Here is a 72089-nt window from a genome sequence, read left to right as displayed (position 1 = left end):
GTGTGTGTGTGTGTGTGTGTGTGTGTATACATGCTAATATTGATTCTATTGCTTGAATTTCCCTTTTTATTTACTTCATTATTCAGTTACAATTAAAACTTAGTTGATTTATGGTTTCTGACTAGTCTGGTAATAGCACAGAGACTCAATGAGGTCACAAGCCATATATCACCCCTACCTTTCAGAGTGAGTGGAACATGTGGATGAAAACTGACATATTTAATACTTTAAGTGGACGTGTAATCCAAAAAGGGTAATATGACCCAAGGTAGAAGACAAACTAAATTTCAAAGATAAACTATATAGAGATAGATAGTATAGTGTAATTCTTAATGAATACAATAATGCCTATATTTATACAACACTTAAAATTTATAAAGCACATTTCCACATTTGACCTTCATAATAACTCTATGAGCCAGGTACTACAAGTGTTATGATTCCCATTTTACAGATGAGGAAACTAAGGTTCAAATGAGTTGGGTGATTTGTCTATGTTCACACAATTAGTAAATGCTAGAGACCAGATTCAAACCTAGGTCACCTCTGACTCCAAAGTCCAACATTCTTTCCCTCATACCAAACTCCTTCCATTTCCTTGACTTCCCCAATTAATCTACTTTCAGCTACTCTTATGTGGGTTTTCTCCATGGAGGATGGCATGGATGAATGAATGGGATTGAGAAGAATGCAGTATGATACTCAGAAACAACTTGGTTGGAATGTAAAGTGTGTGAAAGGGAATAAGAAGAATAAAGACTGGAAAGGTTGGTTCCAGCCAGCAAGTGGAGAGCTGTAAATGCTGGGGCAGGGAGTTTGTATCTTGCACTGTATACAGGGTGTCTCCAAAGTCTTTACTGCAGTTTCAAGTTTTAACAGGACCTAGTCTTTAATAGCTTAAGACTGTGCTAGGACTAGGATACTCTAGTCTATCTTACATATAGGCAATAGGAAGCCAATTGAGATGTAGTTTTTTGTTTTTGTTTTGTCAGAGCAGTGGAATAATCAACTTGTGCCATAAGAAGATTCATTGGTCAACTGCATAAATGGTGGATCAAAGAAGGAGGATTTTGGAGAAATGGAGGACAATTAGGAGGCAAAAAATCTATGAAAATGATTAAAGCAAGAACTGATGAAGCCTAAACTAGGATGAGCTGGAGGTAATTGGAGAGTTTTGAGTGATAGAATTGACAGGACATGGCAATTGACTGGTTGTGCAGGGGCAAAGAAGAATTAAAACCATGTCCATGCCATGCCTCTTTGTGTATTTTCTGGTTCTCCAGCTCCAACTTGGGGGCTCTAATCCCAACTCAGATCCGCCATAATGCCCACTGCCTGCTGCTTTCTGGTCATCTTCTTGTCATGGTTCTTCATTTGCCACCCAGATCTTGGGCTCGTGTCCTAGAGCCCTATGCTCCTGATTGGTGAGACTTTTCAATATCTAGCTCTGACCCAAACCCACCATAATATTCTCCATCCATTTCATACCATGCTACTGTGTGTGTCTTACAGCCTTCTACATCTCTCTCTGGGACTAATAATCAAGTAAACACTATCATTCTGGTAAAGGATCTGTAAATAAATTGCCCTATGGTTTCACTCACCATCATTATGACTTCTCAGTCCATAATGCCCATTCCTGTCCACCTCTTCATTATATGTATTGTCCTTTCCTATTACAATATAAGTTTCTTGAAGGCAGGGACCACCTTGACATTTGTACTTGTACCCCTAGCACTTGGCTTAGTGTTTGGTACATAGTCAGGGCTAGGTGGTACAGTGGATAGAGTGCCAGGCTTGGAGTCAGGAAGACTCATCTTCTTGAGTTCAAATTTGGCCTCAGACACTTCCTAGCTGTGTGACCCTGGGCAAGTCACTTAACCCATTTGTCTCAGTTTCCTTATCTGTAAAATGAGCTGAAGAAGGAAATGGCAAACCACTCCACTATCTTTGCCAAGAAAACCCCAAATGGGGTCACAAAGAGTTGGACATGATTGAAATGACTGAACAACAACAACACATAAGTGCTTTTTAATCCATTCATCCATTCATCCATCCATACATCCATCCATCAATCCATTCATCCATCCACTCATTCAAACATGAAAAGCAATAGTTCCTGACTTTAGAGATTCAAAGAAGTACACTAGTGTGCATGTATGTGCATGTGTGTAATATAATATATACACAAAATATTTGAGCCAAGATGTCTTTGAGTATGGTGGTGCCATCAATAGAATTAGGAAGTTGGGAGGAGAGGTAAGTTTGAGAAGAAGATGATGAGTTTAGTTTGGGGCTCATTGAGTTTAAGGCACTAGCAATCTTTCCAAGGTGGAAATATCCAGGAAACTGCTAGAAATTAAATCCTGTAGCTCAGGACAGAAGCTAAGGCTGGATATATGGATTTTGAAGTTATCTGCATGTAGGAGATAACTGCATCCATAGGAATGGACAAGGTTATTATATTACTGAGAGTTACTGAGGGAAGTAACTGAGTTAACTCAGGTATGGAACATGTCTTAATTTGAGCAATGATGAAGTGAAGATACTCTCTTCTCATACTGTTAGTGAAAAGAAAATCTTCAATAGATTAATGGGCTGTTATGGGTTATAAGTTGTTGACAGATGGTTTTGGCACCACTAGAAGCATCCCAGCATTTGTGCTGTGTAAATCATGAGAGATCAGAGATCATCCAATTTAAAAAGAGCTAATGACATTTTAGTGTCAGAGAAGAACACAATTTATGTGACCATAATCATGAAACTAAATGAACTTTTCTGACTTTGGAAAATATGAGCTGGTCATGTGCCAATCCAGGGGGTGTGCACCAGGAGGTAATCAAGGGTTACAGAAACATGTATTTACTTTCATGTTTAAATTTACGGTTGATGCTCATACCAGCCTCTGTTGGACAAGCTCATGTGCTATGTTTTGCTGTTCCTTTTTCTAGGTCACAAGTTGTAAAGGATGGGTCCTCTCCTAACAGCTGTATGGCAGGCTTTCCCTTCTTGTGTTGGGGAGTCAGATTCTTATCCTTAATAATTATGGGAAACCCTTCCTTCTCTCATAGACAGCAGTTTCTGATATCCAGGGAGTGCGATTATGGCCACATCTACCTTTGACCCAGCAACACTACTTCTAGGACTATTCCCTAAACATTCAAGAAATAGGAAAAGGATCCATATGTACACAAATATTTATAGCAGCTCTTTTTGTAGTAGCAAAGAAATGGACATATAGTGAAGAATGGCTGAACAAATTATGATATATAAAGGTAATGGAATATTATTCATTCATTCAATCAAATGTGTGTTGCATGTCTGCTATATGCCAGGCACTGTGCTAAGAGCTTGGGATACAAAAAGAGACAAAAGACAGTGGCTGCCCTCAAGGAGCTTACAATCTAGTGTGAGAGATAAAATGTGAACAAATATATACTACAAACTATATGAAAGGACAGCTAGGCAGTGCAGTGGATAGAGTGCTGGGCTTGGAATCAGGAAGACTCATCTTTCTGAGCTCAAATCTGGCCTCAGACACTTACCCGCTCTGGGACCGTGGGCAAGTCACTTAACCCTGTTTGCCTCAGTTTTCTCCCCATGTAAGATGAGCTGGAGAAGAAAATGGCAAACCATTCTAGTATCTTTGCCAAGAAAACCCAAAACGGGATCATGAAGAGTTGGATATGACTAAAAACAACTGAACAACAACAAAATATGAATAAATGATAAATAATTAACATAAGGAAGGCACTGCAATTAAGAGGTGTGGGGAAAGAGTTCCTATACAAGGTGGAGTTTTAGTTGGGACTTAAAGGAAGTCAGAGAAGTTAATCGCAGAGTAGAAGAGGGAGAACATTTCAGACATGGGAAACAGACAGAAAAAAAAATCCCATAGCTAGCACTCCTTTTTCTTTGAATTAATTAATTAATTTTATTTTCAACTTAAAAAAAAACTTTTGGTACCTTGGTATCAAAATACGTGGTAATAAATTCAGGTCAGAAATAAAATTATTCGAAAGAAGAAAAATATCATCTATTATTCTTTTCTGTTGTCCTTTTAGGGGGTTGTTCCTTATTTTCTACCTGTGATTTTCCTGTTTTGAGGCATATAAAATTTAGATTCTTTTACTCATGGTGATACTCTCCCCTGTTATTGGTTAAGGTAGGATCAAAACTTTGTGAAAGATATTATGCCATAGAGTCAGAGCAGTGGTGCAAATTATAAAGGCATAAATCTTGTCAGCTTTTTCTAACATCAAAAAGTATGCTTATTTTTAGAATCCCCATAGTAATGTTACCTATCCCTACCCCAAATCCCATCAGCCTTCATAGCATAGCTGCTTTTTTTGAAAAATATTTTTAGTTTTTAACATTCACTTCCATAAGATTTTGAGTTTAAAATTTTCTCCCTCTCTCTCTCCTTTCTCCTCCCCAAGATAGCGTGCAATCTGATATAGGCTCTACATGTAAGTTCATATTGAACATATTTCCCCATTAGATGTGTTGTAAAGCAGAATTAGAACCAGTAGAAGGAACCACAAGAGAAAAGAAACAAAACAAAACAACAAAAAAGAGAGCAAATAGTATACTTCCATCTACATTCAGACTCCAAAGTTCTTTCTCTGGATGTGGATAGCATTTTCCATCATGAGTCTTTTGGAGTTATATAAGTTCCTTACATTGCTGAGAAGAGCTAAGTCTATCAGAGTTAATCACACACAATGTGGCTGTTACTGTGTACAATGTTCTCCTGGTTCTGCTCATTTCACTCAACATTAGTTCACATAAGTCTTTCCAGGTTTTTCTGAAGTCCACCTGCTCATCATTTCTTATAGCATAATAGTATTCCATCACAATCATATACCACAACTTGTTCAGCCATTCCCCAATTAATGAGCATCCCCTCAATTTCCAATTCTTTGCCATTGCAAAAATAGCTGCTATAAATATTTTTGTACGTGTGGGTTTTTTCCCATTTTTATGATCTCTTTGGGATACAGACCTAGTAGTGCTATTGCTGGGTCAAAGGGTATACACAGTTTTATAGCCCTTTGGGCATAGTTCCAATTTGCTCTCCAGAATGGTTGGATCAGTTCACAACTCCACCAACAATGCATTAATGTTCCAATTTTTCCCCATCTTCTCCAACATTTATCATTTTCCTGTTTTGCCATGTTAGCCAATCTGATAGGTGCGGTATACCTCAGTTGTTTTGATTTGCATTTCTGTAATCAATAGTTATTTAGAGCGTTTTTCATGTGACTATAGATAGCTTTGATTTCTTCATCTGAAAACTGCCTGTTCATATCCTTTGACCATTTCCTAGCATAACTGCTCTGATTCAATCCTTCCCTATACTCCGCATGTTTCTTTCCTTCACTGTCAAGGGCATATTTAGTTTGAGCCGCCTCAAAGATAGGTAAATAGATGCTCCATTTTTGCAAGATGATCTTGTCCTTCAGTCTTATGGGGACAGCACTAAGTGCTTACTATGTGTCATGTCCTGTACTAGGTGCTGAGGATACAAATACAAAAGTGCGACAGTCCCTGCCCTCAAGGAGCTTACATTCTAATAGGAGGTGACTATACATATGGGGGAGTATTAGACAAGGAAGGGAGAACTACAGTCTGGGGAGTTGAAAAGATGGGTAATAGAACAGTAGGACAGTCCGTTGGTACACCCTTTATAGAGTGAATGATAGTATTGATTTGATTACAGTTCTTATAGCAAAAGGTTGGAGCAAGTATACATACATTATATTAGGGAAGAAAATAATCAGGGTAAAGATGAGGAGATATGATCCCGGTACTTCACGGGTAAATATCTTAGCTCCTCGTAAGCATGGTTTCCGGTGGTCTAGTTTAGAAGGCTAGAAAACATTGGAAAAGAGTGGAAAATAGGTAAAAGATGAGCATGCACAGTCCCAAGGAGTTCAGAACTTAACTTCTCTTGGTCATGGAGTCTGGTGGTAAGGTTGGAGGAGATGTGAAGCTGTATACCATTAAATGCCAAAAGAATGTTATATGATGAGGACCATATGAGTTCAAATAACTGAGGGATGGCTTTAGGCTGAGGTTGTTAGAAAGGGGCTCATGGAGAATATGGGATTCAAAGTGGATATTGAAGGTTCGGGAAGATTTAGGTAGCTGGACTGATAGGATGAGAAAACATTTCAGTGAGTGAGAATGGTAGGTACAGGGATGAGAAAGCATAAAATATGTTAGGGGACACAGCCCAGTTTTACTGGAGGATAGCTTTATGTAGAGGGACAGTAGAAAATCAGGTTGTAAATCCTAGTGGGTCATTGTGAGCAAATCACATTTAAAAAAAATTCCATGTTAGTCATGTTGTAAAAAAACACAGACCAAAAAAACTCCAAGGAAAATAAAGAGAGTAAAGAAAAAGCATGCTTCAATCTGCATATCAGACTCTATCAGTTCTTTCTCTGGAGATGGATACCATTTTGCATCTTAAGTTTTTCAGAACTGTCTTGGATCATTGTGTTGCTGAGAATAGCTAAGTCATTCATACTTGATCATCATACAATATTGCTATTACTGTATGCAATATTCTCCTGATTCTGCCCATTTCACTTTGTATCAATTCATATCAGTCTTTCCAGGTTTTTCTGAGAGCATCCTGCTTGTCATTTCATATGGCACAGTAGTATTTCATCACAGTCACATACAACTACCTTGATTAGCCATTCCCTAATTGATAGACATCTCCCCAATTTTTAATTCCTTGCTGCTACTAAAAAAAGCTGATATAAATATTTTTGTACATATAAGTCTTTTTCCTTTTTTAAAATTCTTTGGGATACAGACCTAGAAGTGGTATTGCTTGGTCAAAGGGTATGCATGGTTTTATAGCCCTTTGGTCATAGTTCCAAATTATTCTACAGAATGATTGAATCAGTATGTAACTTCACCAACAGTGCATTAGTGTCTCAATTTTCCCACATTTGTTCCAACATTTTTCATTTTCTTTTTCTGTCATAGGGGCCAATCTAATGGGTGTGGGATGGTGGCTCAGAGTTGTTTCATGTTTCTCTAATTAATAGTGATTTAGAGTATTTTTTCATATGGCTATAGATAGCTTTGATTACTTTCTCTGAAAACTGCCTATTCATATCCTTTGACCACTTATCAGTTGAGGAATGGCTTTTATTTCTGTAAATTTGACTCAGTTCTCTATGTACTTGTGAAATGAAGTCTTTATCAGAGAAACTTGCTGTAATTTTTTTCAGTTATGATTACTAACTGTGCATTTCCCTCCAACCTATTTCCCTTCTGTTTATCCTCCTCTCTCCTTTCACCTTGTCCATCCTCAAGTGTTTTGTTTCTGGCTATTGTGTCCCCCAATCCACCCTCCCTTATATCAACTTCCACCCTTCCTTTATCACCTTCCCTTCCTATTTCCCTGTAAAGTAAGATAGATTTCTATATCCAAATGAATGTGTGTGTTATTCCCTCTTTGAGTCAATTCCAATGAGGGTAAGATTCAAGCATTGCCCCCCTCTTACTTTCCCTACATTCCCCTCCACTGTAAAAGCTCTTTTATGTCACATAATTTACCCCATTCTCTCTCCCTTTCCCCTTTTCCCAAATCATTTCTCTTTCTCACCCCTTAATTTAGTTTTTAGACATAATTATCTCATCATATTCACCCATGCTTTCTGTCTATGTACACTCCTTCTAACTACCCTAATAATGACAAAGTTTTTAGTAGTTACAAGTATATATTTTTTTCTATTTAGACATATCTAACCTTAAGTTTCACCTTATTGAAATCCTTATGATTTCCCTTTCCTGTTTGCCTTTTTATGCTTCTTTTGAATCTTGTATTTGAAAGTCAAATTTTCTATTCAGGTCTGGTCTTTTCATCAGGAGTGCTTGAAAGTCTATTTCATTGAATATCCATTTTCCTCCCTGAAGGCTTATACTCAGTTTTTCTGGGTATGCCACTCTTGGTTGTAATCCTAGCTCTTCTGCCCTCCAGAATATCATATTCCAAGCCCTTCTATCTTTTAATGTTTATGTTAATGTTTAACTCTTGTGTTATCTTGACTGTGGCTCCACAATATCTGAATTGTTTCTTTTTGGCTGCTTGCAATATTTTCTCCTTGATCTGAGAGGTCTGGAATTTGACTACAATATTCCTAGGAGTTTTCATTTTAGAATCTCTTTTAGAAGGTGATTGGTGGATAATTTCCATTTATATTTAACCCTCTGGTTCTACAATACCAGGGCAATTTTCCTTGATAGTTTCTTAAAAAAAGATGACCAGGCTCTTTTTTTGATCATAGCTTTCAGGTAGTTCAATAATTCTTAAATTAACTGTCCTGGATCTGTTTTCAAGGTCAGTTATTTTTCCAATGAGATATTTCACATTTTCTTCTATTTTTTCATTCTTTTGATTTTGTTGATTGATTTTTGATATCTCATGGAGTCATTAACTTCCATTTGCCTAGCTCTGATTTTTAAGGAATTTTTTCTTCAACGAGTTTTTGTATCTCCTTTTCCATTCGGCCAATTCTACTTTTTTTTTTAATTTTTAGGCAATTGGGGTTAAGTGACTTGCCCAGGGTCACACAGCTAGTAAGTGTCAAGTGTTTGGTCTGAGACTGGATTTGAACTCAGCTCCTCCTGACTTCAGGGCCAGTGCTCTATCCACTGCACCACCTAGCTGCCCCAGCCAATTCTACTTTTTAAGGAGTTCTTTTCCTCAATGAATTTTTGTACATCTTTTTCTATTTGGCTAATTCTGCTTTAAGGATTTCTTTTCTTAAGGGAATTTTTGTACATCTTTTTCCATCTTACCAATTCTACTTTTCAAGGCATTCTTCTCTTTATTGGATTTTTGTGCCTTTTTTTTTTTTTTTTTTTTTTTTTACCATTTGGCCTATTCTGTTTTTTTAATGTTATTTTCTTCAGTATTTTTTTTGTGCTTCCTTACCAAGTTGTTGACTCTTTTTTTATGATTTTCTTGCATCAATATCATTTCTCTTCATATTTTTCCTCTACCACTGTTACTTGATTTTAAAAATTCTTTTTGAGCTCCTCCATGGCCTGAGGCTAATTCATATTTTTCTTTGAGGCTTTGGATATAGCAGTTTTGACTTTGTTGTTTTCTTCTAACTTTGTGTTTTGATGTTCCCTGTCACCATAGTAACTTTCTATAGTCAGAATCTTTTTGTGCTATTTTCCCATTTTTCCAGCCTCTGGCTTGTCTTTTAACTCTAAGCTAAAGTGGAGCTCTGCTTCTGGAGGAGATTGGGCACTGTCCCAAGCTTCAGGTATTTTTGTGCATTTATTTTAGAGATAATTCTGGGGACCTGTAAGTTTTCATTTCTTCCAAGGTGTTGTAAGGTGTGTTTACTCCTCTACTGGCCTGTGCTCTGGTTTGTGAGCAACTACAAGCACTCTTTCTTGCCACAGAAGTGTGACCAGGATCCCAACTTCCCTGTGGCCATAAGCCTCTTGTTTGCTAGTGCTCCTCCTCACCCTGAGACTTCCACCCAGATCCAAATATAAGCAATGCAACACAGTCCTAACCCTGGTATCAACAAAGGGACCTCTGTAATCTCCTTTGGACCATTTGTCTGAGCCCCTTATCATCTGTGGGCTGAGAGGTCCAGAGACTGCCACTGCTGCCACTGATTCACTTGCCTCCAAAGCCTACTGCTGGTTTGCTGGGGCAGGAACTGTGTTGTACTATATTCAACTCTCACCCTGCCCACCAGCAAGTTATCTTGGGCTGGAAAACTGTCTTATCATGCCTTTTGTGGGTTCTGCTGCACCAGGATTTGTTTTGAGGCATCATTTTAAAATTTTTAGAGAGGTTTTGGGGAGAGCTTAGGCACTTCACTGCCTTTTCTTCACCATCTTGGCAGCACCCCTAGGATTGAACGAAGCACATTATAAGCTCAAAGTTCTCTATAAATGTCATGGATCAGGTCAAAATGGAAAGAGGACTGGATTTGTAGTCCAGAGATATTTGGGTTCAAATTCTGCATTTTGTGCTTTCTACTTGACCATGAGCAAATCACTTAAGCTCTCTGACCTTCAGTTTCTTCACATACTAAATGGGGTATTGAAACTGGCAGAACTTTAGGAAATTGTTATCATGTGAGAGATAAAGTGGTAAGGTGTTTAGCTAATAATTTATGCATAATAGTTAAACATTTGAGGCAATAGTTATAGATCTTATTTGTGCCTGCTACTTTCCAGTTTTGCAGAGAAGCTTTCTTAATGAATGTTTGTCATTCATTTTTACTAATGGTGTATATACTTTCTGTTTTTTGTTTTATCTAACTTGTATTTTAGTTGTGTTGGACTTCTTGCAACAGTATTGGCGAGAAAAAATACCCATATTTTCATTCTTTGTAGCCTCTCTTGCCTTTGATTTCATTCCTTCTCAAATCTTTTTAATACAGTTTCTGATTGATGCTGAATTGTTTATTTTGTTCTTTGTACTCCTTTAATCACCTTAAAGTTCTGACTTTTATTTTCATTACTGATTAAAGAAATATAGAATTTCTCATATTCTTTTGTATTACAGATTCCTTTTTTACATGTTTCTTATTTGTTACTTTTAATTGGGCAATATGACATTAATTTTTTTAATTAAATATACCAGTCAAATAGCGATGTATTCTTATAGAATTTCAAGGTTCCTGCCAGATTTTTATAGCTACTGTAACAGTATTGGGGAACACAATGTCTCTGCTATACAGCATTTTGGCTTTCATTGCCCTGCTTTACTGTTCCTGCACACTCTACCACCAAGGGAGACAAGTGACTGACTTTGAGGAGGTCATTATCTCCTCCTCCTTCTCCTCATCATCATTATAATCATTATCAGTGGAAAAGAACAGAAGAGAAATGAGTTGATAATTTTGCCTTTCCTTGTCATAAAATATAATTATCTCAAACATTCAAGCACTGGTCTTTGTTCCTTTTTCAATCTTCTTTAGATTTTAATATAGTTTTAAAAATCACTATTTTGTTGCCACCATTCATGATTTCTTTTTCTTGATTTATTACTACAATTAACAGTTCTAAATAATAATGGTGCTAATAGACACCTTTACTTTATTCCAGATCTTATTGGAAAGGTCTTTAGTTTATCTCAACTACATATAATGCTTGCTGTTGGTTTTAGAAATATACTATTTACCATATGAAGGTAGGATCCTATGATTTTTAATGTTTTGAACAGAAATGACTTTTGTATTTAGTCAAAGCTTTTGCTGCATTTATTAATATATTATGATTTTTACTATTGATATGGCCTATTATTTTTATAAGTTTTAAAAAATATTGAACCAATTTTACATTCTTGGCATAAACCCTACTTTGTCATGATGTACAATCATTTTTGAGATATTGCTGTAGCCACTATACTAATATTTTATTTAAAATTCTTGTTTTGATATTCACTAGGCATATTAGTCTACAATATTCTTTCTCTGTTTTGTCTCTTCCTGATATACTTATCAAAAACATGTTTATGTCATAGAAGGAATTAGTAGAATTTCTCCTTTTTTTATTTTTACCCAAATAGTTTATGATTACTATGTACCTTTAAGCATAATATAATTTCCTTACATATTTCCTTTAATCATCTGTTTTTCCTATTGTTTTATTTGAAGCATAACATATTTTGCTTTTTGTTTCAAATACTTTTTTTTGTAAAAATATATTGATAGATTCTGGCTTTTTAATACATTCATTATCATCTACTGTTTTATCTCATTCATGTTCACAGTTTTTCGTCCATCTTATCCTTTTATACTTTTCCATATCTTTCTTCATCTTGTCACTTCTTTTTAATGAAGAAGAAATTGTTGAGAAAGAAGTATGCTCAGCGCTAGTGGTCTATATTTGATTTAATATGCTTTCACTCTCCGCTTCCCTTTCTTCCCTTCACCTAGGCTCCATCACAAGTTTTTACCCCTTCTTTCTTTTTATTACCCCTTCATGCTCCAACCTAGAAAGATGGAACTTCTTTTGTTTATGACAAACTCACCCCCTTCAATCTTCTCTCTGTTCCCTCTTTCTTCTTCCTGTTCCCACCTGTTTTTCTGTAAAGTGTATTTCCAAGTCAAACTCTGTGTCCCTCCTTTTTCCATAAGTGGTCTTGCATGGCCTCCTTCTCTTACTCCTTTCTTCAAGTTTACACAATCTTCTCAATTCTTCTGAATTACTGAAGCTTCTTTTTGGTTTCTTAGTTATTATTTAATCTTTTGATATTTTTAATTCATTGCTGGAATAAAAGTGAGAGAGTTGGGCTCTTCATCAGAAATCATCTTTCCCTTTTTTAAGAAATGAAATTACATTGCTTTTGGGTAAACATTGAGATAGTTGAGATCCTCATATCACTACTATATTTTTCTTCTGGGTAACATATATGATTAGTTTCCCATATTCCTCATTGATTTCTTCTTTCTGGCCAGGTATTCTGTCATATATTCCTATAATAACATTGTATCTATTTCACCCTCCATAGAACTCCTACCAACCTGTTTCCTCCCACAACTTCCTCACAGAGGAAGTGAGAACATGGTAAAGATATGTAAGATCAGCTTCTTGAATGCTAAAACTCAGGGTGAGTTGAGACTTGCAAAGAAAGCTAAGGATAACTATATTAGGGAAAACCAGGAGGCTAAGACCATACTCTGCTCAGGAGACAGTTTAAACTATTCAATTCTATATTTGCTTTTTTCTGCTAGAGAAACTCTGGTCAAGAAAGGATAGGACAGAAATGGCTTATAGGGAATTGTTACATAAGGTAAATATGTAAGTAGTAAGAGAGTGCCCAGAAGAACAAGTCATACTAGATTAATCTTTACTTTTTTTTTTTAGGGAGATCACCAAGTGAAAAAGGAGAAGACGCTTCAAGACAGAGCCTTTCAGGACACCCATAGTTTTGATAGGTGTGAACAGGATGAAGAACCAGCATAGGAGACTGAGAAGGACTGGTCAGATAGGCAGGAGATGAACGAGGAAAGAGTAATGTCATGAAAACCCAGAGAGAAGAGTATTAAGGAGAAAAGCATTATTGATAGCGTTGACGGTCAAGAAGGATGAAGACTGAGAAAATGCTATTAGATTTGGCATTGCCTTTTAAGAGCCCAGGATTCCTTCCAGGCTCCTATGATGAAACCTTCAATTTTTCCCTGGCATCTTATTTACTGACTTCTTCCCTGCTGCCTAGAAATAGATCTACCTAGAGTAGATCTCTTTCATTCTTTAAAAAAAAAAATCCCAAAACACAGCAAAACAAAAATCCTTCACTTGATTTTTACCATCCCTTCAAGTTATTGTCCTATAGCTTTACTCCTTTTTATAGAAAGATTCCTAGGAAAAGCTATCTCCATTGCTTGCTTCCACTTCCTCTAGTCTCACTCCTCAACCCCTTGCACTGTGTCTTCCATCCTCATCACTAAATCAAAACTATTCTTTCCAAAATTACTAGTGTTTTCTTTAATTGCCAAATTCAATGACCTCTTCTCAGTATTCCTCCTTCTTGACTTCTTGATAGCATGTGATTTCATTGAACACCCTTTCCTCCTGGACACTCTTATCTTCTCTGGGTTTTCACAGCACTCTTTTCTCCTAGATCTCCTCCAGCTACTCCCTCTCTACCTCTTTTCCAGTACGATCATCATTTGTGCCCTGATCCATCACGGGGATGTGTGTATATGTATGTGTGTGCCTAAGTGGCTCTGTCCTGATCCCTATTTTTTCTCTCTATCCCCTTTATCTCATTGATTTAATCAGCCCCCATGGATTGAATTATTATCTTCATGTAAATGACCCTTACATTTACATATACAAACTTAGTTTTCTGAGCTTTAGTCCTACATCATTTATTTCCTATTGGGCTTGTTTGTCTCCATCTGGATGAGTCACTGATCAATCAATCCATCCTGAGGTCAACTCAGTGATTGGCAAATCCTTGCCTAGAACTTCCATCTTAGCAGAAGCCCCAAACATGCTGCTCACTTCCCTTCCTGCTCACTCTCTGAAATGCTTTACCTTAACATAAGTTCCCTTGCCCTTCCTCCAACTCTTTCCATCTCTCACCTCCTCACTCTTTAGCTCTCCATTATGAGTTGTCTCTTTCCATTTGAATGTAAACTACTTGAAGGGAGACACCATTTTGTTTTCTTATTTTTGTGTACTAACACTTAACACAGTGCTTGGCACATAGAAAATAACAAATGCTCTGTCTATCTTTTGGGTCAATAAATAAATAAAAAAGAATGTGTTAAGCACTTTCTATGAGTTAGACACTGTGCTAGACATTAGGTATACAACAGCAAAGAGTGAAATGATCCCATTGGCATCTAAAACTCAACATACTCAATTATCATTCCTATAAAGCCCACTCTTTATTTTGACTTCCCTCTTCCTAATGACAGCACCATTATTCTTCTAGTCACCCAAGTTCACAGTCTTGGAGTTATCCTTGATTATTCCTCTTCCCACGTATCCAATCAGTTATTACATCTCTCACATCTATTCCCTTCTCCCCTTCCACATAGTCACTATTTTCTTTCATGGCCTCCTAACCTCTTGCCAGGGTCATTGTTATAGCCTCTTAATTGGTATTCTTACTTCAAATCTCTACCCTCTCCAAGCCACCCTCCACACAGATACCAAAGTGATATTCCTAAAGCAGAGGTCTGATTTTGTCACTCTTTACTCCAAAAGCTCTCGTGAGTCTCTGTTAAGTCTAGGAGAATATATAAACACCTCTGTTTGACAGTTAAACTCTTCATAATCTGACTCTGGCCTACTTTTCTGGGCTTAATAACTATTAGACCCCTTTACAGAATCTATAGTTCAACTAACCTGTCCCACACGTATGTTCCTCATATGTGACCTTCTGTCTCCCATCTCTTTTCCCTTGCATAGACTGTCTCCAATTCCTGGAATGTACTTTCTCCTCTCCTACTAAATTATCTGGTGTTTATCTAGTATGGATCTTGTATTTAATTTTCATTTAGTTGTATGTCACTTTTCCCAGTAAAAAAGAAGTCCCTCGAAGTCAGAAACTGTTTTATTTGTGTCTTTCTATCCCCTGCCTCTATCACAGTGCTTGGCAATTAGTAGGCATGTAACAAATGCTTATTGATTGATTGATTGTGGAATTGGAACCATAGAGTCTCTCTTACTGTTGAGGGTATCACTATCCTCCCTATCACCCAGGCTCACGATCTTGGAGTCACTTTTGACTCTTTAATCTCCTTCTTTCTATTCAGCCGTTCAGTTGTCAAGTTTTGTTGTTTCTACCTCCAAAACATTTCTCACATCTGTTCCTTTTCCTTCATTTACATTGCCATCATTCTAGCTCAGGACCTCATCACCATTTGCTCGGATCAACATAATAGATTCTTAATTGGTATTATTTCCTCAATGAACATATGTGAATAAATATAGTAAATTCTTCTATTTCCCATTTGACTTTGAATAAAATGAAGCCAGGAAAAGTTCACTAACCAAGTTAAGAACCCATTTTATAAATGGGATTTTCTTTGTGCCTTTGTCTATTTCTTCGCCTCATTTTCCAGCAGCAATGTAGACACTTTGCTGTACATCTCTTATTTTTCAAGGAGGGCTGTAGGTAGGCGCATCTGGTAGGATTGCAAGTTCCCTCTTTGTATCCTTTATTTGAGTGTTATGACATCATTTCTTATAAAGGTAGAGATAGATTATTGTGCACATATAACATAATGAATTTATATGAGATATAGTGACTATCCCACGAGTGAGGGAACAAGACATAATTTGGAGCTGGAGCCTAGAGTGATTTATGAAGGTCATTGTCTTACAAGTTCAGATGCTTTCCATATGGCGCTGGAGAAACCCCCTTATGTACTGTATGTATAAAACATGTGTAGCAAATTAGTTTCACTTACATTTTTTTCCTAAATATGTTTTGGTTTAAAAATGACAGTGTCTTTTGTTTATCTGGTTGGTAATAGACTACTTTATTTTTTGAAAAGAAGGGTATTTATAAATAAGAACTAAGGTTCTTTTAAATGAAAAAGAAGAGGAATATTGTCAAGACCTTTGACACATGGACAAGCAAGGTCTTGGGTGCCAAAGCTTTCCATCTCATTGAATTTATTGCTTACCTTCTGTATCACGCTTAGCTTATGTACACTCAAGTATGCTCAGCATTGTGACCTCGTCTAGTGAGGGGATAAATGAATTGTTCTCTCTCCAGCTGTAGCCGATTATATTTCTATCTAATTGCATTTTTCAAATAAATGGGAAGATGCAACTGCTTCCAGTTAAAAGAAAATTGCTGCACTTAAAGAAAAATGGATGCTGAACTAGGAACAATATTCAAAACTGGAAATACATTAGCATTTAAAATAGTAAGCTTTAGTTTGGCATAATGAGAGATCCAATTCAGCTGGATGTTTCATTGAATCATCGTTTTTAGTAAACTCTGAATGTTTAAAATGCATGGATCCCTGGCCTTGGGACCCATGTTGGCCAACTTAATGGACTTGCAAAAATCAATTCTTGTTTGCTGGACTCAGGGAGGACCTCCTTCCAAAATAGAGGCTATATGGAATATGTTTTAAATGCAAGTGAAATCTAATTTTTAGATTTCAAGGTGGGGTGAATTTTGTGTCATCCTTTTAGGATCAGTTTATACTGAGGTGTAACAAACCCAGGGTTTCAGAATCAAAGACACATGGTTAGAAAAGCAAAACTTTATCCACCCCCCCAGTTAGTATGATACTCCTGTATTGTCTAAAAAAAATCACTGAATATATTGTTGTTGTTGTTCAGTTGTTTCAGTCAAGTCTGACTCTTCTTGACTCAATTTAGGGTTTTCTTGGCAAAGATACTGCAGTGGTTTGCCATTTCCTTCTATAGCTCATTTTACAGATGGAAAAACAGAGACAAACAGGGTTTAGTGACTTGCCCAGGGTCACATAGGTAGTAATTGTCTGATGCTAGATTTGAACTCAGGTCTTCTTGACTCCAGGTTTGGCCCTCTTTCCACTGTGCCACCTAGTTGACTTGAATGTATTCAGAAGAGTACCATCTAATTTGTAGTACTCATGGAGGCACCCCTACACTCTCTTTTTCAGTTTTCCAAATTGTACCACCAGTAAGTTGTATCCCAAAGAAATACATCAACTGCTGGTCCTTGGATTATACAGTGTTAATTACCATGTTGATTTGAAAAATGGATTTTTAAAAATAAAAAAAAATTGAAAGCAACATATTCCATAGAAGTAACATGGTATAGCAGAAAGGAAGGTGGATTTCATGTTTTGGGACCCAGGTTTGAATCCTGGCTTTGCCAGTTAACCATCTGTAAAATGAGGGAATTTGGCCAGATCATTTTTAATGTCGGTCTTCATGTAAATCACACACACACACACACACACACACACACACACACACACACACACACACACATTTTATCTTCTAGTTGGTCAAACATCACTAAGGAATAAGTAACTAGAGAGCTGGGGATTGAGATTTTAGAAACAAAGCTTTCTGTCTCTGTATTACCAGTTTGAGGGTATTTGAGGTCACTAGTAATCTGAAATTATTATGGGGTTATTAATTAATCCATCCAAAATTGTCTATTAAGTCCTTACTATCTACCAGACACAGTGGTAAGCACTGGGGATACAAATACAAAAATAACACAATTCCTGATGATTGTCTGCTAACCCCTCTGGGCTGAGGAAGGATCTGTCCAGTATTTAATGGACTCGTATCCAACACCACCCAAATCCAAACATGGCACTTCTACTTCCATGAAGTAGTCTGAGAATGAACTAGGGGGTAGTTGAGTTATTTTTTTTCTAAAAAAGAAAGCAAAGGGACAGCTAGGTGGCACAGTGGATAGAGCACTGGCCCTGAAGTCAGGAGAACCTGAGTTCAAATCTGGCCTCAGACCAATCACTTGACACTTACTAGTTGTGTGACCCTAGGCAAGTCACTTAACCCCAATTGCCTAAAAAAAAAAAGGAAAAAAAATAAAAAAGAAAGCAAGGCATTGTTTAGAGGAAATTTTAATCTCTGTACCAAATCCATCTGGGGTGTGCTTATCCTGAAGGTAAAGGGAAAGTGCTGATCTTTGGCATCATCGATCATGATAGGTAAATATGTAAATCATGATAGGTAAATGTAGAATTCTCAAAGGTTAGCACCTCAAAGATGGTGGAAAGTTCTACATTTACCTATCGCGATTTCCTTCCCTGCCCCTTGAGTAAACAGACAAGTTTTGGGCTTAGTATAAATCTTCCTCCCTTCTTTAGTTTCTTGTTCTGGCAGCCAACTCACAGCTGTGCTCTCTATCTCCATAGCAAAATCATTTGCAGTGTACTGTAGGATGATTATGGGTGTGAGTAAGCTGTACAGTAGCCGCTCCTTTGGAAGTCTTCCTCCATGTATTCCAACTGTGTGTGCCACATTGCTTTGCAGAGTTCCATGGGATCCAAGTTGGCTTTGAAGACTGAAGAAGAGGGAAACATCTTTGTAAAATCTTAACATCTGCTAGAGTCATGAATGGCTTTGGGGATGAGCTCATCAGCAGGTAGGTCAACTAACTACTCAGCCCAGCTATCATCAGCCAGATTCATTACCACTGACCCACTGAGAATTACTAATGTGTTTCAGCGGATCCAGAAAGGTTGGCTTTGTCAGCCAAATAGGTACTTTCCTCCTGGCTGTTGCAAGGGGTGAGGTAGTTGAAGGTAGAAGGAAAGGACAGTAAAAGGCCATCCTGGAGTACCTGTGGGTGTAGTTTCTTTATTCACCATCACAAGAGAAAAGCTGTGATTGGCTATAGGCTTTCCTTCCATTCCCCTGGGGGTAGCTTAATGAATGAGCTTGAGGTAAGGGTCAAACCTGGATCTCATCCTTGTCTCTGTTCCTTATCATAATCTCTTTCTGGGTGCCTTAGTCTTCTTTTTGTAAAATAAAGAGGAAGATACATCTCCAGTGTCCATTTCAGAGCCTGCAAATGTCATTTCACAAATACTAAGTTATCATCATCATTAGAGAAGTATGCATGATATGCCCATATCAACAATGCATTATGCTCAGTATGGAAGTTTGTAATCAAATACATAGCAGAAAAGTACAAACTAGTGAAAAATGTCAGAGAACATTTTTAGACTGGGTCCCAAATAACTGACTTTTATATATTGTTTTAATATCTCCAGAACACTTTAAATTATCTCATTTGAGCCTTAGAACAACCTTGAAGGGTATTAAAGTTCTTTCATATGTATTATTATCTCCATTTTTCAGATAAAGAGACTAAGGTAGAGATAGGTTAAATACCTTGTCCATTGTCACAGAGGTAGTGAATGAATGTGTTAGAAGTGGGGTTTGAACTCTTGCTTTGTTCATTTCTAATCCAAGGTTCCATCCACTGTCTCTAGTATTTTATTTATAAGCTGAGGGGTGACTGTATGTTGTGAGGTAGTAAGAGAAAGGGAATGTTGCTTAGGTTTGAACATTGATCAGATCTCTTTCAGATAATATGCTGTAAAACAACATTATGTAAGTTCGTACTGGTGGGCTTTGTTTGGCCAACATTTTATCCTAAAGTAAGTTTATTTTCAGGTGGTTTTGTGTGTGTGTTTAAATAATTTGGTTTTCAAATTTTTTATAGTAGGTGGTTTAAGTTCAGATTTCATTGATGTAGGAAATCCTGGTGAGGAAATGTTCTCTACCAATGTGGGGTCAGCACCTGCTTTGTAATTTATAGTCTCAAAGAGTGGCTTGGGACATTGAGAGGTCAAATAACTTTGTCCACAGTCACTATGTGTCAGAGGTGAGTCTTGAACAAGGTCAGCTTTCTATCCACTTTCACCAGCTCTCATCATTTATATATAAAAATATAGAATTATGAAATACTAGAACTGGGAGGGACCTTTTGGTCTATTATATTTGGTCTATGTAAAGATCATTTGGTTTATTCCACTCATTTTGCAAATTAAAAAACTGAGGCCCAGAGATGGTAAGTGCCCAAGGTCAAACAGCTAGTTAGTAGCACAACAGGAACAAGAGACCATATTGTTCTACATTTAATAGTGATTTCTACTAGGCTATGCTTCCTTTTGCTTGCATTATCTCTTTAGGCCTTGCATTATCTGTTGAGGTCATGCCTACATGAGCTGCTCTGTGTGCCATTGGCATGTGGCCATTTACAAAAACCCTAAATAGTAATGGCTACTATCATTTTGCTTGGCTATCATCTTCATTCTCCCTTGGTGTGAAACCTCATCTAATTAACTTTCCAAATTAATATTCTATGAGGACATATATTTTTCAGTGGCCTCAATTTTTCACCCATGTTGAAAGCACTTATGGTGAATATTTTACAGGCTGTGATTGAAAATATAGTCGTGTTCTTTTTTTTTTCTTTTGAGAACAGCTGGCTTTATTTCTTCTAAGTTCCCAGCTTTTTAAAAGCACGTCCCTTTTCACTTCTTGTGCACTAACATTTTTCAGAAATGTTCATTAAATGGATCAATTTTTCCACCCCTTTCAACACTAACAAACAAAATGAGTTGAGTCATGTCAAAAGCTAGCACTCCATTGGGAGAATGCAAGTATAGTGTTCTTTCTGGTTGTGATTTAAATGTTTTAGGGGTATACAACTCATTCTGAGGATGCTGTGTGGGCTGCCTAACCACCATTGTAGGGATAAAGTTCCTTAGAAAGTTGAAAAACATAACATAAAAACTCCAGTCTATTGTTCAGTCCCTTTCATAGAAAAGATTTTAGAATTTGAGAGCTAAGAAATGAAAGATATTTGTTGAACAATAGACTAGAGTTTTACTTTAGGTTATTAGGTCAGCTAAGTGTCTAGATCAAACAGTTCTTTGCACAGTACAAAATAATAACTTCCATTGAGGAATTAAAGTTCATTCATATGTATTTAAAGCTCATCTATGGATATTAGGTACCCCATTTCTTCCTGTATCTCACCACATATTTTAATAAATTTCTCAAGGTTTGTAGTGAGCTTTTCATCCTAAGATTTTGAAAAATATTAAAAATAATGAATAAATCAAGCATCACTTAGGACATGCAAGCTACTGTTCTAGGTATTGTGGATAGAAATTTTTGTTATTGTCCAGTCATTTCAGTCATGTTTGACTCTGTGACCTCATTTGCGTTTTCTTGGCAAAGATACTGGAATGGTTTGTTATTTCCTTCTCTAGCTCATTTTATAGATGAGGAAACTGGAACGGAGTTAAGAGACTTGCCCAGGACCAAAAAGCTAGTAAGTGTCTGATAATGGATTTGAACTCAAGTTTTCCTGACTCTAGGCTTGGTGCCTTATCCACTGTGGAACCGAGCTGCTCTAGGTGTATTTTTGTGGGTATAAATACACAATGCCAATTAATCAATCATCAAACATTTTTTGAAATTTTTTTTTTATTTTTAGGCAATTGGGGTTAAGTGACTTGCCCAAGTGATAGCTAGTAAGTGTTAAGTGTTTGGTCTGAGGCCGGGTTTGAACTCAGGTCCTCCTGACTTCAGGGCCGGTGCTCTATCCACTGCACCACTTAGCTGCCCCATCAAACATTTTTGAAAGCATTTTGAGGTATAATCTGCTGTGCTAAGAGCTGGGGTAAAGATAAAAATGAAATACTCCTTGCCCTCAGGCAGCTTACATTCTCTCAAGGGGGAAGACTCAATATGTACACATATAAATATATATCATATATTTAAAATGAATGCAAGTCTATTATCTGGGGGTTCAGTAAAGGTTTCATGTAAAAGATAACACTTCAAATGAGCTTTAAAGGAAAGGGAAGCAGGATGTCATGTCTACAGAATAGCATAAATCCATTTGTCTGGATAATATTGAGGGTGAATAACATATAACAAGTCTAGAAAAGTAGGACAGATTATGAAGGACTCTAAGTGCCAAATACAAATGTTTGTATGTGATCCTATAGGTAATAGGGAGCCATTATTGAGCAGAAAAAGAATGAGTTCAGACCTGTTCTTTAAGAAAATCACCTTGACTGCTACGTGGAAGACAAAATACAGGACTGTCCTTGATATCAATGAGCTTATATTTTACTGGGGAGTTACAATACATTCACAGGTAAGTATGTATCCAGGTATGCCAATGCTGGGTATGTTTGTGTTTTTACTTGAACAAACATACCAATGTCCAATCTCACTGCTACTGGCCTTTCCCACTTTTAAGTCTTTGGATTCAAAAGGCAGTCTGGGGTATGAATATCTCAGAGATGACTGAAAATAACAGAAACTCTCTCACAAATCATTTTTTTAATCTGGCCCTAGCCTGAACTTGGGAAAATATCTCTTTCTGGGTTAGTTTCCTCTTTCTCAATTCCAAACTTCATACTCAGAAGGCTTGGAAAGTCTATAAATGTCAAGTAAATGGCTGTGTACCTTAATAGGAGTTTCAAATAATAAAAGAATACAGATTGATATTAAGACAAGACATATCAAACTAAAGTTGAAACTCTTCTCCCTCTCACCTCTTGTCTCCAATGGTCAGTGGTAGACCAGAAATAGGTAAAGGTAGTTTCCCCAGCATAGATTCTAAGGAAGTGAGGTTGTAGGGAGGGGGAGAAGTTGTGGACTAAAGACCAACCATGGTCTTCTGGTTTGGTCCAAATAGCTCTCCATCCTAGTCTGCTTTTCCTGGCCTTATCCAATCAAAATTCCTCTCATCTGGTCATTATTCTACTCTCTGTATTATCACCTGGGCTACCCCTTGATTTCTCTGGCATCCTCTTTTCCCACCAGCATTGAGGAAGGACAGAGTCTTGGGGGCAGCATTTCTTCCTTGTCTCCAACTTGGCCATTTGGCATCTCTCCATCTCATTCATGCAGCTTTTTCTTGGAAAGAAATTCCTTTCAAGGTCATTAGATATTGCAAGGACCTGAGCCTTTCCTGTGTGGCCTCAGTGCATTTTAGCTGGTGGTTCTCCCCCTGTCTTGGTGACAATCTTTGTGTTAGACAGACAGAGACAGACAGAGATTAAGAGATAGAGAGACTGAGAGAGAGAGACAGAGACAGAGATAGAGAGCAAAGGAAATTGCTTTTGCCAATTGTCTAGCTAGCCCTCCTCTTTCCACTGGCACAAACATTTGCTGAGTTTGTCATGAATTTCAGGGGACCTTTTTTGGGGAGATAAGTTTTCATTTTGCAGTTAATGAGGGTAACAGATTTTTCTGAAATTTAACTTGGTGTTTGAGATTTTAATACAATATAATTCAACAAATATCTATTATGATCTATGCACTGTAATGGAATATTATTTATCTCAATTTGGAAGAACTCAACTTATTTCAGAAAATTGGTGATGTATATCAGCTCTATTAAGGACAGGCATTTCCATCCTTAGATCTTTTAAAATTATAGAAGTGTTGAACACAAAACAAAACAAAGCAAAACCCACCCAGTAGATTGATTGGGGACTTTTTTGTACCATGCTTTCCCTGACAATTTTCTATGTGTCAAGGATGTTGGCTTTTGGGACTGCCTTATTTGTGCAATACTAAGTAGCTCGAGATGGGAATGCCTACTTTGTTCATTTGATCCATGACACTTTACTTCTGCCAACCTAATGGTCTTGTTATTACTTGATATTACTGCTTTTCTCTTTCGAACATTTGAATTTCTCTGAGTAGATTTAGGCAACAGCTTTCCAATGTCTGATGTCCTGGTTGCGTGTCATCATGTGTAACTACCAAGAGGAACTTGTGAATGAGTTCAAGCACTGGTAATGTCATTATGTTGCTGTGATAGCCTCATTATGGTAACCATGCACGCATGGTTGGAGCCCTTCTGCTGGATTAATGGTGATGTAGTGAAGTCATCTTTCTTTGCTTTCCCTCTTGTCTCTCCAGTCTTTCTCCTTTTCCAGCTTTCCCCAGGGGGATGGTTTTGAAGTGTGTGAAGGAAGCCTTCTGCCCAAAGCTTATGCGATGGAAGTAGCAATAGCTTTTCCCTCAAAGTTATTACTTTCTGTCTCATACTCTTTATACAAAAGGGAAAGAAAAAATAAGTTTAAGGTTATTTCTGTAAGGTTTATGGGAGATACTTCTGGTCCTTTCTCTGTCTATTTATGGCTCTGTGACTTTGGCTGTCTGATCTCTGACACTTAAAAGCACTGTGATCTTGGGGAAGGCACTTAACCTCTGCTTCAGTTTCTTCAACTGTAAAATGAGGATAATAATAGTACTTACCTTCCAGGATTATTGTGAGGACCAAATGAGATAATACTTGTCAAACACTTAGCACAATGCCACATGTAGCAGGTGCTTAATAAATGCTTCTTTCCTTTTTTCATCCCTATTTTCTTCCTTCCTTCCTCCCCTACTGTTATGTGCTAGGAACTAGGGATAAAAACAATCAATAATTTAATCAATCAATTTATCAACACATTCATTAAATTCCCAATACACATTCAGCCAGGTGCTAGGGATACAATGACAAAAACGAAATAGTTCCTGCTCTCAAGAAGCTTATGTTCTACTGGAAGGAAACAACATATACACAAGTCAAGTCAGCCAGCATTCATTAAGCACCTACGAAGTGCCAGGTACACACTTCAGTACATACAAAATATATAAAGAACTATGTATGGAATGAGAGGACACTAGTATCTGAGTAGAGGGGAGTAGAAAGACCTTATGTAAGAGGTGACACCTGAAAATGAACTCTGAAGAAAAGCCAGGGCTTCTAATGAGAATGGTATTTCCTAACACAAATCTGCACAAGTTCTGGGGCAAATTTTTTGTGTGTGTCCTAAAAAATGTCATTACCCAAATCTTTCCTTCTTGAGGCCTATCTTTTAAAGGATCTATGATTCCATGTGTATGGGTATTCTTCTTACAAGCTCACACTTTAGTAGGCAGCTTCTGGAGTGATCGTGGCAAAGAAAATTCATCACTTGCCAAGTGGACGTGAAGGCGACGATTGAAGGAAAGCCCTACTCATAGCCATTCCAATTTGGAATTCTCAGGCTGTTGTTGTTGCTGTTGTTTTTTTTTGTTCTTGAAGAGGACCAGGACATCAGGAAGATGATGCCATGACCTGCAAGTGGATTGGATTTAACTGAGGGAGGGCTATGCAAAGTCACCAGCCTCACTATCTCCTCCAGAGCCATCTGGGTCCAGTGGCAAAATACAGATCAGGACAACTGGAGATGGCCTTGGATGCAGTGGGGAATTGGTTGTTTGAGCAAAGTTTTCTACTTCTTGTGTCAAAGTGTTAATAGCATTTTCATTTCCTTCTTCTATAGTTCTCATTGTTTTAAAAAAAAATTCCATCTGGCACTCTCATTTCATTGATTAAAAACCATTTTTAACCCTTTAAAAACACTTTCTTGCTTTATTTCTTCCAGGAAATAAAGTTGAATTCATGCCCAAGCTGTATTTTTTCTTTGAGGTTTTGCTTGTATATGTTTTAGAATCATTTTTTTCTTCTGAATTTGTGTCTTAATCATCCCTGTCAACATAACAGCTTTTTATGGTGGGATTCTTTTATTGTTTGCTCAGTCTTCTAGCCTACTTCCTGACTCCCTCCTCATTTTATTTTAAGACAAAAACAACCATCAGGAACCCCTCAAAATTAAAATTATTCTTATTTAAACCAAATAACCTATTGTGAATGTGATTTGTATGATTATTTTTAACAAAGTTAAGTCCATGTGTTTTTAAATTTTTAGCTATTTCAAAATGCAAAATGTATGTGTTTAAAATAAAAAGGAGCTGTTTTAGCTAGACATGAGAAATAAAATATTGGATGCCATGTCTAACTTAACCATTGTATTTCACTTCCTGTTGATTCTTAGTCCAATAAAGAATATTTTGAAATTCAGATATATCTTTTTGATTTGGCAAAAATTAGTTCATAGACCATAGACTTAGAATTGGAAGGAACTGTAATGCCAGCATACTCCTGGTTGTGTATTTCGATTGTTTCAAAAAATATGGACAAAATCTTTTGTGATATTTTTGGGAATTAGGTGGTGAAAAGTGAACTATATGATAATAATATTAGGTGGATTCACATAAAGTTGGACAATTCTATTGAAAGAGAGAAGAATAATGGTTCCATCTCAGCTTAAAGGGAAATCTCTTGTGAGGTGACACAGGCTCTCACTTTGGTCCTATCCTGTTAAATAATTTCTTTATTCGGTGACTTGAATGAAGAAATTTTACAGATAACACAGAGCTTAGTGAGCCCCTTCATATGATAGGTAAAAGAATCAAGATTCAAAATGGTTTGAAAAAGAGGGAGTTGGTCTAGATAATCTTTAGTGTTTCCTCTAGCTCAAAATTTTAGGATTTTAGGACCTCAACAATGTGTGGCAATGAACCAAAACTGACCAACAAGATGAAATTTAACAAAAATAAATACAAAATGCTCATTTAATACTTTAAAAATTTCAGTTATACAAGTACTGGATGAGGGATCCCTACTTGATGGGAGGTCACCTGGAAGACCTGGAGTTTCAGCTGACCATGAATTCCAACAGCTTCTCAAGAAACTAATGCAAGCACAATCTACAGCTGATTGAATCCAAACTTCATAGGGGGACTTGTTAGTCTCCTTAATACAAGGATTTGTTCTATAGAATTTAGACTCAGTCAAAAGGCCTCACCTAAGGACCTAGAAGACCACGTGTGGCCTCGAGGCTTCAGGTTCCTTACCCCTGCTCTAAATTAATTGAAATGACCTTGACACATAGGCTTCCACTAATGGGACCATTCTTCCAGTATTTTACTCTCTTCTGGGAATGTTAAAAGTGAGGGTGTTGTGAAAAGAGCCAGTCAGAGCAAGTAAAACCCAAGTCTTGTTTCTGCTACCTACTGACCTTGTGACCTTTGCAAAGTCACTTAACTTGGCAATACCCCAGGTAACTCTTTAAGACTGGGTGCCTATTTACATTGGTGGAGGGACTTTTCTTACTGGGAATACTCTACTATACCAATGAAATCTCAGGTCTCCTTATCCCCGCTCCCTCCCAAAAAAGTGAGGGGCATTAACAAACCAGGATAAATCTAGAAGTTGTAGGACTCTGGAAACAGTTCATTTAATTTAATTTGGAAGAGAGAAGACTAAGGAAAGAAATGAATGGCAGCAGGCAGAAGCAGATATATGTTTGTTATGTGTTTCCTCAGGGAGCCATCTGCTTCCACTCCTTCATTTTTACAGATGAGGACACAGAGACCTGGGGGATTAAGCAAACTTTTAAAGTCTATACAGGTTGTGTCAGAGGTGGGACCTAAACTTTAGACCTGTGATCTTTCCATTGTGACACACTTTCTCTAGGTTTTTGTGACCCCAGAACCAAAGGAGCATCATATTAAAGACTATGTTTTGGCCCTACTTACCTTTTGATCTATCTCCCACCATTCTTGCAACATAAACCCCTGCTTCACACAAACTCATTTTCTTTCTTTTTTAATTAATATTTTATTTTCTCCCCAATTACATGTAAAAACAATTTTTAACATTCTTTTTTAAAAATTTGAGTTCCATATTCTCTTGCTCCCTCCTCCCCAGCCCCTCTCATTGAGAAGGCAAGCAATTTGATATAGGTTATACATGTGTAGTCAGGCAAAACACATTTCCATTTCTATGAAAGAAAACACAGAACAAAAAAACCAAAACCCCAAAATAAAGATAGTAAAGAAAAAGTATCTTCTATATACATTCAGGCTCCGCCAGTTAAATGGGTAGTAACTTTTATCACAAGTCCTTCAGAATTGTCTTGGATCATTGTATGCTGAGAATAGCTAAGTTATTCATTGCAGATCATCCATACAATGTTGCTGTTATTACATACAATGTTCTCCTGGTTCTGCTCATTTCACTTTGCATCAGTTCATGTAAATCTTTCCAGGTTTTTCTAAGAGCATACTACACATCATTTCTTATAGCACAATCTTATTCCATCACAATCCTATACAACAACTTGCTCAACCATTCCCCAATTGATGGATATCCTCTTAATTTCCAATTCTTTGCCACCACTAAAAGAGCTGCTATAAATATTTTTGTAATGTAAGTTCTTCTCGTTTTTGCTTTTTATATCTTGGAATAAAGAACTAGTAGTGATATTGCTTGGTCAAAAGGTATGCATGGTTTTATAGCCCTTTGGGCATAGTACCAAATTGCTTTCCAGAATGGTTGAATCAGTATGTAACTTTACCAACAGTGTATTTGTGTTTTAATTTTCCCACACCCTCTCCAACATTTGTCACTTTCCTTTTTGGTCATATTAGCCAATCTGGTAGGTGTGTGGTGATAGCTCAGAGTTGTTTTAATTTGTATTTCTCTAATCAATAGTGATTTAGAGCACTTTTTTTTCACAAGACTATAGATAGCTTTGATTTCTTTGTCTGAAAATTGCTTGTTCACATTTTTTATCTATTTGTCAATCGAGCAATGGCTCTTATTTCTGTAAATTTGATTCAGTTTTCTATATAATTGAGAAATGAGGCCTTCATCTGAGAAATTTGCTGTAAATTTTTCTTTCACAGTAATGATCACCAACTATGTATTTCCCTCCATCCTATTTGCACCATTTATCCTACTCTCAAAAGTGTTTGCTTCTGACTTTTACCTCTCCCAGTCTGCCATCCCTTCTATTGGCTCTCCATCTTCTCTTATCCTTTCTCCCTCCTACTTTCTTGTATGGTAAGATAGATTTCCACACCCAACCTACTGTTAGTGTTATTCTCTCTTTGAGCCAATTCCATTGAAAGTAAGGTTCACGTACTCCCTTCCCCCACTTCTCTGATGTTCCCTCCACTGCAAAAGCTCTTTTGCACTACTTTTATGTCAGATGATTTACCTAATTCTACCTCTTCCTTTCCTCTTCTTCCAGTGCATTCTTCTTTCTCATCCATTAATTTTTTTTTTCAGATAATCATTTCATCATATTCAACTCACACCTGTGCTTTCTGTCTATGTACTCCTGCTAATAATGAGAAAGTTTTTAGGACTCACAAATGTCATTTTCCCATGCAGGAAGGTAAACAGTTTAACCTTATTGAATCCCTTAATTTCTCTTTCCTGTTTACCTTTTTGTAATTCTTTTGAGACATATTTGAAAGTCAAATTTTCTATGCAGCTCTGGTCTTTTCACCAGAAATGCTTGAAAGTTTTCTATTTCATTGAATGTCAATTTTTCCCCTAAAGGCTTATACTCAGTTTTTCTAGGTAGGTGACACTTGGTTGTAATCCTAGATCTTTTGCCCTTCAGAATATCATATCCCAAGGCCTTCTATCCTTTAATGTAGAAACTGCTAAATCTTGTGTTATCCTTACTGTGGCTCCACAATATTTTCAGTATAAGTATAGTATGTGAGGGAAGTCAGTCAGTCAACAAGTATTTATCGCTTACTTGCAATATTTCTTCCTTGACCTGGGAGATCTGGAATTTGACTATAATATTTCTGAAAGTTTTCATTTTGGGTTCTCTTTTGGGAGGTGATTGACAGATTTTTTCCATATCTAGTTTACCCTCTGGTTCTAGAATATCAGGGCAGTTTTCCTTGATAATTTCTTGAAAGATGATGTGTAGGCTCTTTTTTTTTGATCCTGACTTTCAGGTAGTCCAATAATTCTTAAATTATCTCTCCTAGATCTATTTTCCAGGTTAGTTGTTTTTTTCAATTTCATATTGTCTTTCATTTTTCATACTTTTGATTTTGTTTTGTTGATTCTTGATATCTTACAGAGTCATTAGCTTCTATTTGTCCAATTCTATTTTTTAAGAGATTATTTTCTTCAATGAACTTTTGTACCTCCTTTTCCATTTGGCTAATTCTACTTTTAAAGGAGTTCTTCTCTTCAGTGAATTTTTGCATCTTTTTTCCATTTGGCCAGTTCTGCTTTTCAAGACATTCTTCTCTCCATTGAACTTTTTTTAAATACCATTTGGCCTATTTTGTTTTTTAAGGTGTTATGTTCTTCAGTAATTTTTTGTGCCTCCTTTACCAAGGTGTTGATTTTTTTTCATGATTTTCTTCCACCACTCTCATTTCTTTTCCTATTTTTTCCTCTACCTCTCTTACTTGATTTTTAAAATCCTTTTTGAGCTCTTCTGTAGCCTGATATCAATTCATATTTTCCTTTGTGGCTTTGGATGTAGCAGTTTTTACTTTGATGTCTTCTTCTGATTTTATATTTTACTCTTCCCTGTCATCATATTAACTTTATATAGTAAGAATATTTTTTTGCTGTTTGCTCATTTTCCAGCCTCTGTCTTGTCTTTTAACTCTATGCTAAAGTGGGGCTCTGCTTCCAGAGTGGAAGGCACACTTTCCTAACCTTCAGGATTATTTGTGTAATTGTTTACAGAGGTAATTCTGGGGACCTGTAAGTTTTTTCCACTAAGAAAGTAAAAGGCAGATAGAGATGGCATGATCTAGGGAGAGTTGTGTTTATTACTCTCCTGTACTTCACACTAGTCTGTGAGTGACCACAAGCACTCTTTTCTGCCTTGCAACTGTGACAAGGGTCCCTGCTATGAGTTATGGTTTGCTAGTGCTCCTCCTTACCCTGGTACTGAGACCTAGGTCCTATGACCCAGATCCAGATATGGGCAATGTAACAGAGTTCTGCCTCCAGTGCCAACAAAGGACCCTTGTAATGTCCTTCTGACCATTTGTCTGACCCCTCTTTACCATCTGTGGGCTGAGAGGACTGAAAATTGCCATTGCCACCACTGATTCAGTTGTCCCCAAGGTCTGCTCCTGGTTTGCTGGAAGCAAGTCTGCACTGGTGTTGCCTGTGCTGGACTGTTTTTCATTCTCACCCTGGTGCAACAGACCTTTCCTGCTGACCTTCTAATTTGTCTTGGGCTGGAAAATTGTTTCACTCTGTCCTTTTGTGGGTTCCGCTGCTCTAGAATTTGTTGAGAGACATTATTTAAAAGTACTTGGAAGGGTTTTCAGGAGAGCTCAGGCAATTCCCTCCCTTTTCTCTGCCATCTTGGCCATGCAAGCTCATTTTTTCATGCATTGTTCATCATTTCACTTGTACTGTACATCCTGCCATTGTTGCCCACTTCCTTTACTATCACTGTCCAAATACAAATTCAATATTCAGGTCAAGCCCCACCTCCTCTGGGAAACCTTCCCTATCTATTCTACCACATGATAGAATGAATCTATAAAGAATTTGTTGTCTATAGCAATGTTAAAATCCTTCATTTCAAATAAAAATGCAGTCAATTTATTTCAATAAAATGATTGAAAATAACTACTATGAATAATATAAAACAGGCTAAGACTGATTTTCTTGAAAAAAAATTATAGTTTTAGATGAGTTTTATTCCTGTTTTAAATTTTTTTTTTTAAAAAAGAAGAGGTGCAGTAAAATGGAGAAATGGTTTTGGAGCCAGGAAGATTTAAGTTCAATATCCTATCTTTGCCTCTTTAAAAAAAAAGGCCATTTCTCATAAATAATGTTTATTTTTATTTTGTATGTACTTTTTAATGTAAGCTTCTTGAGGCCAGGGGCTGTTTTGTTTTTGTTTTTGGTTATGGTTATTGCTTTGTTTTGCCTTTCATTGTATCTTCAATACTTAGCACAGTGTCTAGCCCTTAGTAAGCACTTATTCAATGCTTGGTGATTAATTGAAAAATGTCTTGTAAACTATGAAAATGTACAAATGTAGGGGGTTAATAATTTGACAAAGTGGTCAGGTCTAGCTTGTCTAGTGATTCTATTACATTCTAGTTAACGTGTGCATTTTAAGATAGTCTTCTGGAAGCAATCCCTTAACATGTGGTAATGACTCTAATGATTTTTTCCGTGATAAGCAGAGAAGACTTCATTGCTTTTGATTAGGAATGGGTCATTGGTAACCTCAGCTGCATCTGGTTTTCCCCAAATTGGTAATGGTGTGATATAATTATAAATGTGGAATCAGTGGGGGAAAAGTATGTGTGTGTATGTGTGTGTGTGTGCAGATCAGAGGGGCAAGTAGATACAGGTTTGTGTGTTCAAGGAATTTAGTTATACATAGAAGAGGGTGGTCTTAACGTTTGTTGGCCCTCAGTTTTCTTTCTATAAAATTGGAATAAGATTTATGTTATCAAAATTAATAAGCTGTCCGTGAAAGATCTGAGTTTCCTAAACTTTGAGAAATTGAAGATCCTGTAACATAATTATCCTGATCTCCCTTAAATCTTCCCTTTGCTGATTATCTCCAATTGATCCCATCTATATCTTGTCTGTACATAGCTGCTCACATGTTTTCTCTCCCATTAAACTTTTAGCTCCTTGAAAGCAAGGACTATCTTTTGTCTTTCTTTTTATCTCTAGCATTTTGTACAGTGCCTGGCATACAGCAGGTGCTTAATAAATGCTTGTTGACTGACTGACTTCTCTCGTACACTATGCTTATACTGCAATCAGGAAGACCTGAGTTCAAATGTGACCTTAGATACCTGCTAGCTGTGTGACCTGGGCATGCCACTTAATCTCTTAGGTTTGCCTTAGGTTCCTCAACTATGATAAGGGGATAATAATAGTGTTTGCCTCCCAGCGTTGCTGTGAGGAAAGGAAATGGAAAAAAATGAGACAATATGTGTAAAGTACTTAGTACAATGTCTGGTACATAGTAGGAACTTAATCTATTTACTTATTCCCTTTCTTCCTTTTCTCTTGATTTGTGTTTTGATAACATAAATAAATTTGATAACATAAAAAATATACCAGCCTAGGCAGGTATCAGATGTGGAACTCCTACATGGCAGGTGAGAATTCATTTCTTTTCCAAGTGCTTCATTGACCATCATCAAAAGTTATGCCCAGTACCAAGCTTAGTCTGGTTTCTACATGGCACCATATCATAGTATGCCAGCTCACTCCCTACTCTCTGGCATCTTTCAATATGCTGGTAGAGATGCTGGTGCAATTAGTTACTTCCCTAAAATTCTTTCTCTTCATGCTGAGAGAATCCAAGGAAAATTTCTCCCACTAACAGCATCACCTGCGCAACATTTTACCTCCCATCCATAATGTGTGTATATGTATATGGAATGGGGACATAGGGAGGTGGGGTGGGATTGGGAACAACTCTTGATTGAGTTCAAACTTCCATGCCCAGAGAGTGAACTCTTGTTGGCTTATATGTTTGTTGTAGAGTGTGAAATCAGGTAAAAGAAAAGAAAGAACTCCCCTAGGACTGATCTTTGTATTCCTAATACCATAGGTGATCTTAAAAAGCTGGAATTAGTTTCTAGGACTGATCTTTGTATTCCTAATTCCATAGGTGATCTTAAAAAGCTGGAATTAGTTTCTCTACCATCCTTTGGTCTTTTCAAGACAATGCACTAGCCCGCTAGCTTTTATCTGTTTTGTTTTAAATAGATGGGGACGACAATTGTGGATTATTTTTCCTGCTTTTTTTCCTTCTCTTTTTGAGACTAAGAATTGTCATTTTGTGTCCAGCATTTCATTTACTTATTACTTGGCTGCTTATGTATATGCTCTTATAGCTATATATTTAATTTAAATCAACAGAGAATAAACCTAGTTATCTCTTTTCCCTTGCTGCCCTAAACCAGTACTCTAATTGAGGCAAAGCTAGAGTTGAAGAATATTGAATGGTTGTAAAGGAGAGGGAAGGGGAAAGGAGGGGAGAGTTAGAGTTTTGCAGCCCAAATCAAGATGCATCTATTTCTAATTTCCTTAAGACTTTCTCATTTAGAGAGATTGAATCCCAGGCCTGGGGAAATTTTAATTGAATCTCTATCTGCCTTTTACTTTCTTAGTACTCTGTGCCATTCTAATTTAATTTCATCTCTGCATTTAATTACAATAACAACTTAGAGACTTTTAGAGGAAATTCTCTAAGCAAAAGAGGGATTGTATCTGCTGGGATGAAGGAAAACTGTTCAGCCTGGTCATGATCTACTGCAGGAGAAGCTATGACTATCTTCTGTGCCTTCTTGCTGTAGCCTATTTCCCAGAACAAGGGGTGAACAGTAGGCAAACCAGGGGTCCATGAACTTGTTTTTAAAAATATTTTGACTATATTTCAATATAATTGGTTTCCTTTGTAATCCTATATGTTTTATTTTATTCATTTAAAAACATTATTCTGAGGAGTCCATATGCTTCATCAGACTATCATGACACACAAAAAGTTAAGAAATCTTTGCCCTAGAAAATATTGTGATTATAATCTTCCCATTCTACACTTGAAAATGTGAAGCAGTAGATTTACATTAAGCAAGTAAATTTACTAATGTCTTCTCTTGTTGATCAAGAGTCATAGGGGAACAACAGTGAGGCGAATTAAGTTTCATAACATTCCTTTCCTGAAGATTTGGTATGAGAGCAGGAAGATTGCTTGGGCTCAGATGTTGGAAGTCCTTCTTTGATATTATGGCATCTCACCCAATCTATTTACACTTTTGACCATTGTGATGAAGATGATATTGGGGACTTAAGTGATTGAAGAAAAAAGCTGGCTCCAAATAGAAGGTATTCTCAGTCAGATGGGGGCAGAGTCAATGATTGATAAGTAACCTTAGGTGGGAACCCAGGATGGATGATTGGTGATTTACCTATGGGACACAGACATTTTAGATAGCTTGTTGCATAAAAGATGTAGATTTTAGGTGGGAAAACCCTGTTACATAAGTACTTACTTGAGGAAATAGTGCCCTAGATTGTCCAGGTATATAAACTGTTTTTCTCCATTTTAACCAGAAAAAAAATGACACTTAATGTAACTGCATGGCGTCTTTCAGTTGACTAGGGTAACACTACCATATTTCATCGCATAATCATCACCACTGCATAATCATTGCACTCTGTTTTTTCAGTCCAAAAATTGGTTTATAATCTTTCATCAAATAGTTATTGTGTGGTATAATTCTGTTCATCTTGCTACTTAAAAGGTAAACAGAGTAGCAAGGTATTCACCAGTGGCATATGGATATGCATTTATCTCTTGTACATTTATGAGCCTAGAATTCTCAGCACACACACACATTGTCAGTATATTTCCAAATGCCAACTTGCATGGTTTGTTTAGAGCATTACTAACAGTACTGTCACTCAACCCAATGAAGAGCCGTACATGTATGGAGAGCAGGTGGGCAGGAGAAGCTGCCATGAGTATGTTACATGATATAGTAACACTTGAATTTTCCCAATTTTAATATATATTCACAAGTATTCCTTGCATCCTAATCTTGCACCAAAGGCAGTTTAGTAATAAATGATTTTTAAGTAATACTAGCACAATTTTTAAAAAAAGCGTCACATAATGGTTGCAATCCACTTTTTTTTTTTTGCAAAAAATTGTCAGAAAATCTGTGATGATTATGTAACGAAATACAGTACTTGGTCTTATTTGTATAGTATAAACAAGGTTAACCTTAATCCTAATTTGAGCATAAAGTAAGCCAGATACCATTCATTTATAAAGGCCAAAGATTAGGGCAAAAGTTCTTAACTTGGGGTTAAAAAAAATTTGATAACTATTTCAATTTAATTACCTTCCTTTATAATCCAATATATTTTATTTTATGCATTTAAAAACATCATTATGAGAAGGGGTCCATGAACTTCACCAGACTGTCAAAGGGATCCATGACACCCACACCACCCCCAAAGGTAAAGAACCTCTTGTCTTAGGGAAATGGATCACTTTGCAAATTTAATTTAAGAAACACACTAATTTTCTTTTTTTTCCTTTAAGATAGGGTTCAGGAAGTATTTATTTTTTTCTTTATTTATTTAGGTGAGGCAATTGGGGTTAAGTGACTTGCCCAGAGTCACACAGCTAGTGATTGTTATGTGTCTGAGGCCGAATTTGAACTCAGGTCCTCTTGACTCCAGGGCTGATGCTCTCTCTATCCACTGTGCCACCTAGCTGCCACTATATTTTTCTGAATATGGATCCAGGATCCATTCAGAAGATATCAGTTCTAGGTTCTGGTTAGGAGTATGAATTTACTGGAGGCCTGGATTCCCATGTACTCTTGAAAAATTCTAAAACCTGAAAGCCTGAAAGAGACTCCATAAGGAAGACTCAAAAGCCTCCTTGGACATCTAATTTAAAAAATTTAACATTTTGTAATGATTTAACTATAAACAAATCAGAAACACATGGATTAGATTTCCCTTGGAATATACATGGACTTGAAAAATTAAGAGAAAAAATGCTTGGCACATTGTGGCTGGGGTATTATTGAACACAAAACATTTGGAAAAATTTATTTTGAGATATTTTGAAAAGCACCAAAAATGACCATGCTTATTCATCCTCTGATTCTCTCTCCATTGCCTTTGCCTAGTCTGAAATTTGGGGAACTTCTAAGGTGAGAGATACATGGTATTTTAGGGAAGGTCCTTGATTTCTTGAGTCCTTTCAATATCAAAAGTCATATGGAAACAGTGAGTTTTGGAAATGCTACTGGTTTTGTAGTTGGGCTCTTTTGAGTGATGTCACTTCAGAACCACTTTCCTTGGCCCCATGCTGAACTCACCAGGGTTGAATTGAATTGAATTAGTAATTAGGAGATTGGCATACTGTCTCAGTGTGACAAAGAGTTGGCTCTGATTCCTGCTCCAGATTTTTGTCTCCATCAGAAGCTGGAATTAGTTTCCTAGGTGAGGCTGGATGATGGTGGGCAGAAAACAAACATGCCTGTGATGAGTTTCGTGATGAAGATTAGATGTTTCCATTCTTTACTACAATCTCACAAGTGAAGGATAGCCTACTCTATCTCTAGCTTGCAACTGTTTTCTCCAAGTGGAATTTCTGACAAATGTACCTGGTGGATAGAGACTTCAATCTAGTTAATGTGACCTAGACTTTAATCCATTTCACATCTACATCTAATGATTTCGGTGCTGTCCTGAAGTACTGGTTTGAACTAAAAGGCAGGCTGGCTCTTATTAATTGTAATAGCCAATCTTAGTCCCAGAGAGCATATGATGGAACATGACCCCTTCTTAGCATGGTGTACTGCATAGGACACTGGATCTAGATGCAGGAATATCTTGGTTCAAATCCTGCTTCAGATATTGACTAGCTAGCTGTGTGACCCCGGATGAGCCACTTAACCTCTATATGCCTCAGTTTCCTTATGCATATGATGAAAAGGCTGGATTCAATGGTCTCTAACATTCCTTCCTATGATCTTGGTAGAGAAGTGGGATACCACAAGTGTAGAAGGTTACATGTGCTGTCAGATGTGGTTGCTGTTGTGATTGGTTTGCTTAACTGGGTTTTGTTCTTTTGTTATTAGAGTTGTTTTAAGGCTTCCCTTCAGTGGGTGGTATAAAATAAAAGTCATCCATTAAACTTTTAAAAAGTCATCAATAAAACTTTTAAAAAGGAAACTACTGGATTAAAGACAGCAAGGTATTAGTTGTTGATACCATATTAAGAAAGGAAAACTGATTTCTCCCCTAACATCCTTAGAGTTGTGGTTCTTTACTTTTATACTTTGTGAGATCAGATCTCCAAAGGTATGATAGCAAAATTTTTAAAAACTAACTTTCACCAGCACCTTAAATAGGCCTGTGAGGATATGAGACGTTCTTCCTTAGAAAGATGGGGCTAAGGAACATGGGATTGGTTCATGCAGTCTCTATCTCAAATTAAGGTCAGGGAGACACAATCTCAGGGCAGCTAGATGGTGAAGTGGATGTAATACTGGGCCTGGAGTCAAGCAGGACTCATCTGACCTTTCCCAAATTTCCTTCCAAATACCTTTAAAATAATGCCTCTAAACAAATTTTGGAGATGCAGAACCCACCAAAGGACTAGGGAAACAATTTTCCAGCCCAAGACAACTTAGGAGGTCAGCAGGAAAGGTCTGTCACACCAGGGTGAGAGTGGAGCACAATCCTGTGAAGGCCTGGCCAGTGCAGACAGGCCCCAGCAAACCAGAAGCAGGCCTTGGGAGTGACTCAATCAGCAGAAGCAGTGGCTGCTACATCTGTAGGCTCAGACTACAGATGGTAATGGGGGTTGGACAACTGGTCAGAAAGAGACCCTGGACAAGTCATTTCAAGTCTTAGGGCCCCTGGCAAACTCGGATTGTTAGAGACTTTCCTTAGCACTGAGATTCCCTAAACCAGCAGTTGTCAAACTTTTTGGTCTCAGGACACTTTTACAATCTTAAAAATGATTGAGGACCCCAAAGTGCTTTTGTTTATATGGGTTATATCTATCAATATTTACTATATTAGAAATTAAAACTGATAAATTAAATTAAAAAATACTTACTCATTAAAAATCAATAATAAACTTATATATCAATATAATTAACATACTTTTAATGAAAATAATCATATTTTCCAAAAAAAGAATAGTGATATTATTATACACATTTTTACAAATTTCCTTAATGTGCAGCTTAATAGAAGACAGCTGGATTCTCATATCTACTTCTGCATTCAATCTATTGTGATATATTATTTTGGTTGAAGTATATGAAGAAAATCCAGCTTCCTACAGATATATAGTTGGAAAAGAGTGGAGTATTTTAACAATAATTCCTTTTGACAAATGACATCTTAGTATCATTATGAAGATACTTTTGACTTTGAGGACCTCCTGAAAGGGGTCTTGGGGATTCCCAGGGGTCCATAGACTTTACTTTGAGAACTGATCCTATAAACCAGTGAAATTACCAATCTAGATTGCAACTCTCTTTCTATACTACATGCACCTTTCATGAGCCCCTGTGGTTAACAAATCATTACTCATGGTGTGTTTCCAGGAGATGGACAAAAATCCAGCACTAGGTCCATGCTGGAAGCATTTCTAGCTTGATAGAATCCTTCTGAACTTATGCTCCACTGGCTCAGCTTTTGAGAACTCAACTTCAGCCCCTATGTCATGATGAGGCATTATCAGAGGACTTGAGTAGAGATTAAGTGCTTTCTTATTATTATAATGAGTCTTAATACTTTATCCATAGGAGATAAAGAGTACATTTTTTTTTTTTGGTGAGGCAATTGGGGTTAAGTGACTTGTCCACGGTCACACAGCTAGTATGTATCAAGTATCTGAGGCCAGATTTGAACTCAGGTCTCCTGACTCCAGGGCTAGTGTTGTGTCCACTGCACTACCTAGCTGACCCAAGATTGTCTTTTAAAAGTTTTTTTTTCTTTTTCCAGTGGGTGAAGGGTAAGGTGAGTGGGTGAGAAAATAAATGCATTTTTACTGACTGTCCCCCATGCCCGGAATGTTCTCCCTCTTCATCTCTACCTCCTGGATTCTCTGTATTCCATCAGATCTCAGCTAACGTCCTACTTTCTTCAAGAAATTTTTCCCAGTCCTCTTTTAATCTTGGTGTCGTCTCTCTGAAATCAATTCCAATTCATCCTGAATATATCTTGTTTGTGCGCCATTGTTTTCATGTTATCTCTCCCATTATGTGGTGAGTTCCTTGACAGCAGGGGCTGTTTATGCTTTTATTTGCATCCCTAGTACTCAGCATAAGGCCTTGTACATATTAGACTCTTGATAACTGTGGCTTCACTGATTGCTTAATAGAAAAAAAAAATTTTTTTAAAAAGAATTGAGAAAAATACTTAGAAAATAAGAATCTTTCCTTTTTCATGTTGTTTAAACATAGAAGTATGATATTGCCAGCATATGGACTCTCATGTAGTAAAATACTCAAATGCATGTATGCTTTCTTCAGTGTGGCTCCTCCTTTTTTTCCACCATACTGGGGTCTAGAGGCAGCTAGGTGGTGCAGTAGATGTAGTGCTAGACATAGAGTCTGAAAGACTTGAATTCATATCTTACCTCTGATACATACTAGCTATGACTATAAACAAGACCCACACGTGTGATTTCTAATTACTGTATGCAAGAGTGACTTCTTGTGTAGTGTGACTCTAGACAGTGGCACATGACCTCACCCAGTTTCAGTTTCTCCATCTGTAAAGATAAGGGAATGGGATCTAGATGGTCTCTAAGGTCTCTTTTAGCTCTAATTCTATGATTTGAATAATCTTGCTTTAGAATGATTCATTGGAACTTAAAAGAAATGTATATAGTTCAATATTTTAATGGATCTGTGGTCTGAGTGATGCAGATTCTCTCTTCCATGGCACACAATCTATCTGTGTCTGAGAAATGGTGAAACAAGGGTGCTTTGTCAGCTGCTGAACAAGGGGGATGCCTGCCCCTTTGGTGAGGGACCTACCTCCTGGGTGTTTGTGATGAAAGAATGAAATGAAAATCCCAGACTCAACTAAAAAGTTAGGTGAAACAGCTAATAATTTTAGCAAAGTAGCAGGATATAAAGTTAATCCACATAAATCATTAGCATTCCTATGTCACAAACAAAACTCTGCAAGAAGAGATAGTAAAAAAACCACACCATTAAAAATAACTCTCAACAGTATAAAATATCTGAGAATACACTTGCAAAAACAAACCCAGGAACTATATAAACAAAATTATAAAAAAAAAACTTTATATACAAATAAAATCAGACATAAATAATTGGAGAAATATTAATTGTTCATGGGTAGGTAGGGCCAATATAATAAAAATGACAATTTTACCCAAACTAATTTGCATATTCAACACCATCCCAATTAAATTATCATTTATTTTTTTACTGAATTAGGAAAAAAAATAACAAAATTCATTTGGAAAAAAGACAAGGTCAAGAATATCAAAGGAAGTAATGAAAAAAAAAAACATAAAGAAAGGAGGTTTAGCAGTACCAGATCTTGAACCATATTGTAAGGCAGTAATTATCAAAATTATCTGGTACTGGCTAAGAAAGAGAAAGGTAGATCAATGGAATAGAGAAGACATACAATTTACAACAGCAAATAAACATAATAACTTTGTATTTGACAAGTATAAAGACTTAAGATTTTGAAATAAAAATTCATTATTTGGTAAAAAATAGTTGGGAAAACTGGAAAGCAGTGTGACAGAAACTGGACATAGGCCATAATCTAACACCATTTACACAATAGGGTCAAAATGTATACATGACCTAGATATAACTAGAGATTCTACCAAAAAAATTAGAAGAACATAAAAGATATTATTTATCAGACTTATGGATAGGTAAACAACTTATCAATTAACAAGAGATAGAGAGCAAAGTTAGGTGTAAAATGGATAGTTTTGATTACATTAAATTAAAAAGTTTTTGTGCACATAAAACAAATGTAGCCAAGATCAGAAGGAAAGCAGAAAATTGGGAAAAAATTTCTATAGACAGATTATCAGATAAAGTTGTCATATCTGAAATACATATGGATTTGTCAAATTTATAAGAATACAAGTTATTCCCCAATTGATAAATGGTAAAAGGATATGAACAGGTAGTTTTCAAATGAAGAAATCAAAACAATTTATAGTTATATGAAAAAATGCTCTAAATCTTTATTAATTAGAGAAAAGCAAATTAAAACAACCTTGAGATATAATTCCAGATCTACCAGATTGGCTAAAATGATAGAAAGGGAGAGTGACAAATGTTGGAGGGGATAAGGAAAAATTGAGACATTAATTCATTGTGTGTGGAATTGTGAACTGATCCAACCATTTTGGAGCACAATCTAGAATTATGCCCAAAGAGTTACTAAACTACTTATACCCTTTGACTCAATGATATCACTACTTGGTCCATTTCTGAAGATAATTAGGGAAAATGGAAAAAAACCTATATGTTCTAAAATGTTTATAGCAGCTCCCTTTGTGGTGCCAAATAATCAGAAATTGCTGGGATGCCCATCAACTGGGGAATGACTGAATAAGTTGTGGTATATGCTTGTGATTGAATACCAACTACTGTACTATAAAAATAATGACCTCAGTAATTTTAGAAAAAACCATGGGAAGACTTGCATGAAATAATGAAGAGTAAAATGAGAAAATTGTATACAGCAAGCAATATTGTTTTAAGAATGATTTTGAGTAAACAAGTTATTTTGACTATTAAAAATACCCAAATTAACTATAAAGGACTATGAAGAAACACTCTACCTGCATCCAGAGAAAGAACTGATAAATAGAAGTATGTATAGAATAATTTTACATAGATATGCCCATTTGTGTCTAATGGTAGCCATCTCTGGAGGGGGGGAGGGAAGAAAAAAAGGAATTTACATGATAATTTTGTTGTATATTTGAAAGGATTAGCAAGTTGTGTATAGTAGATTTGCAGTTTCATGTACAACCATCTTTTTATTGTACTGTTATGGAAATGCTTGTTTTATTCCATAAATCAAAAATATTTTTTGAAAGAAAGAATATATGTCGAGGTTTATGGTCTACATATCCATATCTGAACCTGGAGTTCATGACTGAGATTGTCTTGGAGATGGAACGTTGATGAGGTCCTGCTCAATGGGGAAGCCTCTGCGAGGCTGGAGGTCAGCAGGAACAGTGGAAAAGAGGAACAGACAAAGAGAGAGAAAGTTCCTGGTCTGGCAATCTGATGGAGTGCGGGAAGAAATGAGCCTTTTTGGAGGAGAAGGGAACTGCTGGAGGAATTTTCTTCTGCAGTGGTGAAGCCTACCCAGACAAAGAAAGATTTGTTTCCCAACACTGAGTGTGAGAACAGTAATTCTTGGAAGTGCCTACTGGCAACAGCGTGAAGCTGCAGGAGCAGTCTATGTGTGCTCTGGGAGGCCAGTTGCAGAGAGGGTACCTGGTGCTACCCTCTGGGAGCTGCAGACAACTGCAAGCTAGCGGCACCAGCTGGATACAGCAGGGAAGGAAACTGCCAATTGGTTATGGTAGGACTTTATGCTGACCTTTGGGAGAAAGCCGCTAACTGGAATGTTTCTGCTCTTTTCCAGGAAAGCTGTTATAGGTCCTGTTTTATTTCTTCCTACCTTTCAATACAATTTACTTAAAAATTTTTTCAACCATGTGGCTGCAAGTAAGGAACAAATTTCCCCATGTTTCCCAAGTAAAGTCTTTGAAAAAAGAAAATTAAACAAAAAAGTCACCTTAAACATTTCTAGACATTTTCAGTCATGAGATCGTCTGTGACATAAAGTATATGATGAAGTCAAAATTATAATGGAACTGGGCGAGTGAAGCCTGGACTGCTATGTTGGGCAGAGTGGTAAGACCTAAGGGAGGGTTACTAGTACAAATAGCCAAGAGCCACAGAAAAAGGAAGGATGATCTATGCTTTTCTCACGAAGCAGGCACATGCCATGTCCTTTTTGACTGATGGGAAGAACTGGATCACTGATTTTTGCTGCCTAAGTAGACACCCCATAGAGCCTTTGAAAGTGTGCAATGTGATTTCATCACTGGCAAAATGTAGTCAGGTATTTTCAAGATAGTAGAGACGGGTTATATCTTCCTCTCATTCTGGAGAACAGATCATTCATATATAAGAGGGAAAAGAGCTTCCTTCAATGCTCTTTCTTCCCCCATACTCTTTCCTCAAGCTCAGCTCATACTTGACGGTGGAGAGAATTCCTGTTTCATATCCACTTCTCTACGACCCTATGAAAGCTACATGGAGGAATCTCCTACATGGGATTGGACGTTTGCTGAAGGGAGTCTAAGAAGCTGGTTTCCTTACCTCTGATCCTTTCCAAACATTCCTAAATGGAATTTACTTTGCTGGGTGTCAGATTGCTTTTGCTCAATGCTGCAGGAGAGGAGAGAAGTAGGAGTTAGTAAGAGACATGGAAAAGAGGGTCATTCTTCTCTCTCCCTGTAAATTAAGAGATGAATATTTTCAGAAAACACATAATTCAGGAAACACACATACATATGTATTTAGTATCTTTACCATTAGATATTTTTTATTTAAACTATTACTTGGAAGTAAGTTACTCTGAAAAAGTTGCAAGTCAAATCCTTTTTATAGGAAATATAATTTTGACACGGGTGTGACTAGTAGCTAGAGAGCTTACTTTGGAGTCAGGAACGTGGCTTCAAGTCCTGACTCTGGCATAGATTGACTATGTGACCCTGGTGAAGTGATGGCACCTCTCAATGCCTCAGGCAACTCTCTAAGACTAAGTTGTAATGCAAGTACCATTCTACACTTGTTAAAGGTTTCCTCACTGGGAGTTTCTTAAACTAATCAAATCACAAGTCTAGTCTATTATTACAATAAGAGGTGTTTTGTTAGGAAACTATGAATATAAGCTTGGTAGCTAGGTGGCTCAGTGGGTAGGGTACCAGGTTTGGAATCAGGAAGACTCATCCTCCTAAGTACAAATCTGGCCTCAGACCAATGGTGTGACCCTGGGCAAGTCACTTAACCCTGTTTGCCTCAGTTTCCTCATCTGTAAAATGAGCTGGAGAAGGAAATGGGAAACCACTCCAGTCTCTTTGCCAAGAAAACCCAGTGGACATGACTGAAAAAACAACTGAGCAGCGAAGTGATTTTGATGGTTTGATTAATTCCATACAAAAACACTCCAGTATTCTAGTAGGTAGACAGAGGATACAGGAGATAAGAGCACTGGACTTGGAGTAAGAAAGACTGAAGTTTGAATCCCACATCAGATGCTTTCTAGCTATGTAACTCGGGGTAAGTCATGGAACTTTTCTCAGCCTCAATCTCCTCATCTGTAAAATTGAGATATAGTCTCCTAGGGTCAAATGCGATAACATATGTATAGGGCTTTGCAAATCTTTAAAAGCTATATAAATATTGCCTATTATTATTACAGTATGAAATTTCTTCCCTTAACCATTGTCCATGTCATAGTCACTCTCTAAAGAAATTGATCATTTTGTGTTATTTATGAAGATAAGAAAGGTAAGCAATTACTTTTGGCATCCCTACCATCTCCCACCCAAATTCCCAGGCTATAAGAAAGTGTACTTCAATACAGTAAAACACCAATGAAAACTTCAATAAAATAAAACACAAAAAAAGTTTTACAAGCTTGTCGATAGGATAAAGAGGTCTGAATTCTTTTCTTCACTAGATGATTTGATGAAGAGAGGTGAGTCTAAATCATTAGAGGATGCTGCCAATTATCTCTTAATTCTTAGTAGGAATATGATTTCTAGTAGCATAATCATAACAATAATAATGCCTTATATTGCTTAGTCCTCTTTTATTTACCAGATGCTTTGTCACAGAACCTCTGTGAAATAGATCATAATGTATTCAATCCAGCATGATTCCAGCCCAATTGCTAAAATTATTTGTATTTTTTACCAATTCAGCTAACCTTTCCCCTGTTATATTTACTTCAAATTATAAAAGTTTTAGTGCAGTCCTAGGCAAAATAAGAAGTAGGTCATTTGCCTCTATGCCTGTCCCTCCTTCTCCCACCTTGTTTCACTTTCCATGATCCATTCCCTCATCATTTTTGGCATTCTCTTTTTAGGCAAATGTTTCTGCCTAGCCTTGCACATCTAGTATCCCATTGCTGTAGAACCAAATTCAAATTCCGGCTCACTGGCTCCAAGTTTAATATTTATTCTGGGACATATAAGTCGCTATATATCACAGAATCTGAAAAGCAATATGAAAATCTGAATGGTTTTATCATTTACTATCTATGTGTCCTTGAGGAAACATCCTTTATACTTTCTGGGCCTTAGTTTCCACACCTGCCAAATGAAAGATTTAGAGTAGATGATCTCTAATGTTCCTTTTAGCTTTAAATCTACAATCTGTTACGAGCCTATGGACATCGCTGAATTTAAAAGAAATGGAGGGTAAATCTTGTTCAGTCGTTTTCCTCTTTAATTTCCCCTTTGGTTTCCAATTCTTTGTCATTGCAGAAAAAGCCACTATAAATATTTTGTACATCCTTGGAGTTTGTTTTGCTTAGGACTAATCCCTCTCTCCATTTACCCTTCTTCTTATTCCCCCTTTTCACTTCTCCCCTTTCTCTCCTATTTCCCCTTTTAATGAAGTGTATTTCTGCGTCCGACTGTATGAGTGTGTATATGTGTAGTCTTTCTTCCTTTGATCAGTTTGAATGAGGGTGAGGTTCAAGTGTCACCTGTTCCCCCAATGCTTTCTTTCCTTCTTCCTTCTATAGGTTTCTACTTGTGTACCCTATTTATGAGGGACAATTCCCCACTTCCTTCTTCTTTCCTTTCCTCTCCCCCAGTATATTCCTCTTCCTCTCTTTTTCCATTCTTCTTTTAAGATGGTCAAACCATAACAGAACCACTCCCAGGCCTTCTGTCTAATTGGAATGCTTCTATTACCCTTGATGATGACAGGGTTCTGAGGGGACACATCTATCATCTTCTCATACTAGAATATAAACAGTTTATCCTTGTTTAGCATCTTATGTTTGCTCACTCACGTCTACCTTTTTATATTTTTTTTGAATTCTGTGTCTGTACTTTAAAGTTTCTATGTAACTCTGGTCTTTACAAGAAGGTTTGCAAGTTCTTTATTTCATTAAATGTTTATTTTATTGCTCATAGGATTATATTTACTTTTTCTGAGTAAGTTATTCTTTGCTGTAAGCCCAAATCTTTTTGCCTTCTGGAATATGGTATTTTAAGCTCTCTGCTTCCTTATGGTGATGATTGCTAAATTTTGTATGATCCTGACTGTGTACTTGAATTCTTCCTGTCTAACTGCTTTCAGTATTTTTTTTTCTTTGAACTGGAAATTAGGTGTTCTGTCTATAATGTTCCTGGGACCTTTTCTTTTGGGGTTTCTTTCAGGAGGTAACTGGCAGATTCTTTCTATGTCTATTTTGCTCTTTGGTGCTCAGAGATCTTGATAGTTTTCTCCCATATTTCTTAAAATATGATGTCTAGGTTTTTTTTGTTGTTGTGGATTTTAAGTAGTCCATGGATTATTAAATTCTCTCTCCTTGATCTGTCTTCCAGGGTGAATGTTTTTTGCTATAACTAATTTTTTCTTCTATTTTTTCAGTTTTTAAATTTTGTTTTAATATTTTTTGTTATATCAAAGAGCCATTATCTTTCATTTGGTCTATTCTAACTTTCAGGGATTTTACTTCTTAGATCAAGTTTCGTCTCTTTTGTGGCAAGCTGATAAATCTCCTTCTCATTTTTTTTTCTGTTTCCCCCCCTCCTAGCAGTCTCATTTCTATTATAAAACTTACAAACTTGAAAAAAGAACCCTCTTATTCATCTCTTTCATGAATGCTAGTTGAATTTAGCTTAAACTGTTTTTACTTCAAGTTTTGCTTATAGATTTTTTGGAGTCATTCTCTTTTTCTGAGTTTGTGTCTTGAGTAACCTGTCACCAAAATAACCTTTAAGGTAGGATTATTTTTTTCTTTGCTCAGTCTTCCAGTCACATTTCTGAATTTGGAGTCTATGTTAGGGCTGGGCTCTGTGTACTTTGTTTTTTGTTTTTGTTTTTGCTGGGCGGGTTAAGTGACTTGCCCCGGGTCTCACGGCTAGTACATGTCAAGTATCTGAGGTCGGATTTGAACTCAGGTCCTCCTGACTACAGGGTCAGTGCCACCAAGCTTCCTCTCTGTGTACTTCTGAAGAGGTGTGTGGGCTGAACTTTTGTTCTGTAGGGTCCTGCTGCTGCTTTCTTAGGGTTTTGATTATTACGGTATTCTAGGCTATCAAAGACAGCTCAGACTGGGCACTCCAAAAGTAGGATGATCTATGACAGAATCTAATTACTAGCCTCGGCCCCCTCCCTCCATGTCTGAGCTCTGTCAATTCTTGACCTTAGGTTTAAGCAATGGCTTGCCTTAGTTGAAGTTTCAGTAGATTGCTTCAGAACTCAGCTACTAGAAAGCCCTGATGGTTCAGAATGACATAAGTAAAGGTCCCACGTTGATTTGGGATTCCTACCCTGGTTATTCCACTGAAGGCTTCAGACTGTCCTGTAAGTTGGAACTGAGTAAGTATCTTGAGGGAAGAGATGGTCCTTTGCTTTTTGTTTTTATATTCCTAGCACTTAGAACAGTGCCTGGCACATAGTAGACAAATGTTTATTGATTAATTGACTGTTCTTGAAGCTAGAGTCACACAAGTGCTGCTTGATTCTAAACTTGCTTCTTACTTAGTATGCAGCCTGTGACCACTCCATCATGTGACATCATTCTATTGCTCAGGCCCCCTCATCAGTCTGCCCTGCAGCTGGTTACTGAGCCACAGAGCTGCCAGTTGGTACCTATTCCTGTTCAAGATTGGGATCTCTGTGCTGGATCTGGGACCTGTCCTTCCTTTGGTGCATTAACTCTCCCTATGCTCCAAAGCTCAGCACAGTCATTTCTTGGTTAGATTCTATCCCCAGTATTTGCAGATCTTGAATTTTCCACCTTTTCTGACTTGGGTTAAAAAAATGTATCATTATTTTTTTACTTGGATTGTTCTTTGTGCAATACAAACTAACAAATCCCATTGAGGAATTAGAGTTATCCATATGTGCTTGAAGCTCATCTATTGATATTATAAATCCCACTTCTTCCTGAATCTCACTACTTTTTCATAGAGAAACTAGAAAGACTGCTTTTGGTACTATTCATAAGACAAAGAAGATTCATAAGACAAAGTTGAGAACAAATGAAGAGGATGACGATGTTCTAGACTGCAAAAAAATAAAAAAAAAGAAAAGAAAAGCTAAACGCAAAGACTGGCTGAAAGAAGTGCCTTGTCCTTCACCTGGTTCTCTACTTAAATTTCATGCTGGAATTTTCTTATTTTATATATCTTTTTTATGTTCCATTCAATAAAAAAGGGAATGAACTAATGAATCACCAGTATTAACCTGAACATTAATTAATTTAGATAAACTTGGTTTAGATGAAAAATAGAGGAATTATATTTTGTCCCTGCTTGCAAGCAAGACATTGTGGAGAACATAGTTGACAAAATGTTTTAATTCATTGAAGTATCACCTTATCTCTATCTCTTGATCTTTAAATACTTTTTTTGCCTTTTTATACAACATTATCAGTAATTTAATTTTTTTTTCAATATTATTATTCAAAATAAGCAGTATGTTTAGGGGAACATTAACATTCACCCTCTAAGTAAAAAAAGAAATGTTCTGCTACATTTCTTATATTTGTGTGGAGGAGTTATGGCATAGAACAGTGGTGTCAAACTCAAATAGAAACAAGGTCTACTAAACCATACATAAGGATCCTTCTGGGTGTCATTTTGACTTAGAAAATCATATATTAACATTATCAGTGGTCTATCCTATTTTTATATATTTTGTTAAGTATTTTCCAATTACATTTTAATCTGGTTCAGGCCACACTCAGGAGTGTAGTGGGCTCTGATATGACCCATAGTCCATGTCTGACACTTCTGGTGTAGAACATAATTGTACTTCTTCATATACCCTGACATCTTGGCTCCATACCAAAAGAGGCAACATAAGGATTATAAAAATTCCCAGCAGAATTTGACAGTTAAAAAAAAAAAACCTGAGCACCATAATTCAAGAGGTAAAACAAGAAAACTGCTCAGAACTTCTGAACACAGAAAACAAAGAGCTAATTGAAAGAATCCATAGACTGCCTCCAGAAAAAAAAAGCCCATACTACAAACTTTAAAACCCATAGTGGTTAAATTGAACACTTTCAAAGACAAATAAAAAATTCTACAAGCGACAAGAAGAAAGATCTTAAAATGTAAAGGAAAGAAGTTTTGAATCACAAAAGACTATTCTGTACTTACCAGATGGTACAGAAGAGAATGGAATAATGTGTCCCAAAGAGCAAAGAGCTTAAGATAGAAGCCAAGGTCACATACCCCACAAACCTGAGTCTAACTATTAGTGAAAAAAAAATGGACATTCAATAAAAAAGAGGCAATTGAAACATCCTTGATTTTCAAACACTCCAGGTAACAGAAATACAAAAAAGGTAAACAAAGCAGCAACCAAAAAAGACATGTAATAAAATAAATTTTTAAAGGAACTAAAGGAGGAAAAACAAAGAGAGAGAAACCTGTGAGTTGAAGAAGAAGAAAAAGAAAGGAGGGAGAAGAACAACAGAACAATAATAAAATAATGACAGAAATCATTAAGATATTTTGTTCTAAAAGTACACAAGGAGGCAAAGATGAAACCCAAAGTCAAATAGAAGAAGTGATGATAAAGGAATATAACTGAAACATCATGGATTAAATCTTAAAATATCCTGTTTATAGGTGCATCAATGTTTCTACTTTGGTGAGAATAAATTACAGCATGGAAAAGTGAATAAAAAGAGAAAAGAGAGGAAACCTCATCCACCTCATGTCTGGATTTTAAGAGTCTTTTAGAGGTTCTTCCTGCCTATTTTATCTCCAGCTTCAAATCTTTGTTGCCCTGCTGCCAGATTAGTTCTTAATAGGAACAATTTCACCAAGTCACCTATATCCTTAATAATCTCTAGTGCCTCTCTCCCAATTGCAATTATAGAAAAAAGTCTTAATTTTTTAATTAGACTTTTGAGGCTATCTACAACCTAGCTCTCCTGGCTCATCAGACATTCTCTCCTATAACGTAAGGCTTATACTCCAACCAGAGCAGCCTCCTCATAGTTCCCCAAATACTCTATGCTTATTCTAGATTTCAAGTCTTTGTGCCACCTAGAATGTCTTTCCCCATCACTACTTCAAAGTCCAGCTTAAGCATTGGCTCTTTTGTTTGTTAGTTTAAAAAATCATTTTCTGCACCTTTTTCTAAAAAAGGATCCCCTATTCTCTTCATTATTTACTCCTCTTTCTGTCTATTCTAAATCTTTTTTATTTGATTCATGACCCTTAAATTATTTAGCCCTTCTTTACCATCTATATTTTTCATGGAATGAAATTCTCTAAGGTCCTATTTTGGATTCTCCTAAACAGTTTTTATATTATTGAATTGTAGATCTTTGCTCCACGGACCCTCCTTTTCTGTCATGTCCCATTTTTAGAAACACCAATTCCTATAGATGATAAAGAAGATAGAAGTTGTTGTTTTCATTCTTTGTTTTTGAGGAGGACCAATGACATCATGGGTCTTGACTTGCTCATGAATTGGATTTAAGTGAGGCAGAGTTGCACAAAGTTGGCAGCCTCATTCTCTCTTCCAGTGTCATTGAAGTCCAGTGGGAAGACAAAAGTCAAGATGACTGGTGATAGCCCAGGATGCAGTGGATGACCTTGGCATCTTCAATGTCTGACCAAGCTCTAAGCATTCCACAGCACCTGCTTCAGCCACCTTCATGACCATTGGAACAAACTGTTTTCATCTGCCCATTTGAGGAGAAATCTTCTCATGCTTGGGGCAGACATCTCCCTATTTCACTGAGAGGTTTGAATTATCCTTAACTTGGTTTAACCCACCTGCTGAGAAGGTTTTAGTGGGGTGTGGCCACTGCACGTGCTAAAGCTACAGAGAGGACATATAGTTGTGTGGAAGGAATTTTCCTATGTCCTTGATTGTGTATTTTTTTTACTTCCCTTGCCTCTCCCATCACCATTTTTTTCTCTTACTCTCTGGCTTCTTGCCCTTCTGCTCTTCTGGGTGTCAGTTTCTCCTAGAGGTTCTGATTCCTCTTTTCCTGAGGAAGCTTAAGTAGTCTCTCTAAGCATCCACTCACTGAGGTTATATCCATCATAAGGTCCTCATCTCTCATTCTAACAAGAAAAGAACAATGCAAGTATATTCTGAAGATAATTGTAACTGTCGCAGTAACTGTTTTTTAGGTCCTCTACTGTGTCAATCCTTCGAGCTTCCTCCAAGCCCAACTACGGATCTCTTCAGAACTCAGTTTACCTCAAAGTAGTCAGGATTTTTTTTGTTGTTGTTGCTTTTGCTTAGTTGTTTTTCAGTTGTGTCTGACTCTTTGTGGCCCCATTTGGTGTTTTCTTTGCAAAGATATTGAAGTGGTTTGCCATTTCCTTCTCTAGCTCATTTTACATGAAGAAACTGAGACAAACAGGGTTAAGTGACTTCCCTAGGGTCACACAGCTAGTAAGTGTCTGAGGCCAGATTTGAACTCAGGTATTCTTGACACCAGGGCACCTAACTGCCCCATCAAAGTAGCTTAAAGGAATTTAATTTTGGGTGATGGAGAAAGGCTTTCTCCTCACCATGAAAGAACAAATTTGGAAGAACTAGTTGAACTTAGACTTTACTGTAACTGGATGCCTTTGTATTGCTAATGGCATAATCATCCAATTGCCTGGGGTTGGGGAGGACTCCTGAAGGAAGGCTCCTCCCACCTTTAAGAGGGTCATATTTCTGTAAACTTTTTGGTTTTGAAAGGCTTTTTTGGAAATTCAGCAGAGCCAACTGTCCTCCTTCCTATGTGGACCTGGCTAGCCATTGAGAGGTGGCAGGAGGGACACTCGCTGGCAGAGAATGCAAACCAAAGCAGATCCCTGGAATTTTAAGATTGTCTAAAAACTGTGCTGCAGAAATCGTTTGAATTGTGTTTGTTTGTCTTTTAAATTTGGAATTTGGGAGACCAAACGTAATTTTGCCATGTGGATTTTTGTTTTAAATCTTTGGTACAAAGCCATTCAGGAAGCACTTAAAAAGCAAGGCTAAATTCTCCCCAGGGGCCTAAAGACATTTCTGGAACTGAAGATATGGACAAATGCACCAACTGTTCCCCCATTTAATTGACTGAGAATAGGCAGGGGTGCTTCATTAGTTTGAAAGGTTTCTACTTTCACTCCCAAACTATGAACTGTGAGTTGTAATTCTCTCTCTGTCTCTCTGTCTCTTTCTCTTTCTGTCTCTCTGTCTCTGTCTCTCTCTTTCTATCTCTCTGTCTCTCTGTCTCTCTGTCTCTCTCTCTCTCTTTCTGTCTCTCTCCCTCCCCCCTCAAACTTCTAGGGAGATGCTCCTGAAGAACATAGAACTCAGACTCCCAGGAGTATTTCCCCAATGCCAGCTTGCACATGGAAAATAAAGAGCATGTAACTGGCCTAGAGGAATCTCTGGCATTGCTGCTGTTTGTGTTGCTTTGTATCTAACCCCCAGCATAGGAGGAAAGTCCCATGCCAGCACTAGGAGCACCCACGGTACTCTTGCCAAACACAGGAGGGCAATGGCAGCCCAGGTCTGCATCAACCTTCTGCATGGGAGCTGGAGGGAGTAGAGTCAGCTTTCCATACTAGAGTAGTAGAGTCAGATATCAAGAGTGGCGATTAAGTAGTATTCAGGCCTCCAATGAAACTGTCCCAGAATAAGGCAAAAGACCTTAGGTCCTCATAGTGGAAGTTGTTCTACCTTGACATGGGGATAGTAGTTGACCGTGGGAGAGCAGACAGTGAACAGAGACTCAGACCCAGGAGCAGTAACAGCTCAGTGACAAAAGAGTGGACATTGACATGTGATACCCCTCACTCAATAAACTCTGGCTCCCAATTGCCTACAGGATCAAATACAAAATCCTCTGTTTGGTATTCAAAGCCTTTCATAAGCTGACCCTCTCCTACCATTCCAGTCTTCTTACACCTTACTCCCCACTAGGTACTCTTTGACACTAGCCTCTTGGCTACTCCACAAACAAAACACTTGATGGACTCCAAACATTTTTTTCTGTTTGTCCCCCCATGCTTGGAACAACTCTCTCCTCATTTCCAATTACTGCCTTCCCTGGCATCCTTTAAGTCCCAACTAAAGTCCCATCTCCCACAGGAAGTCTTTTCCAACTGCTTTGATCTAGTGCCTTCCTCTGTTAATTATTTCCTATTTATTCTGTATCTAGCTTGTTTGCTTACCTATTTATTTGCTTATTATCTCCTCCATTAGACTGTGAGGTCCTTGAGGCCAAGGATTTTTTTTGGTCTCTTTTTGTACCCCCAGCACTTAGCACAGTCCTTGGTACACTTAATAAATACTTATTGACAGATTGAATTGTTTGTGCAATGACCAAAGGCAGACCCACTGTAGCCTACTGCTTACTGTGATATAAAACTGACTGACCTCTCCATTTTGCTTCTAGTACAACACCCAGTTATCACTGTATAAGTCCTCCTCAGGGGAGGCTTGCAGGACTAAAGGTTGGCATTGTTGGGAGGGAGCTTGTTTCATGGCAACAAGAAAAAGGTGAAAACATCCAACTAGCTGCCACAGAAGAAGTGGCACAGATCTTCAGAGACCTCTGAATAAGGCAAAGATTTTATATTGTTATATTGCAACACATAGATTTCTTTCTGGTGCTATCTAAGCCTGAAATAGGAGAAACCTCTTAGGGGTTCCTTGTTGCCCTTAATTTCACTGTCTGTTTTAAGAGAGAGGGAAATACAAGCTTTATACCTGTTTTGCTAGGAGCTGTGCTTTGCTGTGATAAGAAGCCAGAAGATGATCAGATAAAATAGAATCTCTTGTTATTTGCACATCTAAGGAACTTGGCAGTTCTCTGGCTTAGGTGAACTACACGTTACCGCAAAAGCATAACACTTTTTCTCAGTGCCCCATTGAGGTTGACTATGAACAAAAAGAGCTCATTCCTGAGTACTTTATTGGCTCGAGAGCAAAAGAGGAGTAGCTTTTCCCTATTAGGAAAGGGAGGGTGGGCCAAGAATGGAGCAGCTAACAGAGAAGCAAGTTCATGTATTATAGATCATTCTAGAAGGGGCCAAGAATGAAGCCTACCACCCAGAGTTGTGAGTTGCTCTGGGTGCATGGTTTTTCCTGCTCATATTTCTACAAGTATAATTTCCCCCACAGACACTACATGCATTGATGGGAGAGTGTGATCCGGGATTTCGATGTTTTGATTATTTCTGCTTTTATTTCTGATGAGCAGATGTCATAATCTTGCTTTTGCTTTATATTGAGTAAGTATTATGATTATTCTTGTTTTTAAGTTATAATGCTTTCTGCATAAGAGTTAATGATGGTATGGGTGATTGATATTTTGTAAATGGGAAGCACAGCGGTGGGGGCTCAGGAGCTACAGTAGTGCCACTGTAGTAGCAAGTAATGGGAGGGTATATGTCCCACATTTGGGGTTACTCAAACTCTAAGAAATAGTTTTGTGTTGTAGTCATGAGGTACATCCTTCTCTGGGAGTCCAGACTCACCAGCATGAATTCAGGTTAGGTGAGCAAGGCATTCTAGAGAGCATAAGGGGATGGGGATCCACACCACACCCCAGGAGCTACATGTAAATCAACTGCCAAACTTCATTCATGGAGGGAATTTCTTATATGAAAATGTAAAATTGAATTATAGAAGGATTCACTGCTCTGTTGGCATCCAAGAATAGGAATCATCTAAATAATTTGGGAAAATGGTTTTAGGTTATATCTGAGCCAGGAAAGATAGGAGCATTCACTGGGCCCAATGTGTATTATTCCTTCCTTCTAGCAATAAATTCAGAGCCAAGAGCACTCTCAGGCTCTAAATAAGAACTTGGAGGGAAGTCTAAGGTTTGAAACAGGAAAAAGAATAGAAACATTCTGTGAATTGGAAAGGAAAGTCACATAGTAGAGACCTCAAAAACTACATGATAAGGATATAAGGTAGGCCTAGTTGTTATTTAGAATAATGGGTAAAGAAGTTGAGCTTCATCTAATTAAGCAGTTCTTAAGCTGGGGTCCAGGATTTTATTTATTTATTGAAAACTTTAAAAAAAGTATGCACTATCAGTTCTTTTTCTGGGGATGGATAGCATTTTTTCATCATACGTCCTTCAGAGTTGTTTTGGATCATTGTATTGCTGAGAATAGCCAAGTCATTTGCAATTGATTATCTTACAATATTGCTGTTACTTTGTACACGGTAGATGTCACTTTGCTTCAGTTCATGTAAGTCTTTCCAGGTTTTTCTGAGAGCATCCTACTCATCATTTCTTATAGCACAATAGTATTCATCATAATCACATGCCACAACTTGTTCAGCCATTCCCCAGTTGAGGGCATTCCCTCAATTTCCAACTCCCTGCCACCAGAAAAGAGCTGCTATAAATATTTTTGTACATATAGGTCCTTTTCTTTTGTTTTATCTCTTTTGGGATACAGACCTAGTAGTGGTATTGCAGGTCAAAAGGTATTCATAATTTTATAGTTCTTTGGGAATAGTTCCAAATTGATCTACAGAATGGTTGAATCAGGTCATAACTCCCCCAACAGTGCATTAATGTCTCATTTTTCTCAAATCCCCTCAAACATTTGTCATTTTCCTTTTCTGCCCTATTAGTTAATCTAATAGGTATGAGGTAGTACCTCAGAATTGTTTTAATTTGCATTTCTCCAATCAATAGTGATTTAGAGCATTTTTTTCGTATGGTTGTAGACAGCTTTGATTACTTCATCTGAAAACTGTTCATATCTTTTGATCATTTATCAATTGGGGAGTGGCTATTATTTTTATAAATTTGATTCAGTTCTTTATATATTTGAGAAATGAAGCCTTTATCAAAGAAATTTGCTTCAAATTTTTTTTCATAGTTACTATTGTTAACTGTATTTCCCTTCATCTTATTCTCCTCCCCCATTTAGTCTATTTTCTTTCTCTGTCCCTCCTCAAAAATGTTTTGCATCTGAGTACTCACCTCCCCCAGTCTTCCCTTTGTTCTATCATTCACTTCACATCCCTTTCCCCTCCTACCTTCCTGTTGGGTAAAATAGATTCTATACCCAATTCTATACCTAAGTGTGTATGTTATCCCTTCTTTGAGCCAATTCTGATGAGAATAAGGTTCACTCACTCCCTGCCACCTCCCCCATCATCCCCTCCACTGTAAAAAGTTTTTTCTTGCCTCTTTTATGTGAGATAATTTGCCCCATTTTATGTTTCCCTTTCTCTTTTTTCCAGTGTGTTCCTCTCTCACCCCTTAATTTATTTTTTTAGATATCATCCTTTCATATTCAACTTACACCTGTGCCCTCTGTCTATATATACTCCTCCTAACTCCCATAATAATAAGAAAGTTCTTATGAGTTACAAGTGTCATCCTCCCATGTAGAATGTAAACAATTTAACCTTATTAAATCCTTTATGATTTCTCTTTCCTGTTTACTTTTTTATGCTTCTCAAGTATTGTATTAAAAGTCAAATTTTCTATTCAGCTCTGGTCTTTTCATCAAAAATGCTTGAAAGTCCTCTACTTCATTGAATGTCTAATTTTCCTCTGAAGAATTATACTCAGTTTTGTTGGGTAGGTGATTCTTGGTTGTAATCTTAGCTCCTTTGCTTTCCAGAATGTTATATTCCAAGCTCTCTGATCCTTTAATGTAGAAGCAGCTGTATCTTGTGTTATCCTGACTGTGACTCCATGATACTTGAATTGTTTCTTTCTGGCTGCTTGCAATATTTTCTCCTTGATGTGGGAACTCCAAAATTTGGCTATAATGTTCCTGGGAGTTTTCATTTTGGGATCTCTTTCAGGCGGTGATCAGTGGATTCTTTCAATTTCTATTTCACCCTCTAGTTCTAGAATATCAGGACAGTTTTCCTTGATAATTTCTTAAAGGAAGATATCATGCTCTTATTTTGATCATGGCTTTCAGGTAGTCAAATAGTTTTAAAATTATCTCTCCTGGATATATTTTCTACGTGAGTTATTTTTCCAATGAGATTCTATTTCTTCATTCTTTTGTTTTGTTCTATTGTTTCCTGATTTCTCTGATCTCTCATTGTCTTCCTTTTGGCCAATTCTAATTTTTAAGGAGTTATTTTCTTCAGTTAGCTTTTGTACCTCCTTTTCTATTTGTCCAATTCTATTTTTAATGAGTTTTTTTTCTTCAGTGAATTTTTGTACTTCTTTTTCCATTGGCCAATTCTGCTTTTCAATGTATTCTTCTCTTCATTGTTTTTTGTACCTCTTTTACCATTTGATTTGTATTATTTCCTTCAGCATTTTCTTGTGTCTCCTTTACCAAGCTGTTGACTCTTTTATCATGATTTTCTTGCATCACTCTTATTTCTCTTCCCAATTTTTCCTCTCCCTCTTTTACTTGATTTTCAAATCCTTTTTGAGTCCTTCCATGGCCTGAAACCAATTCATATTTTTCTTGGAGGCTTTGGATATAGGAGCTTTGACTTTGTTATGTTCTTCTCAGTGTTTTTTTTTTATTATTTTCCTTGTCACTATAGTGATTTTCTGTGGTCAGAATTTTTTTTCTATTGTTTGCTCATTTTTGCAGTTTCTTTCTTGACTTTTCACTCTTTGTTAAAGTAGGGTTCTGCTTCCAGGGTGGAGGGTGCACTGTTCCAAGCTTCATGTTTTTTGTAAAGCTAATTTCAAAGATACTTCTAGGGACTGTAAGTTTTCAGTTCTTCCGAGGTGGTATGATCTAAGGAGAAGTGTGTTTGCTACTCTTCTGTACTGTGCACTTGTCTGTGAGCAAGCACAAGCACTCTTTTCTGCCTTGGCTCTGTGATGAGGGTCCCTGCTCCACTGCAGCCTGCAAGCTCTGGTGTGCCAGTGCTCTTCCTTGCCCTGGGACTGCTACCTGGGACTGTGACCTGGATCTGAGCATGGCCAAAGCAACAGAGTCCTGCCACAGTAGTAGCAAAGAGACCTCTATATTCTCCCTCTGAACAGTTGTTTGACCCTCTTACTGTCTGTGGGCTGAGAGCTGCAGAAGCAGCTGCTGCAGATTCAGTGGCTCCCAATCCCCGTTCCTGGTTTGCTGGGGCCTGGCCTGTGCTGATGCAGCCTATGCTGGACCATGCTGCACTCTCATCCCAGTGTGACAGACCTTTTCTGCTGTCAAGATATTTGGAGACACTCTGTTTTTCAGAGCTAAGGCCCAGCAAGCAGACTGTGCCCTGGGCTTGGCGTAACAACAATCCTTTGTGCTCTGGATGATCTCACCCTCTGGCAAAGTGTATTGCTTTGACCAGCACCAGGTGTTTGCTGAGGGATTTATGTTTTATATAAGACAATAACTGTTTAGTTGCAGCTCCCTCTATTTCCCAAAGACCTGGGAGCCATCCATGACACCTTTTGACATGCTTACAATCCCTGTTTCTTGTAACAGCGAAGTGAACCAAAACAGGTCCTGCATTCCTGTTCCCACCACACTAACTCTGGTTCTGTTTGTGTCTGTAAGACAATCAACTTGGAGAATGTTCCCATAGGACCCAGTAATACCTACATTGTCCACACATGAGCCTGCCATGGGAATGGCTAAGAATGATTATGTCATGGTCCAGCCCACTTAAGCACTGCCTCACCCCAGCATGTTAAACCCTCCTCCTCAGGAGGGCTTCTACTTGAAGGCATTTCCTTACTTTGAAATTAAACTTCTATTTGTGTCCTGACTTTCCTGTCTCTAACCTGCTCTATTTGGTTCTCACCACCCGCAGATTAGAGGCCAATTCTAGTCCGGTTGACACTGCTGACCTTTACGATGTTTTTGGCTGGAAAATTATTTCACCCTGTCCTTTTGCAGGTTCTGTTACTCCAGGAATTGTTTTATAGCATTATTTAAAGGTGTTCAAAGGAGTTTTGGGGAGAGCTCAGGTGAGTTGCTGCCTTTTCTCTGCCATCTTGACTCCACCTCCCAGGATTTTGCTTATTTATTTTTTTAATATTTCCATAACTATGTTGGTTTCCTTTGTATGTTATTCTATGCATTTAAAAACAATATTCTGAGAAAAGGTCCATAGGCTTCATAAACTAACAAAAGGGTGCAAGACACAAAAAGGTTGAGAACCACTGATATAGACGGAGAATTAGCTTAATGAATAGCTCTTGAAAGTGCCTTAGGAGGCTAATCCAGTCATGCAGAAAAATGTACCTCTATGGTAGGAATCCTAGAGATAAAAGGAAGTAAGGACAACAAAAGTGTCAGCCAGGTGAGTGGAGCCTTGCCTGAATCTGACAAAGGAATCTGTGTAGCATCAGGTGGGGAAGTACTATCTAATCTCAACCAGGTTCTCCAGACAGGGTTGAGACAAAGTTAAGAAAAAGAAGCAAAGGACCATAACTTTGGTCACTGGACTTTTCTTCTTGATACCTCCTCCCTGTAGGTTCAGAGCCAGGACCTGATATGCCCTTAGTTTCAATGGATTCCAAGATGATGGCTAAAACTCTTACATCTGGAGAACAAGGAACAATCATTGCCATGAAGTTTCCAAATCTTTCAAGACAAAGAGCATCACGCATGAAATGGAAGCAGGCCCAGTGCCAAGATCGAGAACAAGGTTTGAATGGGCTTATAAAAGGATGTGATTTTGGCTTAGGCTGTGGGGATTTGATATTGAGACGATTAACAGGGAGACACATTTAAAAAAGGTTATTTAAATTTGTGTCAATCAGCTTTCTTTGGGTGGGAGTGTATTGTTCTTTCTGTTCTGTGTTTAGCCCTCCAGCTGTCTTTAAATTTGCTACAGAGGAACAGCAGCCCCTACCCCCATGTTATTCTCCATGGCAAAGGTCATCTCTAAGTGCAAGTAGATAGTGAGCAGGTTAGACTAGTGTTAGTTTGGGATGAAAAGTCTCTGCTCTGTAACTCATCTATTTTTTCCATTACTGATTTAAAATTTTATTTTTTTTAACAGTAAGAAGTTTTTTAAAAAATACTCAAACTTAGTCTTTGATGACTTTAGGAAAGATGAGTTCTTTCTCACTCAAAACCCAGGGGATGTGAGAGTAAGCTGAGTTTCCCTGAAGAAGCCAGCTGAGGACTGGTGATGGTAAGTCACCATAGCCTTCAGACCTGGAATACTGGTAGCTGACCAGTAAGTGGAGGAAAGAGTCTACAGGAGGATGAGATTAAATCAATCATGAGTGTTGGCTCCTCTTTGGGCCCTTGTTATTTCCTTACAGATGATATAAATACAAATAATAAATTAAATATATGTTCTCTTAGAAGTTTCCCTTGATTAATTGCTTCAAACTATTCAACTTTTATCATATTAACATGAGTCATTCCTTCTGGGATATCCTTATATTGAGTAAGTCATTTATGTTCATTCTTTACTTGGGTAACCAGGTGGGCTATTAGTGGTTATTGACCATTCTGTGAAAAATCTGTCATTTTTCTTGGGTGATATTTCCATGCTTTGATGTGAATATCCAACATCTTTGAAGGAACTTGTAATAAGGTTAAAAAGAAACCTAAATAAAACAAAAACTTTTAGATCTCCATAATGCTCACTAGCCCACAGTGTTTTCATGCTTTTCATGTGCATTTAATTCTTCATCATAGTCCCAAATCCTACTGATTTTCTTTTTAAAGAATTACTAAAAACTTTAGACAACCAACTAAATTTGCTTAACAAACATTTACATTTTAAATGATTTAAACCTATAAAGTATTATAACAGTTTTTAAAGTCATTTCCTTTAAGTCTCCATCAGGATTCTTCGTTTATTTGCTCATGCCTTTTCTTTTCTATGTGTAAATTGGTATGAAAGGCAGTGTAATGCAGTGGATAGAAGGCTGGCATTGGGAGTCAGGAACTAGGTTCAAGTTCTGGCTGTGAAACATACTAATTGTATTTATCTAGGAACATCATTTAACCTTTTAATGCCCCAAGCAACTCTCAAAGACAATTGAATGTAAGCTGCTGTTTCATTTTTGTCTTTGCAACCCTAGAACCAAGCAAAGTGCCTGGGCCATAGTTCATGTATAATAAATGCTTGTTGATTGATTCACCAGTTGTGAATTTTTACCTTTGCTTTGTCTATTAGCATGGTTGCTATGCCTAATATTTTTGTCTATCTGATGCTTAATAAATATTTTAGTCCTTAATTTTCATTCTGTATATTTTATTTTCAGATCTGTTGTTTAAATGTAACAAATTATTGGGTCTTGTTTTCTTTTCCATTCTATTACTTTAATTTTATTGGATTTTGAAATACATTGACATTTAAAATTATGATTCATGGGCTTGGGTTTTTCTCCATTTAGTTCTTTTAAATTACTACTTCATTGCTGTGATTGATCTTGATTACATAATATTGATTGTTCTCAAAGACTCACCCCCTTTCCATCAATCCCATTTGTTTGTCCAATTCTAAATTTTCTAAATTGTTAATTTATTTTTATCTTCTTTCCTTCCTTCCTTCCTTTCTTCCTTCCTTCCTTCCTTCCTTCCTTCCTTCCTTCCTTCCTTCCTTCCTTCCTTCCTTCCTTCCTTCCTTCCTTCCTTCCTTCCTTCCTTCCTTCCCTCCACAAGTGTGTAGTTCTGATTTTTAGTTTCTTTTTACTAGGTCCAGATGAAAAGTTTAGACCATAAATTCTGGTAGATTCACTTGAAATTAATTCTCTAAGAAATGCAAGTTTGACCCATCCAAAGTGTAATGAAATTGGGATTGAGGGGAGTTTAACTGATTCTTCCATATTTTTGGCTGGAATTTTTTTTTGACTCAGCCTGGTTTTCAGCAGATCCTACATGGGTGTGTTTTAATTTGTGCATTAGTTTAGAATTTTGCTCTCTTTTCTCTATTTAGCCTTGGTCACTGTAACTCTAAGCCCAATAAGACTGGGATTATATCACCATCACACTTGATTTGGTCCCTCAGAGATGAAACCTATCACAGTAAACTGTGCTTTTCTGAGTTTTAGTATCTGAAAGAATGAGACCCTGAGCAAGGAGGGAAAAAGCTTTATTGCACAATTGCTAAGGCTTCTTTATCAGGCTGCTGCCTATTGCATAAGGGGTTACTTTATATTTTCCTCTAAGGGTGAAGAACAATTTCGGAATAGTCTCTAGAATAGTCATAGGGGTTGCATTTTGTAAACTTTTGGAATTTCGGAACACAACAAAGTAAAATCTCGAGTTTGGTATACAGCACTGAGTTACAACATTTTGATACCCTACTTTTTGCATGTTGTTTTAATTGTGCAGAGAAAGACAAAAAGACTTTTGTAGTGCTTATTTTATTCTGATTCCAGATCTGTGTTCCTACTGATCTGCTGGACACCCACTAGCTGGGAGGGACTCAGAAGGCAGGAGGCAATATGCAAATGCACTAATCAGATCAGCACAAATCATAATAATGCATTCCCTTCTGGGTCTGCAGCACAGCTGTGTGAAATTGGGTGATTTCCATTTTCATAGGTTTGGGTGAACCTCTTTAGCAAATTCAGTCCCTGAGTTCCTGTAATTTTCACCTCTATCTCTGTTGTGATGGTGCTTTGCTTTTTTTTTTTTGGAGGGAGTTTTTATTGTAATGTACTCCAGCCATAAGTGGTTACTATTGTTCTTTTTGGTTTGTGGTCAGTGGGCTTTGTCTCTATTTACCCATACTTTGGCTTCAAAACTACAAGTCTCTGAACTTTTTGCAATAGTCTGTGTGCAAGGGATGGGGGGAGGGCAGTGGCATGTTACACAGTCACAAAGGTTTCATTGGGAAGTTATGCATTTTCCTCCCCAGAGAAAGGGAATGATTTTGTTTAAAGATCTGAGGACTCATTGGAGGTAAATAAACTTTGAGGAGTGGAATGTTGTCTTTACAAATAGGCTGAAGCTTTTGGTCACTGGATTTCTGTGGTAAAAAAAAGGGAACACTTAATTTCATGTCAAATTAAAGAAAAACACAATCTCTCATCTCCCTTGATGCTCAATAAAATATAAAATAATGAAAGTTTTCCTGCCATAGAGTTTATAAAACATTTGGACAATTCTTCTGTACTACTGCTTGTCAAGGATGGGGTGTTTCCTATGTGCCAGGAACAGAAGGGAGACTAGCTGGTGAAATATGGGGCATCGAAATTCTGATGAAGACCAAAAAACAGAACAGAAGGGCCTTCTTCACTGTGAAAGCAGATCACTGGTATGTGAGGCCTTCACAACGGCAGAGAGGAGATGGTAGTAATAATAATAATAATAGCAGCTAATATTTATATAGCACTTTGAAGATGGCAAAGCACATTTGATCCTCACAACCCTATGATGTATGTGTTATTACTAACACAATTATATAGATTAGAAAACTAAAACTGAAAGAGGTTAAGTTAGGGGTCACTAGGTGGTACACAGGGCAGGTAGGTGGTGGATGGAGTGCCTAGCCTGGAGTCAAGAAGACTCATCTTTGTGAAATCAAATCTGGCATCAGACACTTTCTAGATGTGTGACCCCCTGGGCAGGTCACTTTACCCTGTTTGTCTCAGTTTCCTCATCTGTAAAATGAGCTGAAGAAGGAAGGAACACACTATTTCAGCATCTTTGCCAAGAAAGCCCCAAATGAGGTCATGAAGAGTAGGGCATGACTAAACAATAACAGGTGATTCAGTGTATGGAGGGGTGGGCCTAGAGTCAGGAAGGTGTTATTTAGTCATTTTACTTTTGTTCAGCTTTTCATGGCTTTATTTGGGTTTTCCTTGGCAAAGATACTGGAGTGGTTTGCCATTTCCTTCTCCTGCTTGCTTTAAAGATGAGGAAACTGAGGCGAGAAGGGTTAAGTGACTTGTCTAGGCTTACATGGCTAGTGAGTGCCAGATTTGAACTCAGGTGTTCATTATTTCAGGCCTGGCACTCTATCTCCTGCACCACATAGCTGCCCATGAGTTTGAATCCAGCTTCATACACTTGGTGGCTGTGTGATTCTGCATAAGTAACTTAACCTCTGTTTTCCTCAGTTTCCTCAGTTATAAAGTGGGCATAATAATAGCATATACCTCCCAAGGTTGTGAGCATCAAATGAGATAATATCTGTAAAGTGCTTAGCAGAGTGACTGGCACACAGAAGACGCTTAAGTTCTTCCTTAAGTGACTTGCCTGGAGTCATATAGCTTTTATATCAGAGGCAAGATTTAGCTCAAACTGCATAGTCTTAGGTCTATAGCAATGAAAATTAAAGTATTGTGTTTTTTTACCCCATGGTGTTGGGGCCACCAGTCCTCAAACAGTGCTTCCCATGGTTTTCATTCTTGAAGAGGACCAAAATGACATCGCTATGTTGGAGTCAAGGTACAGTGTGTTTGACTGCAAATGATCAGACCAATATGAGTTCTGAAGGCTCTACCAGTTGGGCACAAATAACCCACAAGAATGTTTGGAGTGGAGATGTCTAAACTTGCACATCTCATGTTTCTTTTGAGCTACTGGAATTCTGCTTTGTTCATAGAGCGCAGCGCTTTCTTTGATGTGGGCATGCCATGTTGGCGATCTTTTGCTAGAATCTTCCAAGTCACACAATTGATTCCAGAGTTCTTCAGAGAGACCTTGAGAGTGTTCTTGTGTTCCTTCTTCTGACCTCCATTTGTTCATTTGCCTTATATGAGTTCTCCATAAAATAATCTTTTAGGCAAACATACATTTGGCATTTGAATAACATGGCCAGCCTACTGGAGTTATTTTTTCTGCAGTAGAATTTAAATGCCTGGCAGTTTAGCTCAAGAAAGGATCTCAGTGTCCAGTATTCTATCTTGCTAGGGAACCTTCAGAATCTTCCTAAGACAATTCAAATGGATACAAATCAGTTTCCTGGCATGGTGCTGGTATACCATCCAGCGTTCACAGGCACACAACGAGGTCAGCACTATGGTTCTGTAGACCTTCAGCTTGGTAGCCAGTCTTCTTCTCTCCTATACTCTTCTTTGGAGCCTCCCAAAGACTGGGCTAGCTCTGGTAATGCATGTGTTGACCTTATCATCTATGTGTACATCCCTGGAAAGTATACTTCCAAGGTAATTGAACTATCCACAGCATTCAAAATTTCTCCATTTGGTGTAACCAATGGTTCTACATATGGGCGGTGTGGTGCTGGCTGTCGGAGAACCTCTCTTTTCTTGGTGTTAACTGTTAGGCCAAAATTATCACAAGCATCAGAGAATTGATCCATACTTTGTTGCATCTCAGCTTCCAAGGCTGTACACAGTCATCTGTAAACAGAAAATCATGCACCAACTCTCTCTCCACTTTAGTCTAGGCCTGTAGCCTTTTCAAGTTAAATAGTTTACACTCAGTATGGTAGCTTGCCTTCTTGTGGTTTTCATCATTGTTAAAGGCATCCAATATTAAAGGCATCCATCACACTTTTTTTAGCATGGGAGCAAGCACATAGCTTTGCTTCACTCCATTGGTTACTATGAAAATGTGAGAGCGCTAGTCATTGCCCAGAGCCAACGTAAGCATGCCATCATGAAACTGACAGACAATACTGATGAACTTTTCTAGGCAACCAAACTTTGACATAATTTTCCACAAGCCCTCATTACTGACAATATCAAAGGTCTTGGTCAGATTGATGAATGTTGTTTACAGACCTCTGTGCTGCTCCTGGCCTTTTTCTTGGAGTTATTGGGAAGCAAACACTATATCAACAATTCCTCAGCCCTTTCTGAAGCCATACTGGCTCTCAGGTAGATGACTATCTTCTTTGTGAAGGATCAGCCTATTAAAAAGAACTCTGGCATAATCTTGCCAATAATGACTAAAAGAGGCAACCTCCCCATCCCGTGATTGTCACAGGACAATCTATTTCCTTTACCTTTATGGAGCTAGACAATGGAGGCCTCTTTGAACTCCTGGGGCATAACCTCCTCTCACCATATAACCTAGAAAATTTCAGTCAGCTTTTGACAAGCTTTTTTGACAAGGCTCATATGCCTTGTCAGTCTCAGCTAGAATAGAATCAACACCAGGTGCTTTGCCCCATGAGAAAATCCTAATGACATTCAAAACATCTTTTTCGGTAGAGAGAGATTGACATCTACTTGAGGGATATGGTCAATGGCTTTAGCATTGATTGATGATGCTCTGTTGAGAACCATGTGGAAGTGTTCTGCCCATCTCTTCAGGATCATGTCCTTATCATTAATCAATGTGGCTCCATCAGCACTGAGTAGTTGAGATGAACCATAGGTCTTTGGCCCATAAATAGCCTTCAGGGTAATATAAACGTACTTTGGATTCTTGCTATCAATGTAAAACTGAATTCCATCTGCCTTCTTACTCATCCAATAATCTTACATTTCATCTCGCTAAGCTTTGTACACTTTACTTTTCATAAACCCTGGGGAGGTTTTTTTTTTATTTAGCAATTTCTGAATTTCCCCATCATTTTTGTCAAACCAATCTTGATGTTTGCAAGTATTCTGATCCAGATGAATAAATGTAGTGCTGTATACCAAAGCTCTGAAAGCTGACCATTCCCTTTCTGCTGCACTGTTGTCAACTGTGAGTTGGCTCAGTTTTCTTTCCAACTTAATAACAAACCGAGCACCATGGAGAAGCACTCTAGTCTGTTGACATTAAGTCTTCTGGTAGTTGTCTTGCTTTGGGGCCTCTGATTTTTTTTTGAACGTGAATATTTAGCTTATAGAGGCTAAGTCTATGATTAGTCCAGCACCCTGTGCCACACATTGCCTTCATCACTCTCACATCCTTATAATCACATAGTCTATTAAATGTCAATGTTTGCTGTGAGGGTGCATCCACAAAGTTTCATTGCATTTAGGTAAACAGAAGACAGTGCTGGTGATGAGAAGGTCATGAGATGCACAAGTCTTCAGTAGTAAGTGGCCATTGCTACTGCTGTTTTTGACTATTCCTCCCAAGGATTCTCTGCCATGTCTGAAAGTCTGTGCCTATTCTTGTATTAAAGTTATCCAGAATTCTAAGCTTGTCCTCCTTCCACACCTTGATAATGAGAGTCTCCAGATCTTCTTAAAATTTTTCTTTGATTGCATCAGGGCTCATCATGGTGGGAGCACATGCATTGATAATGCTGGTGTGGTGCTTTCTTGTAAATGGCAATCACATTATCATGAGCCTGTCATTCACTCCTTTTGGCAGGCATCCAAGCTTGTTGATTAGATTAGTTTTGAATGTAAAACCTATGCCAGCTTCATGGTGCTCCTCTTCATTGCAGCCACTCCAAAAAAATCAGGTATCCAACTCCACCTTAGGTAGCTGGCCTTCATTTGCCAGCTTTGTTTCACCTGGGGCTGTGATTTGGAAGGATACCTGCTGAGTTCTCTTCCAACAACTCTTTGTTTTTCAATTCTACTGCATTTCATGTTGTCCATAAGCATGTACACATTCTATGCACTAATGGTGAGTGGAATCATCTTTGCAAAAATTTTTGTACATTTTTTTGTGTATTTTGACAACAGAGTGGGATCCCTGCCTACTAGGGTGAGTAGGCCAGGGTTGGGTGAAGCAGATAATTTTTAGGGCACCTTTTCTAGATTCTTCCTCACACCAGGAGGTGAGCAGTGTAATCCTTCAAAAAGGCTGCTCAGACACTCAAAGGGCTGAGTGCAAAATAACCCTGTAGACTAGACTGCCTGTGTGAGGCTTATGACCACACCTGCTGCTTCCTCATTTGTATATTGCCACAGGACTTTGAGGTAGGTAAAAATGGTAAAATGGCATGGGTGATGGCTTTTGATTCACGCATGAACTGGATTTAAGTGAGGTAGAGTTGTGTGAAGTTGTCAGCTTCACTCTGTCTTCCAGAGTCATCAAAGTCCAATGGCAAAACAAAGTCAAGATGACTGGTGAGGGTTCAGGATGCAGTGGATGATGTTGGCATCTTCGATGTCTAACTAAGCTCTTAAGCACTCCACAGCACCTGTTTCAGTCGCCTTCATGGATGCAGGAACAAATTGTTCTCATCTACCTCCTCTGCTGGGGGAAGTCTTCACCTCATTGGGGTAGACACCCCCCTGTCTCACCAAAGAGTTTGTACCACTTCAGTCACCTTCAACCTGATCTGTCTGCCAAAACGATTTAGCAGGATGTGGCTGCTGTGCATGCCAAAGCTTCTTGGCTTTTTCACCTGTGGCTACAGGTGAGAGTTGGATGAATCAGGTGGATACCAATTGTAGAAAGCAGCCCTGAAAAGGGCTCAGCAGCCCTCACACCAGAGGTATTAGTCTTCCTTGAACATGTTCTATACCCCCAGTCTTTGACATGAGGTTGATAGAGCACTGGCATTGACTGAACCTCAATAAGACAGACATGACTTTTCAGAAGATGGAATAATGACGAATGAATGATAGGACCAAAAAGTCGACCCTCTTTTATAGCAATTTCTAGCCCAATATACCACATAGAAATATAGCAACTAAATATTTCATTCATAAATCCGGTATACATTCTCTTACAAATATAAACAGTATCTGTAAGAAGAATACACAAAGAGACACATATAAAGAGGTGCATATGTAAGGAACAAGTATGTGTCTATGCACAGGTAATATATGTGGCCAGGGCATATATGTGAATGGTTGACACTCCAAGCCCGCTGCTCTTACCGACACTCATATTTGGTCTTTGCCAGATAAGGTTTTTCAATGAACAACGTTTGTCACATAGTAAGTATTTAATAAATGGTTATTGACTGACTGACTACTCCCCACTGGTTTCTGGATGTTCCTCTGCTGGATACTGCTGTATTGGACCACTGATGGATATTGCTCTGCTAGTCATGGAAGGAATATCCACCACCCTTAGCTTCTGGCTCAGTGATAGTCCTTGACTCAGAAGGTGCAAGCTCTCTTTGAAAAAGCAGAAACCTGCTCTGGCCCTAGGATCCTGGCATAAAAGCTTCCTCTCTATTGCTTTCTCAGTCTTGCCAATGACTTTTTACCTTTCTGCCATGATATTTTAAGTCATATTTTAAAAATAAAGAGCAGCTATCTAATGCCTTCAAGTTGCATCTTTTCTGTTCCTCTTTCTGTTAGGGGGCTTGGTGCCCTCACTAGAGACTTCACTTTAACCTATGGTGACTACCCAGTATACATTTCAAATCTTCTTCTCTGAAGGCTGTCTTAAACCAGGCAATGGTTATCTAATTAATAGCTTCCAAAATGTTCTGGAGGGGGGTTCAGAAGGAAGAAAGGAAGGAAAGATTTATTAGCACCTACTATGTGCCAGGCACTATACTAACTGCTTTACAAATATTAACTCATTTAATCTTCACAATAATTCTGGGAGGTCGGTGATATTATTATCCACATTGTATAGATGAGGAAACTGAGGAAGACAGAGGTTAAGTGATTTGCCCAGGATAATACAGCTAGTAAATATTTGAGACTGGATTTAAATCCAGATCTTCTTGGCTCTGCGTCCAGTACTGTGTCAGTTTTGAACACTGAACTTGTCTGTTTGTGCATTTAGAAGAGGGGATAGAGAAAACTTGCAGAGGAAGGTGAAATCCGAGGGACAAAGTCATTGTCTCTGCTACCCACTCAGCTGCTTATCTGGTCCCTTCCTAAGCAGCGAGACGTCTGAAAGTGGCTTTGCCCTACACCCTAACAAAGTAAATTTTTTAAAAGTAAATTTTTATTGATATGCTTTGCTTTTGCGTCAAACACATTTTCCGTTGTATCTCTCTCTTTCCCTTCTAAGAGAACAATTACTTTAAAAAAAGAATAAAAATGAGGAAAAATATAATTTGGCAAATCTAACCAATATTTCACAAAGATCTCACTATGAGTGGCAGTAATATATACCCATAGCTCCCTGCCTCTTCAAAGAATGGCCTTCTTATGTTTCTTCCTGGGGCCAAGCTTGGTCATCATACTTTTGCAACACTCAGTTGTAGTCACTGTGGATATTGTTTTCCTGACTGCCTATTAAACTGAAGGTCTATGGAGATGTTGTGTTGACCTCATTGTTGCATGCCTGTGAAACCTGGACAGTATACCAGCACCATGCCAGGAAATTGAATCACTTCCATCTGAATTATCTTAGGAAGATTCTGAAACTCATCTGGCAAGATAAGGTACCAGACACTGAGGTCCTTTCTTCAATTGAATTGCCAAGCATTAAAACTCTACTAAGAGAGAGCAATTCCGATGGGTTGGCCATATATCCTGAATGCCAAAAGAACATTTACCTAAAAGACTATTTTGTGGAGAACTCACACAAGATAAGCACTTATGTAGGGGTCAGAAGAAGTGATACAAGGACACTCTCAAGATCTCTCTGATGAACTTTAGTATAGATGGCTAGACATGAGGGACACTGGCAAAGGACCTCCCAGCATAATGTGCCTGCAACAAAGAAGGTACTGTGCATTATGAGTAAAGCAGAACTGCAGTAGCTCAAAATAAACATGAGATATGCAAACCTAGAAACATCTCCACTCTAAATGTTCATACGCACTATTTGTGCCCAACCTATAATAGGTCCTTCTGAGCTCGTGTTGGGCTGATCAGCCACAGTTGGACACGCTATACCTTGACCCCAAAATCATGATGTCGTCAGTCCTCTTTGAATACGAAGGACAAACATTTTCAGCTAATGGAAATCTTTCCATGCTCCTCTACAGACATCATACCCATAACTTCTTATGGCACATTAACATCCCTCTGCATTTATGTACGACAACTTGATTAGCATTTCTTCAATCAGTGGGCATCTACTTTGTTTCCAGTTCCTTGCTGTTAGAAATATTTTGGTATATTTCAAGCCTTTCTTTTTGTCATTGACCTCTTTAATAGCCTTGTATGATTATTAAAGAATGCTGGACAGTAAGATTTTGTTGACTTAGTTTGTCACTGCATGACTTCTGAAGTTAAAAAGTGGCATTTCTTTCAAAACATATTGATCAGGGATTCACTTAGTACTCATGACTCACCGAGCCCGAGGTGGGTCTTTCTGTAGGAAATACAATGATGTCTATCTGTCTCTGAATATGATGTAGGTGGGAATTATTAATAAATATAATAACAACTGACATTTTGGCATGGTGGTAAGACTTCTGGTTTTGGAGTTAAAAGACCTCAGTTTGCACCTTAGTTCTGCTACTTATGATCCTCTGGCAAGTCAGCTAATATCTTTGTGCCTCAGTTTCCTCATCTGCAAAATAAAGAGGTTGGCCATGATGATCATGAGGTTCTCTTCCAAAACAGCACTGGGAGTTTGGGAGTCATGAGATTGGCTTCTTATTTCCTCTTTGCATGGCCGTGGATGAGTGAGTGGTACAGAAATAGATTTTATTTTGCTCAAGTTAAAAATGAGATAACTAGACTAGATGAGGTTTAAGATCCCTTTGTGATGAATAATTAATAGTTAAATAATGAATAATTAAAGGTCAGTCAATCCTTCAATAAGCATTTATTAAGTATCTATTATACAGCAGGAACTGTGTGCTATGTATTAGGAATACAAAGGCAAAAGCTGCCTTTGTACCCACTCTCTAAGAGCTTGCATTCTATTAGAACATAAAAATAAGGACATACAAAAGAAATACAAAATAAACACTGGGTAAATTTCTTAGGGGGGGCACATATAAATAAGGCAATACTCAACAAAAAGAAGGCAATTTGGAGGCGGGGAGTACTA

The sequence above is a fragment of the Vombatus ursinus genome, unplaced genomic scaffold (genome assembly GCF_900497805.2).
Source record: "Vombatus ursinus unplaced genomic scaffold, bare-nosed wombat genome assembly UNPS02014821.1, whole genome shotgun sequence".
NCBI lineage: Eukaryota > Metazoa > Chordata > Mammalia > Diprotodontia > Vombatidae > Vombatus > Vombatus ursinus.
This window is presented reverse-complemented; position numbering follows the sequence as displayed.